The sequence below is a fragment of the Jatropha curcas genome, chromosome 6, assembly GCF_041381405.1.
Source record: "Jatropha curcas cultivar XTBG-Jc1 chromosome 6, XTBG_Jcur_1.0, whole genome shotgun sequence".
NCBI lineage: Eukaryota > Viridiplantae > Streptophyta > Magnoliopsida > Malpighiales > Euphorbiaceae > Jatropha > Jatropha curcas.
In genome coordinates this window covers 14,795,316-14,867,404 of record NC_143156.1, presented here as the reverse complement: position 1 = coordinate 14,867,404, position 72,089 = coordinate 14,795,316, and the positions used below count along the sequence as shown (strand labels likewise).

The following is a 72,089-nucleotide window of genomic DNA, read 5'->3' as shown; positions in this document are numbered from 1 at the left end:
TCGCCTCCGGGCGCTTTTTTTCTATAAAAACTGTTTTTGTCTTTTTTTTTTTTTTAGATTTCATTCATTCTTTCTCGAAATTTGCACCAGAAAAGCAGTTTTCAGCCATCTCTTCTCTTTTCTCTCTTTTCTTCCTTCTTTTCTTTTCAAAAAAACATGAATCCCTTTTTTAACCACAGCATGCACAGCTGGACTAGGAGTCTCTCCAAAGTCGAAAAGATCAACTTGGGGAGGTACGGTCTTTCTCCTATCATTACTCTTAGGGGGGTAGTAGTTGACTGGGATTTTTTACGGGCCTGCATTAGACTTTGGGACCCGGAGGCCCACGTTTTCCGGTTTGGGGGCCATGATGGAGGAGATGTGCCCTCTTTTTGAGGAATTCTGTGCTATTATGGGGTGCGACCCCAATGCCCCTTTAGTCAAGCATGAGGTAAAAATTGGGTATGTTCGGTCGTTTGAAAACCTGTTTCAATTCAGCCGACCACAAGCTAGGGCTATGATTGTTGGTGACCAAAAAGCAATTCTGCTGCCCCTGATTAACGAATTTTCAGAGGTTCGCTCAGAAGACCCAGACCAGATGAGGCTGAGAATGCAGGCCTTGATTTTTTGCTTATTGGCTGGTTTCTTGTTCAACCAGGACCCAGGCTTTGGGGATTTGCGCCTCTGCCCCATGGTTCGGCAAATGGAGGATATGGGTTGCATTGGCGGCATTGTGCTGGCAGAGACTATCAGGAGCCTCGACAGAGCTGCTTTAGGCTTCGATGATTGGACGGTCTCTCCGATTATTCTCCAGGAATTTCTTCTTTTCCTCTTCCCTTTTCCTTCTTTCTCCCAGTTTGTTCCTTTGTAATAGAAAGGATCCATTACTCAGGTTTGGTTAAAGGACCACCTCCAAGTGGTTGCTGCTGAGTGCACTTGAAGGTTGGGTTCAGGCTGACGCTGATGATGACGTTGGGACTGATGAGGAGATTGTGTTGGCTCCCCGGACAGGCGAGGTTGGAGAGAGTTCAGCAGCTAGGGATGACTCGGAGGATGTTGCTCCACGGAGGAGACGGGACACCTAGACTCCTATAAGCTTTAGGACTTTTGCTGTTTTTCCCTTATTTTGACTTTTTATTTGGGACTTGGACTTTGGATTTTGGATGTATGTTTTTTTTTTTTTGGACTTGGACTTCATTATTTATTTTTCTTTGGACTCTTTTGCTTTCTGCTTGACTTTATTACTTTAGTTGGGAATGTGATTTGTCTCTTAAGCTTTCCAAGCATTTTCCAACTTTATTTATTCAATTTCTAATTTTTGCCTAAGCCGCCCTTTCGGGTTTTCAACTTAGCGAGCTACCCATTTTTGCCTAAGCCGCCCTTTTCGGGTTTTCAACTTAGCGGGCCCCGACTTTTGCCTAAGCCGCCCTTTCGGGTTTTCGACTTAGCGGGTTTCTCTTTTTTTCTTTCTTTCTTTTCTTTTTTTTCTTTTTGTTTCTTTTTTTTTATTTGGCAAAGAAGAATGAAATATGAAATGATTTTTTTTTATTAATGCTTAGACCGCGCCCAAAGAGGGCTGCCTACATATCTCCGATACATAATTTCTTTTTTCTGAGGAGAATCAAGTCTAATGTAGCTCTTTTTACATTATGCAATGTATATTACACAAAATATCTTTTTAACTGATCTAAATTACATGGATTCGTGAACTCCAAACCATCCAAATCAGTCAAAATGACGGCTCCGCCAGACAATATCTTCTTCAACACATAGGGTCCAGCCTAATGAGGATGAAACTTCCCACGTGGGTCTATGATTGGCTGTCTAATTTCCTTCAGGACCAAACAACCTTCTTCCAGTTTTCGGTCTTTGACCTTCTTATTAAAATGCCGTGCCATTCTTCTCTGGTAAGCTTGAGTTTGGTGGATTGCTCGCAATCGCTTTTCATCCATACCCAAGAGTTGCAAATGATAATTCTTAGCCCAATCTGCTTCGCTGATCTGGCTTTCCCGGATAATCCTCGCCGACTGAACTTCCAGCTCAATAGGCAACACTGCTACCATACCATATACTAAGGAATACGGGGTTGCCCCAGTAGGCGTTCTGATTGAAGTCCTGTATCCCCATAGGGCATTTGGCAACTGTTCATGCCAAGCTTTGTGCTTTCTAACCGTCTTCTGCAAAATGACTTTTATAGCCTTGTTTGCAGCCTCTACAGCCCCATTTGTTTGTGGACGGTAGGGTGAGGACTTATGATGTTGAATCTTCTTTTGCTTCAGTAGGTCAGAAAATTCACTTTGAAAGTGGGACCCGTTATCAGTAATGATCTCGAATGGCGTTCCGTACCGACAAAGGATGTTAGTACGAACGAACTGTGTTGCCTTCTTGGCATTCAAAACCGAATATGAGGTTGCCTCAATCCACTTAGTGAAATAATCAACAGCGACCAGGATAAATTGGTGACCATTGGAAGCCTTCGGGTGGATCTTTCCGATCACATCTATGCCCCAAGTCGCGAAGGGCCAGGGCGAAGCAATGGGATTCAAATTGACCGGAGGCTGTTTTTGCAGCTTGGCAAAAATTTGACACTCATGGCACTTCTGCGCGTGCCTCACGCAATCTGCATTCATGGTTGATCAGTAATAACCCAGGTTCACGATTTTCCGAGCCAAGGCTATCCCGTGCATGTGTGGACCGGACTCCCCATTATGTAAGGAATCCATGATGGTTTGAGCTTCTCCCTCATCAACGCACCTTAGGTGCATGCCATTCCAACTTTTTTTATACAGAACTCCGCCAGTAAGGAAATATCCGGATGCTAACTGTCTCAATGTCCGTTGATCAGTCTTGGTGGATCCCTCCGGGTAGGCTTCATTCTGAAGATAATTCTGTATATCCCAATACCAGGGCTTGTCATCCACCAAATTCATGACGTGTGCTGGCTGTTTCTGTAGCCGAACTGTCAGAGGTCGAATGACTTGGTCTCCCCCTACATTAACCATGGAGGCCAAAGTAGCCAGAGCATCAGCAAACTGATTTTTGGCTCGCGGCAAGTAATGGAAGGATAAATCCTCAAATTGCTGAGCCAATTCGTCCAAGCGTTGTAGGCAAGGAACCAAACGCTCTTCCTTAATTTTCCATTTTCTCAAAGCTTGGGAGACTATTAAATTGGAATCCCCGAAAACCTTGAGGACCTTTATTTCCTTTTCCAGGGCTGCTTCTAACCCCTTTATGCAAGCTTCATACTCGGCTTCGTTGTTGGTGCAGTTGAAATCTAATTTGACTGCGATTGGGATGTATTCTCCACAAGGTGTTTTGAATACGACTCCAACCCCATTTCCATGGTAGTTTGAAGCTCCGTCGAAGTACATTTCCCAGACTTCACTTTCCAAGCTCAACAAGTCTTCATCAGGAAATTCTACCTCCGGCATTTAGTCTTCGACCGGTAATTCTGCTAATTGATCAGCCAAGGCTCCGCCTTTCACTGCCTTCCGTTGTACAAATTTTAAATCATAGGCCGCGAGTACCGACACCCACTTAGCCATCTTACTGTCAAGAACTGGCCTCTCCATAAGGAATTTCAAGGGGTTCGATTCAGAAATAACGTATGTGGTGTAGGACGAGAGGTAGTGTTGCAGCTTTGTACAAGCCCAAACTAGAGCCAGACACAACTTCTCTATCTTATTGCATTTTAGCTCGTAGTCTAGCATCCTTTTGCTCAGGTAATATACGGCATTTTCTACCCTTGTATCTTCTGCTTGTTGAGCTAGCATTGCACCCATTGCTTCTTCTGTCACTGATAGGTACAATAGCAAAGGCTTTCCTAGCCTTGGTGGCTGTAAAACTGGCGGGGATAACAGATATTGCTTGACTTAGTCGAAAGCTTTCTAACAATCCTCATTCCATTTGATGGCTACTCCTTTCCTGAGTAATTTGAAAATCGGACCACAAGTATCGGCCAATTGATTGATGAACCGGCTGATGTACTGTAGCCTTCTCAAGAAACCCCGAACTTCTTTTTCCGTCTTCGGTGCTGGCATTTCCAAAATGGCTTTGGCTTTTGAAGGGTCAATCTCTATGCCCTTCCGACTGACCTTGTGCCCCAGAAATACTCCGGATGTAGCTCCAAACAGACATTTCGCCGGGTTGAGCTTTAAATTGTACTTTCGAAGTCTAAGGAAGAACTTCTCAAGTGCTGTTGTATGTTCTTCAGCTGTTTTTGATTTAACAACCATATCGTCCACGTACACTTCTACTTCTTTGTGAATCATGTCATGGAAGATAGTCGTTGCCATTCTTTGATAGGTTGCCCAGGCATTTTTTAGCCCAAAACGCATAACCCTGTAGCAGTAGGTTGCCCACTCCGTGATGAATGTCGTTTTCTCTTTGTCTGGCAAATGCATCATTATTTGATTGTATCCGACAGCGAGATCAGTCAAGGAGACCATCTCGTGTCCAGCCATTCGGTCCACCAACAAGTCAATATGCGGCAGGGGGAAGTCGTCCTTCGGACATGCTTTATTCAAATCCCGGTAATCCACACACATTCGCACCTTTCCATCCTTCTTAGGAACCGGCACTATGTTTGCTAACCACGTCGGGTAGGCAATGGGTTCTATGAACTTGTTCTCCAGTTGCTTGGCTACTTCCTCCTTGATTTTCAAGGACCATTCTGTTTTCAGCCTTCTTAGCTTCTATTTTACCAGCTTAGCCTCAGGGTATACTTGAATCTTGTGCACCGCTATTGCCGGGTCAATTCCCATGATGTCACTTGCCTTCCACATGAAGCAATCGGCAAACTTCTTCAAGCATTCAATGACCTGTTTCCTGTTCACACAGTCAGATGCAATGTATGTATGTTCATTTTCTTCTTTGCCAATTATTATTTTTTCCTTTTCATTTTTTATTTCATTTAATTGATTTTCATTATTTTTGCTTAGAAATGCTTGGAAAGATAGGCACAAGGGGTAGTCAAGAATTTGCAAGCCTTTATTGATTATGAAGGAATCGTCCTCAAAGATTACATCAAATTTGAAGTCTGGATTTTCTAGATCCGACACAGATGACTCAGAACGGGAACTAGACTCTGACTCAGTTTCAGACTCGGGGTCAGACTCAGACTCAGTACAGGACTTGATTACGGACTTTGACTCTAGGTTTGACTCGGGAGGGGGTTTATCAGCAGCGTGCTCCTCCTCGGCGTACCAGTTGGTGAGAGGCCCTTTGTACGGCTTGATTAGGCTCAGCAGGTCTTGATTCCCATCATTTCCTGTAATGACCGCAACCTCGTCAAAGAGACTGGGCTGCATGAAATCTTCCACTTCTAGTTCAGTTATTATTTCGGGCTTGTTGCCCCAGACATCAGAGAATATTTCTAACCCAAGCAGCATCTTCTTAGTAGTCGGTCAGCAAAATGGTTCTTGGAAGCCATGATAAGGAATCGTTTCTCCCAGTTTGCAGAAGTAACCATTCAAAGTCAAAAGGTAAGGCCGCATTTGTACACTCTCCTTCCTTCCTCTCCTGGTCCTCTCAGCACGGTCTTCATCAGTGGGCTCATAACCTAGTCCAAAGGCCCCTTCATTCACCGGACATTCCCAAGCTTGCAGTGTGAGGTAGGTCTTTCCGGACCTTGCCATAATCATTCCCGGCAGATAGGACATCTTCAGCATTAAAGGCACTATGCAGTTTATTTGCACCGTCCCGAAATCAAAGAGAATTCGAGAGTTTGCAGTCTTTCCTTCTATGAACTGCACAGTGTCATATTGAAATCCCGAGAGGGGCAAATTGGCAGTTTCAGGGTTGACCTCAAAGAGAGGCTGGCCCTTTGGCTTCTTGAGCTGGTTGTAGTCATCCCCTTGAATAGTGATGACTTTATCCTCGTAAGGAAACTTGACCTTTTGGTGTAGGGAAGAGGGCACTGCCTTAGTATGGTGTATCCATGGTCGACCCAGAAGTAGGTTGAAACTAGTAGGCACATCAATTACCTGGAACAGTACCTCCATTATGGCTGGCCCAATTGCCAATTTTAGAGGAGCAACCCCCAATACTTCCCTCCGGGTGCTGTCATATGCTTTCACTATCTGGTCCGATGGAATGAAACCTGTTTCTTCCAACCCTAGACAGCTGGCTACCCTTAGTGGGCAGACGTTCAGTGCTGACCCATTATCAATGAGAACCATGGGCACAGTTTTATCTCTGGTCTGAACAGTGACATAAAGGGCGTTGTTGTGACTGCCTCCCTCCTTGGGTAAGTCATCATCAGAAAACCCGATGCTTTGCATCTTTGATGATTGGGTGAGGGTGGATACCAGCACTTCAGGGCTAACCTCCACCAATGTTTGAAGTTGACTCAAAGCCTCGCAAAGAGCTTGGCAATGAAGAAAGGATGATGCTAGAAGTTCCCAGATTGACACTTTAGCCTGGGTCTTCTTCAACTGCGAGAGTACCGGGTCTTCCTTTGGCTCATCTGCCCTCTGGTAGGGGTTATTTTGGACTTTGTCCAGGACTAGTGGTTCATACTGTCTTCCGCTCCTGGTTATTGCATCGACCTCTTCAGTTAGGTCATTCAGATCCAGGACACAGATTTCATTCATTTCTAGGAATAGCTCGAAAGGATCGATCAATTCCTGATCAATTCCAATAGCATTTACCCCGTGATTTGGTAAGGGGTTAGTGCTAATGTTTGGCTTACTTCTCGAAATAATTGAGCCGTTGTCCACCAGGTCTTGGATGCGGTTCTTAAGCGTCCAGCACACTCCAGTCTTGTGCCCACTACCCTGATGGTACTCACAGTATTCGTCGGTTCTGAAGTTCCTTGGTAATGGGTTGGGTGGTGGCCTTGCTTCCAAAGGCTTTATGTAGTTAGCCTTGACAACCTCTCGGAACACTAAAAGGATTGGCATCCCGAGATCAGTATATGTTCTTCTTGACTGACTGCCATTTCTCATATTTCCCACACGTAAAGGATTCATGGGGGTGATGCTTGCCACTTCGTGGACTTTGCCTGCTTGGCTAGGTTTCTTATATTTTGAGGTTCCCGAGTCTTCCTTCAGTTGCCCCATCTGAATTAAATCTTCTACCTTCGTAGCAGTGGCAATGAGCGATTGAAACGTCGGTAGGTACTGGGTTTGCAGTTGTTGTTGGTAGACAGGCTGCAGGTTTTTTATAATTATGTCCACCTGTTCTTGCTCAGAAGGCCGGTTGATCATTTGGGCGGCCTTGGCCCTCCACCTCGTAAGGAACGAGGAAAAGGGTTCGTTGTTTTTCTGTTTTGTGGTTTCCAGTTCCCTTCAAGTAACATCAACCTCCATATTATAGTGGTATTGCGTATTAAACGCATTGCAGATGTCTTCCCAGGTCTTCATCTTAGACCGGTCCAGGCTGACAAACCACCTCAAAGGAGCACCAGTCAGAGATTGTTGGAACAACTGAGCAAGGAGCTCACTGGTTAATCCAAACGGGTTAAGGGCACCCACATACATTTTCAGGTGCATTTTGGGACAAGTGGTTCCATCAAACTTATCCATGTTGGGCATTTTGAACTTTGTGGGCAGTCTTGCTTCGGGGAACAAGGACAAGGAGTCCATGTCCACCACTTCCTTGTGTGTCTTCAGGGCAGTGATAGACCTTTCCAACAGTTCCAGTTTTTCTCTCATTTTCTGAGCTTCCAGCTCAGAAGCAGTTCTGGAGGGCATGTCATCCAGGTTAAGGGTAGGGTTTGTCGGTTCAATAGCAGGTCCCTGACTAGAGGTAGCAGGTCCACTTCCCCCGGCCGAAGCCCCATTTCCATTACCATTACCCAGTTCAGCTATCAGGGCAGTCCTTTGGGCAGCCAATGCCTCATTCATTCTGGCCTCCATTCTGGCCTTCAGTTGTTCAATGAGGTTTTGGATGTCAGAGATCGATGCCATTGATGCAGGTGGGGTTGTTGGAGTTGTAGGTGAAGCTGGTGTAGCTGGTGAAGCTGGTGATGTTGGTGATAGCACTGTAGGTGTGACTGGAACTTGGGTAGGCACTCGGACAGTGGGTACCTGTAAGTATAAGGGTAGCTGGATTAGGGTACAGTGGGTAGTATTATGTATCAGGGTAGCTTATGTGAGGTAGATCGACTCTTTGTCCAACTGTGCATGACTAAAAAAAATATTTCATGTTCTTCTTAATGTGAGGTAGATCGACTCTTTGTCATGAATGCGCACAACATCACGTCATACTTTGTTTTAATGGTATGATTCGTATCATTGGGTGCATACAGTCCTAAAGGATAGGTTCTATAGGCTATGACACAAATAGAGAATTGGCTTATTAAGGGACCCTTGAACCTTGAGCATGGATATACCTAACCACATGTGAAACAAAGAGTTTCGCGTGGGTCCAACGGTACGCATACTCATGGGCCATCCCCAAAAGGATTAGGGATGGTTTGCGGTAACAGGGAGGATGCTTTGGCTGTCCGTCGACATAATCAAAGAGACCTGCCGATCAGCGCTACTTGCTATCCAGACTCAGAAGTTTGAACAGAGAGAGAAGAAATTCATTTGAAATTCATTTTTTTATGCAATGGAGAAAAAGATTCTCAATTCGTGCAAATAAATAAACAAATTTAAATGATTTAAATTCCAATTAGGTCCAAATTCTCCTTATTAAGCATTCTTAAAGAAAGAATACTTAATTTTTGTTGGGGTACCCTGCAAAACAAAGCATAGTAAAATAATACCCTAAAGAAGGGCAGGTTAGTTTACACAACAATCGTAGTCCACTTTATGCAAAATGATCACATAATTCCCCAGCGGAGTCGCCAAACTGTGAACCCCTACCCCGAATATGCTAGGCATAAAAATGCATATGATTAAGGGCAGAAATGCACGTGAGTGTGTGAATCGCCACCTTGTTTAATTATTTTAGGGTAAACTAGGAAAAAACCCTAAGTTGACTCCAATTTCAATTAACCTAATTACTAGATTAATTATCCCAATGTCTAAGGCATGGTTTGCGAACCCGAGGTGGATCCCGAGACCATATCATGTTGATGAACTAACCAAAAAATGAATGCTTTGCAAGGTGATTAATGTAATTGGACCAATGAAATGTTTAAGTGATTTCGACTTGCCACTCGGGGTTAAATCCCAAACGTACCTACGTACTTCCGTTTGAATGGAAGATCAAAGTCGACATAGTTCGATAGGCCTTTTTTAAAGGGCTTTGAATGGTTATGCTTAATGCATGAGTGTGTGTATGCTTCGTGCATTTTGTTTAGGCATTTTGCCAAAGAATTGATTGATTTGATTAGGCGTTTGTTGCCAAAAATGTTGATTTTAAGGCTTTTAGCCAAAAAGATTGATTTAGGCAATTTGTTGCCAAAAATTGATGTGATTTAGGCGATTGTCGCCAAAATTGATTATTTGAAGGCTTTTAGCCAAAATGAGTTGATTTAGGCAATTTGTTTGCCAAAAAGAGTGATTGGGCGATTGTCGCCAAAATTGATTTGATTTTTAGGCAATTTATTTGCCAAAAGTGATTATTTGAAGGCTTTTAGCCAAAATTTCAATTTAAGCGATTTGTCGCTAAAAAAGGGTTAATCTTACTTATAGGCAATTTGTTTGCCAAAAGAGATCAATTGAATTGCAATATAGGCATTTTATTGCCAAGAAAACGTGTTTAATTAAGGCTATTTAGCCACAATTATTGATTAATTGGACTTTTAGCCGAACTTGTTCGAAATAAAGGCACTTACACCATAGTTATTAATTAACTAGGCTTTTTAGCCAATATTGTCGAATTTAGGCTTTAATACCACGATTATTAATTAACCGGGCATTTAAGCTTAATCGTGTTTAATTAAGGCAGTTTATTTGCCAAAATTGATGACGTGAATGCATTTATGCAACAGTTTGAATCAGAATTGGAGTAGAAGAAGAATATGCATGAAGTGCTAAAATTAAATAGGCAGAGTTTTGTTTATGTACCTGATTTAATCGACGGCCGCTTCTTATCTTCAGCTTGAAAATTCCAAATTAAGCTCCTCGTTTGGGGAATATTAATTTAGGATTTATTTAATTTAAGTGACCAAGTATCACAACAACAAAATAATAAAAGCCTACGCTAAATGCAGAAAAGCAGTAAAGAATCGCAAGGAGCGTAGGGGAGAAGGAGCGTCCGTCAACACAGACTGAGTGAGTAAAAACGGAGTGCCGGGGCTGTATTTATAGGCAAAAATCGGGTTGGAGGGCGGCCGCTGCCGCCGTTGCTGGCGGGTGCACTAGTTTTTTGTTCCGGAGGCTTTTCCGGGAGTTCCGGACCTCTAAAAAATATTCCGGGACCAGTTCTGCGATCCTCGTAATTTTCCGGATGTTTCAAGTACCATATTGGCATACTTTCGGTGAACTTTCCGAATGGCCTCCGGTCCGGCCGGACTATTTGCAGTCCGGGAAAACTGGCTCTTTGAGCCTCAAAATTTGGGTATTCACAGTTGCCCCCCACCGGCAACCATAAAAAGGATTTATGGGAGTCGGTGGTTGTCTTTGAAGGCGAAAATCGGACGCGTCCAGAAGCCCGCCTTTTGGCTATTTGCTTATAAATAGCTTGAAATTCTCACTTTTCATTCATTCTAAACTCTCCAAAACAAAGACTTCTCTCAAATTCTCTCAACTTCCTCATCATGACTTCTCTGAGCCACAGTAGCGACGAGGATTTCCTGGAGTCTTTGGGAATTTCCCTCGACGAGGTCAATGTTACGGCGGACGCTGACACTCACTCCTCCGTAACTGGCATCTACGCCCAGGTAATTAACCTAATTACAAGATTAATTATCCCAATGTTTAAGGCATAATCTGCGAACCCGAGGTGGTTCCCGAGACCATGTCATGTTGATGAACTAACCAATGAATGAATGCTTTGCAAGGTGAATGATGTAATTGGACCAATTGAAATGTTTAAGTGATTTCGACTTGCCGCTCAGGGTTAAATCCCAAACGTGCCTACGTACTTCCGTTTGAATGGAAGATCAAAGTCGATGTAGTTCGATAGGCCTTTTTAAAAGGGCTTTGAATGGGTATGCTTAATGCATGAGTGTGTGTATGCTTCGTGCATTTTGTTTAGGCATTTTGCCAAAAATTGATTGATTTGATTAGGCGCTTGTTGCCAAAAGTGTTGATTTAAGGCTTTTAGCCAAAAAGATTAATTTAGGCAATTGTTGCCAAAAAGTTGATTATTTAGGCGATTGTCGCCGAAATTGATTATTTGAAGGCTTTTAGCCAAAAAGAGTTGATTTAGGCAATTTGCTTGCCAAAAAAATGTTGATTGGCCGATTGTCGCCAAAATTACTGATTTAAGGCTTTTAGCCAAAAGATTGATTAATTCAAGGCATTTTGCCAAAAATTGATGTGTAATTTAGGCAATTTGTTGCCAAAATGTGATTGCTTAAACTGTAGGCAATTTGTTGCCAAAACGTGATTGATTAAGGCTTTTAGCCACAATCATTGATTAATTGGACTTTAGCCGGACTGTTCGACATAAAGGCGATTACACCGTAGTTATTAATTAACTAGGCTTTTTTAGCCAATATTGTCGGATTTAAGTTTTAATACCACGATTATTAATTAACCGGGCATTTAAGCTTAATCATGTTTAATTGAGGCAGTTTATTTGCCAAAATTGATGTCATGAATGCAATTATGCAGCAGTTTAATTCAGAATTGGAGTAGAAGAAGAATATGCATGAAGTGCTAAAATTAAATAGGCAGAGTTTTGTTATTACCTGATTTAATCGACGGCCGCTTCTTAGCTTCAGCTTGAAAACTCCAAATTAAGCTCCTCGTTTGGAGAATATTAATTTAGAATTTATTTAATTTAAGTGACCAAGTATCACAACAACAGAAATAATAAAAGCCTATGCTAAATGCAGAAAAGCAGTAAAGAATCGCAAGGAGCGTAGGGGAGAAGGAGCGTCCGTCAACACAGACTGAGTGAGTAAAAACGGAGTGTCGGGCTGTATTTATAGGCAAAAATCGGGTTGCCGCCGCCGTGGCTGGCTGGTGCGCTAGTTTTTCGTTCCGGAGGCTTTTCCGGGAGTTCCGAACCTCCAAAAAATATTCCGAGACCAGTTCTGTGATCCTCGTAATTTTCCGGACTTTTCAAGTACCATATTGGCATACTTTCAGTGAACTTTCCGAATGGCCTCCGGTCCGGCCAGACTGTTTGCAGTCCAGGAAAACTGGCTCTTTGAGCCTCAAAATTTGGGTATTCACAAAAATAAGCAACTAGAAGAATAATTAATTAAAAAGAATTATCGTTGTTATATCTTGATCCTCATACAAGGCAATGTGAACCAAAAGTTTAAAGGATAATTCATTTGTAAATATGCAAATTAGTTGTTAGATATATTTACTGATCTAAAGGAAGACAAGTATATCTCATATACTAGCTGCATATGCTCCTATTAGAATTAAAGTCCTTAAAGGACAAACTGCCTATGCTAATGAGTCTAAGGCACACCTGAAGCATGTTAGACTAATCGGTTCCAAAGATAAAAATCCTAGAAAAAGAAAATGAGAAAATATTCAAGATGGTCAATTCTAGAAAAGTAAAATCTAGAAGAGATCCTAAACATGACTAATAAGTTTTCCTAAAGAAACTTAGGTACCTAAAATGAAAATGATGAGATCTCAATAAATTATGTAATGTCTGGACAAAGTTTAAACTGATATAAAAATAAACGTCGATAATATTTTTGTATATAATATATCGCTTGATATTGTGAAAAAATGAGGATCTTGAAAACTGTCTATTGAGAATATAGACATAGAATTGATTGTATAAAATAGAGTGAGGCATGTGACATTTAAATATACTTGAAAAATAAATTTTTGAAATTTTAATATGGGCATCAAGAGATATCAAGCCAGGAGAACATAAACTATGTATTTGTACAAAATTAAAATGAGGTCATTAGATATGAAGTAAACTTATTGCACAAGTTTTTTTGCAAAGAACTAGCATTGATTATGAGGATAAATACTCTCATGTGGTGGATGCAATAATAATTTGATATTTGATTAGTTTGGCAATTTATGAAAACAAAATGCGTATAATGAATTAATGCCTGTTTATTTATATGTTAACTTGATGTAGATATCTATATGAAAATCCGTAAAGGATTTTAGTTACTTGGAGCATAAAGTTAAATTCTTGAGAAATTTATTCAATCAAATTGTATAGAGCTCTATATGGACTAATGGATAATGATATCCATGAAATATTGAAAAATGCTTGAAAGAAACAAATTGAGACATCAAAAAATATATTCAAGATTTCTAGATGGATTAAAGAAATCTCAATACATATGGAATAATCGCCTTAATGATTTTTATGGCTGAGAAAATATTATATTATTATATTGCATTTATAATATTCTTTTGTTGAAAGTCACATGCTTTCATACTTTTGATATTTACTTTATATGATATCACGAGTAAGATGATCTCTTAATTAATGAATATTTGTTGAAAGAATATTATAATGATTTTATTATATGTTCATGAATTTTTTTTTATAAAGAGATTTTGAATATGAATTTATCAATATTTGGTTCATGAACATTATTGGAACACCTAAAGAGCTTCCAAAGATTATAGTTTCCTTAAAGGAAGAGTTTGAGATGAAAGACATTGAGAATATAAAGTTTTATCTTGGCCTGAAAATTGAACATTTTATAAATTTAATTTTTTTCTATGAATCCAGATATATGACTAAGTTATTAAAAGGATTTTATGTAGATGCCAACAGTTGTGAGGTCACTTGATGAGAAAATGACCATTTTTCAACTTTGAAAAAATTATGAAGAACTTATTAGTCTTAAGTACCATATCTTAGTGCAATAAAGACGCTGATATATCTGACTAGTCATATGACCTTATATAAGCATGTTTCTAAATTTTATTTGCAAGATATAATTCTTCTTGAATATGAAAAAATTGAATGGAGTTAAATATATATTTTGAGATCTCCATATTATATGATAGATACGAGTTATATTATAACTAACATGTCAAAATCTATTTTGATTGGCCATAAAATGCAGGTTATTTATCAAATCCACAATATTCAAGATCACAAACAAGCCATTCATCAACAAGTGGATGCACAATTATTTTATGGCATTCAAGAAACGAAGTCTGGCTACTACTTCTTTTAACTATGGAAATTTTAACAACTCATGAAGAAAGACAAGAATGTGTGGTTCAAAGTATGTGCAGTCTACTTGTCCGGAGAGAAATTCCTACAATATTACATGGAGAATTGTGATATTGAAGTTCAATCACTCAAGTGATGATGTTGTTGATTTGCTCATCAAATACTTTCTAATATAAGTTTTCTACTACAAGCTTTCTACCACAAGTTTTGAAGGATTGTTGCAAAAAAATTTGAATGTATACACTCAAAGATCTCAAGATTTATCTTCATGAGGGGGAATATATACACACAGCACTCTTTTTCCCTTTAATCAAGGTTTTTTCTAATTGGATTTTCCTGGTAAAGGTTTTTAATGACGCAATAATTTAACGCGTATTTAAGAAAAGAATAGTATACTCTTTTTCCTTCACTAAGATTTTTTTCCCATAGGATTTTTTCTTAGTAAGGTTTTAACAAGGCGTATTCTTTGAAGAATGGACATCTAAGGGTCAGTATTTTAAATAAATGGATGTCCTATATGGGCTAGAAGTTTGTATTCCTAGTTATTATGAACTCTATCTTCCTAATTTGTGTGGGACTCTATTAGGGTTCCACTCATGTACATATATATGTGTGGCTTCTGATCAATAAGATATAACATATCTCGTATTCTCTCCCCTAATCTCTCTATTCTCCCTTTATTTCTCTCCCTAGTTTTGTATTATTTTGAGATATATTTGTTTGATAGACTTTGAGTTATGATTAGTCTATTTGGAGGTAGGCTCGATAAAAGCTCGGTTTGGACGTTTGGTTTGAGTTCGTTTTCTAAACGAACCAAGCTTGAACATAATTTTAGGCTTGTTTAAATAAATGAATCAAGATTGAGCATGAAATAATTCGGCTTGGTAAGACTCGCAAACTGTCTCATTTATGAGGTTTGTGAACAGGCTCATGAACAAGCTCGTAAACAAAATTGTTTAGTAAGTTGATAAATGGGCTCATTTAGTAAGTTCGTGAGTTAGTTCATTTATTAGGCCCATGAACATATTCATTTACAAATTTATTCATACTTATTTTATTTTATTATTATTAATAATTATTTAAAAAAAAGAAAAAGAAAAATTTGAGAAAGAAAAGGAAGGAAGAGAAGAGGCTGAGAAAAAGAAGAAGAGAGAAGACAAAGGAAAAGCTAAATTAGGAGAAACAGAGAAGGAGGAAAAGATAGAGGAAGCAGGAGAAGAAGAAAAGAAATTAGAAGAAGAAAAGAAGGAAGAGACAGAAAAAGAGAAAGCTGCTGAGAAGGAAGCAGAATTAGAAAAAGAAGAAGAAACAGAAGAGAAAAAGGAGTCTGGAAAAGTTGAAAAAGGAAAGAAAGTAGAAGAAGTCAGTGATGCTGAGACAGAAAAGCTAGAATTAAGTGATGAAGAAAAGTCAACTGAGGTCAAAACAGAAAAAGAATCTGAGTTCTTATCAGCTGAAAGGAGTAGGGAAGCTATGCTAGGAAGAATGGAGAGAGAGCTAATAAAAGAGCGCAATAAGGAACTCGATGAGGCAATAAAGCATTGCAAGACTGTGATTGAATAGAATCAGTCTCTCATTGAGACCTTGGAAAGGATGAAAGATGTGAATGAAAGGAAATTAGCTACTCTGAAAGTTAAAGGCACACCCTACATTCCTACCTCAGAGAAACCAAAGAGGGTCAAGCACACTGCGGGTAAGCATAAGACTCATGGAAGAAAGCCTCCATTGCACCCTTCTTCTAAACGGCCAGAAAGCTCTTCTGAAACTGCTCCAGTTCAGAATTTGAGAAGTTCTAAAAGACTTAGAACTGATCCCAAGCCTCTCTAATTTGTCTTTATGTGTTGTGAACAATTTTTTTTTTTGCTTTGTCTTTATAGGTTATATCGTTGGAACTCTGTTTATTTTTTATTATGCTCTGACCTTTTTCTAACCCTTTTGTATGATGACAAAAAGGGGGAGAACGCAGGTATTTTGGTGGTATTTTGGATATTTTGGTACGTACTTGGTGACCAAAGTACTTATATCTTAGTATTTAGTGTTTTCTAATTTTAGTGTTTATTGTTTTCTAATCTGTGTTGGTGTTGTTTTCTAATCTGTGTTGGTGTTTATTATTTTCTATATGGTCTATTTTGGAAAGCTATATATTTTATATGATGAATTGAGTGTTTTAGAACTTATATTCTTATTCTAACGTCTGTATTTGCTCTACAGGTTGGTTTTAAGATGTTTTGTTCTAATAACAGTTTCTATTCTATTTTTTTGTTCTGACCATATGCTCTGATTATTAGAATTTAGAATATCTTGTCTATCTTTGCTAGTTCTAAAATCAGTTTCTAAAAATGTTTCCCTAGTTCTAATTTTCACAAGTAGTTTTATTGCATCTATTCAAGGGGAGCAAATTATATGTTCTAAATTTGCTTCATATTAAAATCTTTTGGCATGCTTAGAACTTATATGCATAAAATTTAGGGGAGCACATGTCTTGTGTTTGCTAAATTTATTGGTTTTGTCATCATCAAAAAGGGGGAGATTGTTGGCTCAAGGGTCAAATTCTAATCTCGAAATTTTGATGATTAAAACAAAACAAATAAATTTAAATTTTATTATTTGTGCTAATGTTATTTTATGCAGAATTCTTATGGAAAGAAAACGAACAAGGCAAGTCCTACAAAATCCATAGTGTGTGAAGATATTCGAAGACCCTAGTGGTTAGGTATTTAGGATACATTGTAGGATAGAGAGAAAATTCATCTATAAGCACATAAACTAATTTTTCTCTCATCAAAAATATTTTTCGAAAAATAGATTCTTCAATATAAATTCTTTCGTCAAAAATTTTATTTTCGAAAATATTCTTTAAAAATCAAAACGATTTAATTACCTAAAATTAAAGAGATTATGTCTCTAAACGATTTTGGTAATAAATCGTATGTTTCCTTTTCGGAAATTATCTTTGAAGATCTAAAGAATTTTAGTTTATTCTCTTACCTAAAACAAAGGAAGATCTCATTTTTCGTTTTTAGTAAGTAGTACCTTTTCGAAAAATATTTTTCCAAATAAAATGCTTTCGAAAATCTTTATGTTTAAAGGAAAGGAAGATCGGCTTTTATTTTCTTACCAAAAGGATAAAACAAGTTTTTGGTAACTAAGATTCTCGTATCTTCTAAATGAGGAAAGCAAATATTCTGATTTCAAAATAAAATATCCACTTTCTAAAAATGAGAGTCACAAATCTCTCTATAAAAAGGTGTTTTCATGCTTTAAACTAAGTGGAAGAAAGAGTTTTCGTTTTAAGAGTATTCACCTATTGATCACTTCTTTTATCTCTCAAAACTTACTCTCTACCCCCATTTTTCTTTTCATCTTTACACTTCACGTTTTTATCTTTAAAAGAGAAAAGAATTTTGATAACTACTTTTGAAAAATGGTTCTGTGTTCTAAACGATTTTCTAATATGATAAACTGTTTTTCCTATGCTTATATGTGCATTTCTTTCTGTCTATTTAGATTTTGTAATCTATAGTAGACAGGTTTTTATTTCATAAACATTTGTGTAATAGCTTAGGTGAGAAGCTATTATGAAAGAGGTCATCAAGCGACCTTCTCCGTGAGATAGATTCTAATGTCTTGAATTGAGTTTTTGTACTCTGCCAAAAACAGAAAGGGTTGAGGTTAACTAGAACCTTTGGAAAATCTAGTGGGATAAAGGGTAGATCTAGGTATTGATCTACTGCCTTGTACTGTTGGTTTGTCTCTTACCCTTGAAAAGAGATAACATAGTTGAGGATCTCAAGATGAGTCTTGGGGAGTGGATGTAGGCGAGTTAGTGCCGAACCACTATAAATCATTGTGTTGATCTTTTTAATTTCTGAAGTTTTTCTTGATATTGCTTTACTTACACTTCTGTTTATATTTTAGAAATGCTAAAGTTGTTAATGATTCTAATGTTCTAATACTGGAATAAGTCTTATCTTCTCTGAATATTAGAACTCTGGAATTCTGATAAATGAATTTACCAAGTTCTAAACAGTTCTTCTATTTACAGTATATTTCACTACTTGGGTTTCTAATCAGTTTTCTAAACCTGGTTAAGGCTATGTGAAGCAGTTCTAATTTCAATAACTGTCTCTCACACAGTCTTATATGATTTTCTAAACTTTATGAGGAAGTTCTAAATACAATAACTTTCCGTTATAAAGAAGTTCTAATATTGAATAAGACATTGTGAAGCAGTTCTAATTAATAGTTGCACTATACATAATCTTTCTATTCTTTATAAATAGAACATTGTGAGGAAGTTCTAATCCATAATCTATTCTCACAAGTTCTTTATTTTTCCACTGCACTTAGAATTCTGTATTTTATTTTAAATTCTAAAATTACATTATTTTCAGAAAACCCAATTCACCCCCCCCCCTCTTGGGTTGTGCCATACATATACGGGACCCACACCGCAAGGGCGGCTTAAGTAAAAATTAGAGCATTCAAAAAATATATAAAAAAGAAGAAAGTTTGTTAAGTCAAAAACCTGCAAGGGTGGATTAAGCAAAAGCTAGAGAACAAAAAATAATAATAATAACTAAAAGAAAAAGAAAAATGCATTTATTTAAAGTAGAAGTGGACTCCCCATTGGACCGAGTACCGTGCTAGGTCCCGAACGTGCTCTCCCAGCCAAATAAATGTTTAAGCCAGAAGAAGTGGAAATGGCATGCGTCGCCTAACCATCTGCTCAACTATGGGCACCAGCCTAAGGCTGCTATAACCGTTAATGCCACTAAGTAGCAAGTATTAACTAAGAATGCAGAAAGATACAAGTGAAGGCCGATACGGGCTAGTATGGCCCATACTCAAAGCACAATCAACAAGCAGTCGCAGGGGCACGACATCAGCTCTAAAGCCATAAGACGATATCTCATAAGCTGAGAAACTAAAGACAGGCAGAATCAGTGAAGCAGGGTCAACATCTAGCTAAGGCACCGGAGAAACCTCTTCCACCATGGGTATTCTCCTAGAAATAATGTTGAGTTCTTCAAAAAAAAAACAAACAAATCTCAGAATCGTTATGAAAAAATAAGTTATCTGAAGGATCAAAGTGGTCTGTCAACCATTGCTGCAATTCGGGTTGAACCAGAATGTTCTGATAATAGCTCAGCCCGTTCAGCTCGAATGGTGATAGTAAATCCCAATCTTCATGGCTAAGACTGCGGAATAGTGCTTCAAATGCAAGCGCCAAGGAATGATCCATGGAAAATGGGGAAGAAATGAGAAGTTAGGGTGAAGTTTTTGAGTGAAAGCTTCATCACCATGGGTTTGTGAGGGCGGTCTATGATAACTTCGGCCATATATGGGGAGATCGGCGCCCCCGTGTGCATCTGATGATATGAATGATATGGAAAAACCACAGGGTGGCCTCCTGTTTGTATGGAAAAGAAAATAGAGTATAAAAAATGAGAGGCTGGTCAAATGAGGATTAGACTGATCGGCCATGTATTGGGGATCGGCTCCCTGGTGCACATGTCATGAGAGGATGGGCCATATGTGAGAACGACTCATCGAAGGATTCGATGATGGTACAAACCAATCTCCACGTGCTTGATTATGTGAAGGTGTACTTATATGAGGGTGCTGATGTTCTGCCATATGTATGATTGAATAAGTGTTCATTTTAGTATTTTAGGAAGCATTTTGTGTGAGTGCTTATGTTATGCACTAGTTATTATTCATTATAAAACTCACCTTTCTATCTAATTTTTTCAGGAAGAAGATTTTTCACTGTCCCGGCTAAACCTCTGTTTTCTTCACGGCAAAGCTAGAAGAGTAAGCTTTAATTTCAGTAGTTATTTAAATTATATAGCTATATGTACTAGAACTTATTTATACCTACCTATTAGTGAACTCTGCAGTTATAGAATTATAATCGATAAACTTATGTGGATGCTTTAATTATTCATTTATGTGTATATATGAACTAGTTAGCCTATAATATGGATGTCATGTATCATACATCTAGGCTCGAGCTATGAGATATTTGAAATGTTGGATTTGGGCCAGAGTATAAAATAATTATGAGAATTATTATATATGGTAATATGGGCTGACTGTTCTTGGAATATATATTGTTGTGTTGAATTTAGTGACTCAGGCTTACTAAGTGCCTTGGGGCTTTATGCTTACCTGTGCTTTAGTACCAGTCTGGCCATGGTTTTAGGTGGTGACATATATGGTGTTAATTGGGGGATCTTGGATGAAAATAATCGAACCTCTCATATTTAAAAGATACCAATTTCCATTCTTCATCGGGTTTATTTATCTACATATAATATTTTAATGGTTTTCTTATACACATATGAACCGAATCCACGTATATTCACGTTATACACCTGTAAAGTTCTTTGCATTGGCATCTACCAATATAATTTTCAATGTTTTTTGGGTAATCTCCTCAGACAAATACCAATGAAACAACTCTGCCATAATAACGACCAGTAATTAAATAAGATGTTATATTATTTTCATTTTGTTTGATTGCAAAAATTAACAATATGGAACTATTTAGAATGAAAAATGGAGTTAGAAGTATAGTTTTTTTTTTTTTTCTTTTCAAATATTGACTTATTGTCATAAGAGGGGAGGAGATGCAGTGGCATCGAACCCAAGTTAACTCATAAAAATGCATTAGGACTCTACCATTACACTAGGCCTAAATTCCCTTTATTTTTTTAGAGGGAAGCCTAAATCCTCTTAGACTATATCTTAGTATAACTTAAATAAAAAGAAAAATGTCATGAAGGTTTTATTGTTTTTGAAAATAAAAGAGAAAAGCAAAAATGGTAGTCTCTCTCTAAAAACCTAATGCTCATCCTTCTCTCTAAAAAACTTAGAGCCTTTTCTTTCTTTTCTTTGGGTGTCTTTTGGCGATAAATCTTTAGCTAGCGGCAATCCCTTTTTCTTTTCTTCTTTTTCGCACCTACTCTTCTGTTATTTTTTATTTAGTGTGTTAGTATTTCTCCTTTCTATTTTGTTTTGTTGCCCTCTATGGGTATCCTCTCCAATATGCTTTTGGCCTCTTTTTCAAGACAGATCCATGCATCTATTCTTGCATTTGGTTTCTATTTGGGGTCACCTGAACTTCTCAATTTAGGGCAACCACTCATGGAAAGTATTGACAGAAATTCTCTATGGAAGTGGCTTAGTACAAGGGAGATTTGGTCCATCCTCTACATCAAGATGGATTTATGCGGATCTTGTTTGTTAAAGATCAATTGCAGATTTTAGAAAGTCACCGAAAAGGAAGTTTAGCATCATGGCGCAGCAGTTGCTAGTGGGTTACTCCCCCTTCCCTTAGACATAGGCTCTTTTAACAATCTTGTTTTTATTTTAAATCAAGCTTGTATGCTCTTGGTTGTGCTCAATTATTTTTCCTCTTGTACTCTTATCTTATGATGTTAATATATTTTCCTTGTTTGTGCAAAAAAAAAAAAAAAATTTGAAAATAACTTATTTTGTAAAGTATTTTTTGAAGAAAAATATTATGAGAGAACATTTTCTAAATAACTTATTTTTTGATATGCAGTTGCAATTGAATATTAATTAAAAATATTTAGATTTTTAATTTTTAAGACAAACCATTTAGAATCATGTATATTTCATATTTTTAATAATTTTTCAAGCACATTATTTTCTAGAAATAAATTATATTTAAATGTAATTGATTAAATGAGTGCAAAATTGAGAACCGAGAAGAAAGGATCTAGCCTTTTATAAGAATCCTCGTCCATGCTGAAAACAACTCCAAATTTTCGTGCTGAAAAAATGATTCAGATCGATGGATTTAACTGAAATATATTCAGCACTAGTTGCATATGCAATTGGCCAATGGCTACAACATCAGATCCTTTCAACGCTTCAAATCTTCAAATCTTTTTATTTTAATGTGTGGTTACTGTAATTTTTTAAATAATAATTTTTACAATTTTCAACTATTTAACAAGTAAAATGCAGGGTGAGTTTATGCATTGGACCAATGTTAAAGTGATTAGCCCAAATTTTGTATGATGTCATGCTACCTGAAAATGTTACAGTCTATTATTTATTAAGTAATGCAAGTCCAAGAATCTCAGAATGCTGGAATAATTTAGATTCGACATCTTAAAGTTGGATATATCATTCATTAATCAAACAGAAATGGTGGAAACTCATCATTGAAAGTTCAGGAAGAATACATCATCTATTCAATCATCAGAAGCAGCTAACTAGTTGATAGTCACTCAGGTTAAAAATGTACCTGTTATATACAAACAGAAAATTACAAGAATCATGACAGAAAGGATAGATGGCCTCCCAACAACACCAGCTGATGATGACCTACAAAAAAACAAACCAATAAATTAATGGGTACACACCGTGTTCTTTTCGGAAACAAAAAAATTCTACTGTCAAATATCAATTGCTGTCAATTACAGGCCATGAAGATATACAGTTGTCTGTTTAAAAACAAAAAAACTGGACGAAGGTCAACCGAATCCAAATGTAATGAGTATTCACATGTATTTGAAGCAAATGTCATAAATCAAAACATCAATGCTGATCAACACAAGTAATTAGTAAAATTTACCTTGCCACAACACTTGGAACTGATCCAGTCTTAAGTCCAAAGCCAAAGGGGAAGAGTGGATCGTAGTGTGAATCCCCAACATTCATTGGTAGTTGCTCTACATTTTTAAACCATGTTCTTGAGAGTTTTCCAGTAAATCCGTAATCTCCGAAAAGGACATCACTTACGCCTTGGCCTTCAGAGCCAGGTAACCATGCTGCCACCAAGGCATCAATTGAGGAAACATACGGTTCAATCACAATAGGTCTGCCAGAGATTATGACAACAATGCACTTGACAGCCTCACAGACATTGTTTATAACACTTGGACCAGGATCCATCATTGTGAGGTCTGTGCTGTCACCTGCAGTCTCTGCATAAGGCGGCTCACCAACAACAACAATAGCATAGGCAAATTTATTGGACTTTACAAAGTTGCTATCGGGATTTTCTTGGAAGACAACTTTTGTACTTGGATCAACTGTTGATCTTATGGCACCAAGGATGGTAGTTCCTACAGTGGAATTGTCACCAAAAAATATAAACAACATTTAGAAATTAATAATTACTCAGGATTAGAATTGGCTGCAACAGAGAAATGTTTAAGACCACTTTGGACTACATATTTTAATGCATCTGAAAATAGACAAGCTTATGTCTAGCTAACTACCTGTCCATGGTTATAAAGTGCTATAAGGTATATCCTAGGACTTAAATGCAAAGAAGCTGACCCATCCCAATTATTGAGACAATTTTCGGACAGACAAGAAAACAGCGTCCAACAACACACTGCTATTCAACACTGTATATACATAACAAACATTTTAGCACACAATCTAAAAGTTTGCAGATCCTTCACAAATATCCCAAGAAGCTATGTATTCCAAAGTTGTTTTGGATGGTTACATAAACCAGCTGTAAATTGTAACCCCTATATTGGGGTGCATTATATAGCTAATTATTTATTTGAATTTGGTAGAATGTTGCTCTTTATAATTTGCACTTGAAGCTCTAATACAAATCCACATTAATCTCAAACGACTATCTATCCAAACAAGACCCTTAAGAAAATTGCATTCCTACTCCATCAAGATTCCTAAAGTAATTATACAAGTGACCATGTTTTCTCCCGTTATATTGTACATACAAGTGAACATAAAAACACAAGTTCAGAAACATTTAATTGAATGTATCTTGTACTGTGCATTATAATTTGTAATTATATATTAAGTAAAACATACCCCTTGTATAGTTGTTGCCACTAAATCCCTGCCATGCAATTGTCCATCCACCACATTGATAGCCCAAATTATCTGCATGAGTGCCAGCAACTAGAACTGCTGAAGCTTTCTTGGGAAGGGGTAGTAATGGATCGGTTCCATTTTTTCCATTCTTCAGCAGCACAAGAGATTTCCTCACAGCTTCCCTTGCCAAGTCCCTATGTTCCTAGATTAAAAGGGCATTCATCATTCATGGCATTATTATGACAGTATCATCACTGTAAGATAACTTCTATAAGAAAATCTGCACAGCAGAAAGATCTGGAAGCAAGCCAATCTGGAAGCAAACCAATTGTATGGCTGCTAATTCAAGCACACATATATATGGGCATTGAGAGATATTACTTGAAAGTTCACATCATCCAATAGCATATCGGGCCAAATCCATATCAAAAGGCCCACTAGAAACTTAAGAATCTCGCTGACCTGGCTTCCAAGTTCATTGACAAAGCTCAGATCAGCCAAAGGGTTTTCGAAGAGGCCCATGGTAAACTTGACAAACAAAATCCTTCCTACAGCATCATCAATGCGATCCATAGGTATAACATTGTTCTTGACCAGATGAGTAAGATCATCAATGAACTCAGAGTAGTTGAATGGAACCATGACCTGAAAAGTTCAATTTTAAGCTAATTAGCATTTTTTGAATATGCCATCACAAGGCCAAAAAAGTTTGACTTGAATTCAATCTCAAATGTCATTGTTCAATAAGTTAGCTGCTAACCATGTCAATTCCTGCTTGAATTGCAGCCTGGACAGAATATGAGTAGTTTGCATGTGGTGGTGACGTAATCCTGTCAATACCCTGCCAATCTGAGATAACAAAACCCTGCAATTGCTTCCAATACACCACTGTAGTTAGCATTGGATGCCATAGTTCATGTTGCTTATATGTTGCAAAGCTAGATTGTGTACTCAAATGATGAAAAGACCATATGATAGTGTATTTAGGGAAAACAAATCCCCAAAAGTGAAAATTAGTAAGATAGCATGAATAAAGAATACTGGTCGGACATACAAGCACAAGAAATGAAAAAGAATTATTCTAAGATGGTAAGGTGGAAAAATAAAATAATATCATACACATTTGAGGTAATAACGGATGTATGAAATCATAAAAAATATATAGCAGAAGGATGCCTCTTAAAACACATTCAAGTATAAGAGGAACAAAAGAACATGGAAATTCTACAAGGTATCAACATGTCTATGTCCAAATCCCTTTTTGTGAACAAAGGCACAAAATTTACTTATCTTATGGGTTCACCTAGATTTTTACAAAATTTATAGCAACCGCAGTATATAAAAGTTGATACTTGGAACTTAACCTTAAACTTGAGGGTACCCTTGAGGAAGCCAGTTATTAGCTCACGGTTTGCATGCATCTTCTCCCCATTCCAACTGGAGTACGACACCATGATTGTTGAAACACCCTTGATAATTGAATCAGAATATGCAGGCATGTGGATGCTCAGCAACCCATGCATGTCAATCACTGTGTTGTTCTCGTTGATACCCTTGGTTGTTCCACCATCACCCACAAAGTGCTTTGCACAAGCTGCAACCTTTTTCCTACAACAATAAAGTCTAAATGAATATAACAAAGAAATTCATATTGAAAAGAAAGAAACCTGATGAATATTTGAAAAGTTGAGTATGAATTGCAGGAAGGGGCAATACAGCACAGAGAAAGAAGTTTTTAGGTGCCTCGGTTTAAGCATACAATAAATGATTTCATTTAACTGTTACTGTTTCCATGTATCCCAAACAAGTAATTTTTTTATTATTAAAAACTAAGATTTATGGCATGCACTACAATCTGTCTGATTTCAGAAGTCAACACAAAACCCAGCAATAACAATGCCACAGAGACTTGAATTGTTAACCCCATTTTATGAATGATTGTCACGTTAGTATGTTCTTACTTTCCACCAACATAAGGAACTCCTCGCCGAGAATTGGCAGGTACATCCCCTTGTAGACCAGGTATAATCTCAGTCATCTGTTCCACAACTTTGTGATCCTCACTGTAGCTTTCATAACACCGACCCCACCTTGGATCCCGACAAACCTTCAAAGAAGAAAGCAAGAAAAATGACAGGTCTATTGAAAATGAGAAGAACACATAAAACACACTCATTTATACATTCTCAAGTGCAAAAGACTGATATATTCCTACACTTGATGAACAAATTTAAACTCAGTTTATGTACCGCAATGCATGGAGCAAAGACATAAGGAATCCCTGTGGCTCTAACTTCAAGAGCAGTGGCACTGCCAATTCTCTTGACCAGATCAGGATCTCTATTCATAAGCAGTTCAATAAAACATAGAATAAGTAATTATCTTAGTGGGCTTAAAAAAACTATCCAGTAACCTGAAAAATAAATAAAATAAATTGATTCAAAGACCAATAAGTAAAGAGGTAGCATTAACAACTAATTACGAGAATAATAGCATTAATTTTTCTTCCTTATTACTTTTTCACAAGAAAGAACTGTATGTTTTATCTATTATATCTTATATACAGCATGGTTTAATTTAATTAAAAAAAATTTTTTTTTTCAGAGGAAAAATTAACACTTAATTAGTAGTCGACTAAAGAGACAAAATTAAGAAATTTTATTTTATGCAACAGACAAAAAATAAAAATCACTGATTGATGAGTCAGGAGAGAACTCTTTTAACAACCATTAGACAAAGGACTTCAAAATTTGTACTTGCCTGGTAGCTCCAAGCCCAATATTATGAGGAAATATTGTAGCATTATAAACATTGTTATGTCCATGAACAGCATCAATACCATAAATCATTGGAATCCCCAAACGGCTAGACAATGACCCATTTTGAAACCCATTTATCATGTTAACCCAATCCTCAGCGCTCGCCTCAGGAAGTGGTGCGCTCCCACCACCACTCAGTACACTACCTGCAGCAAGGAGAAAAGTTCAGGCCTGCCTTTCTCAGTCTTTCGGTGACAATCACACTTATCCTCAGATACTTTTATCATATCATCAACCTAATAGTCATTCCCAGTTGCAAATTGATGACAAACCAGTCTTTTAGCTTCTTCTGCCAGTAGTTTAATGTGAGACCCAATTAAATGCAGCAACAGGTACAATAGAATAAATGGCAATTGAAAGCAAATGCACTTGAATGGAACTATAGAAGATTTATAACGTTCATAATGCATTCAGGAAGTTTATTCAACATGCATAATATTGCAATGTTTATATATAGTTAAGAATATGTACAAGCATATCAACTGATATTGATATGCATAAATTGGCAATCCCATTCACAATAAATATATATAAAACAATTTATCGAAATTACAGCATTAAGGAATAATCTGTCACACTCTTTTAGTTACTCAGAGTCAGTTATTGCCCAAAAAAGTCCAAAGCAAACAAAGTAATATTTTCAAAAGAAATATTGGCTGGTTGCATCCTATCAATCAATAGGTATTCTCCATAGAAATGGATATCAGGATTTAGATTGGAAATTTGAAAAAAAAAAGACCCAAGAATGGAAATGACAATGAATGTCACAATGATTTATTTTACTTTGACAATAGACAATTGCAATGCTCCTCAAAAGGGACAAAAAAAAACATTAATTAAAAGTAATTGCAGCAGCAAAAACAAAATCACCATTTAAATTTAAAAAAAAAAAAAAGAAAAAAAAACATTAACTACAAGAAGGTTAAATTAGAAAAGAAAAGAAACGGAAATATACCAATGGAGTAGGTCTTCATAAGTTGAGGGGTGGCAATCAATCTGTCTATTTGTACCATTTGAGCAATTTTTTCTTCTAAAGTCATTCTACTTATTAGGTCCTTAACACGAGCTCCTACCGGTTGTTCCGGGTCTTTGTATTGCACATACTTTGCTTCTGCAATTGCAATGCCTAGTACCCAGAACCACAAAATCCCTTTTAAAACCCTACCCATCTTCACTTGTCGAGTCCTTTTCCTACAGTCACATCAAAAAATCATTAAAGACAAAAATGAAAGCCCAAGAGCAGCAAAATGAAGAAAATTGATTGTAAAAGAATGTAAGATTAGTCTGAAGCAAGCACATTCTGTATGAGCAAATCAGAAAGAGAGAGAGAGAGAGAGTACAAGGAAAGCAGAAACAAAACAGTACAAGTAAGGCGTAGCAGTGTAAACTGTGAAGTGTTAAATGATCAGAAACAAAAAGAAGGAAAGGAAGAAAGTGGGTTTTCAAGAAGATGCTTTCATGGCGGAGTATGAGTGGGGGAAGTGGAAGTAGAAAGTGGAGAAAGAAGAGAAACAAAAAGTGTGATGGCGGTTTTGTCGTTACTTGTAAGGCCGTTTCTTTAATGTATTCTTTGGTTCTTTGATTGGGAGACATTAAGAACGTGCCGCAGTTATTTCTTCTTTTCTTTAAGACGTGAGGGCGATGTGTACCCGTATAGCTTTATTTATTTTGCTAAAATTAGATTTATTTTTTGTTTCTGACTAATATAGAACATTTTTTTTATAGAACATTTTTTTTTCTTTTATTTTTTCCTGCATTTCTCTACAATTATTTTTTCAATGAATTTACAGAAAACGTCGATTGAATTCAAATAGTATAAATTACTTGTTGAGCCACTAAGTTTTTATTAGTATGTAGCTTTTTTTTTAAATATACTGGTAAGAACCTTAATTTTCAAAATTACATTATTTAACCATTGCATTATAATTTTATTATATTATAAGATTCAATAGTTGATTTTTCTATTAAATGATTGTAAAATATCAAACATAAAATAATAAGAACTTCAATTTTTATAATTGTCCACTATATAATCTCCATATAACAATTATTTTTAAGGGTGTTTTTAATTTTTTAAACTACTTAATGGAAAAAACTAATCATTATTTATTTATTAATTTATGAGGGCAACGTCTATTGGTATTGATTTTTTTTTATTTCTGCTAAAATTGGAATTTTTTTTATTGTTTATTACTAATATAGCACAAAGTTTTTTTTTTTTCTTTTCTTTTCTTTCTAGCTTCATTACTCTATAAGTATTTGTTTAATAAAGCTGCAGAAATCCTCCATAAATTCAGATGTTTTTTACCATTTGAATCACTAAAAACTTAATTGAAATTCTTTTGATATAAATAGAATAGAAAAATAAATTGGAGATTTTTCCTTTTTGTTTAAATATATTAAAGTATTATTGTATTTTTTATTCTTTAGAAGGTTCAACGGATAAAAGAGTATTGTGAGTTACAAAACACAGGTAACCATTCCATTTACTCAACAAATTATGGAAAAACTTTCATAGTCGAGATTTTTCAAACTTGAAGCCTTCCACCCACCACATAAATGAAAAAATTAACCACACTACACTTGATTGGTTAAGTATTATTGTGTTTACATCCTTGTAAATTTTGTAAATTATAATATTTATTTCTATTTGAAATGTTAAACTTTAGAAAATGAGAGTTTATTGTGCAATTTTAGGAATTTATAAACGAAAGTTAGAATTTGAACAAGCAAACAATAATATTTTTGAATCTTGAGGGGGCGAATGTAAAGTTTAATGATAATATTTGGAAAATATTATTTTATTCTTATATTTTCTTAAAACATATAATTTTACCCATATATTTTTAAAATACATAGTTTTGTTTCTATTTTTTGGCCTCTCTTACAATATTATACTCTTTTATTAATTCTTTATACTTTTTTGTTAAATATAGGGACAAAATCAATTAATTTTGACAAAATAATTAGCAGATACAGGGGTTGAAATTTGATGAAAAAATAGAAAAAATTGACAAAAGGATACAATAGTGTAACAAGCAAAACATTAGAGTCAAATTAACCTTGAACAAAAAATCAAGTTTAAGAGTTAAAGAAAATAATATCAAAGATAAGTTAAGAGCAAAAAGGCCATTAAAGTTTAAAAGAAAATTTAGAAAGTAAAAAAAAGGATTAAATACAAATATTAAATAAAGAAAAAAAGATGAAGTAATGACACGTGTGAAATGAAATTTATAATAAAACTAAAAGCCTACGTATTGCGCAGGAATTTGATTTTCTTTTAAAAAATAAATTTAGATGAGTTATCAATTACAGTTGTTTGTGTTGACAAAATTAAAATTTTGTGATTTTTATTTGGCTATTTTTTTTCAAAAAAAAATATATGAATTATGTTCATTTTTCAATTTTAGAAAATTATTATAATTTTGGCAATTGATTATATGATTTTTTTATTCAAATTTTTTTGCAATTGCAAATAAAAGAAAAACCAAGTTTATTTATTATTTTTTTAAAATTAAAATCATAAACAGAATATTAAACAATAAATGATATTCGTATCATATAATTATTTCTAGAAAATTAAATTGATCATTTTCAAGTATGATGGTGATGATGAATAAAATTATTTTATCAATTATTTTATTTCACCAAATATGAAATAAATTATTTAACTTGTAAATTTTTTTTTATTGATCATCTTCAAGTATGATGGTGATGAAGATATATAGAAATAAAAATAGATAACCATTATAAATAAATAGACATAAAATAAAAATAAAAATATTTAAAATTTAAATATAAATTAGATAATTATTTCAAATAAGTAATAAGTTTAAAATTTAGACTTAAAAAAAAGTATCTTTACGTGATCTAATAAAAAAACAAAGTCTAAAATTTTGAAATATAGATATAGATAATTATTGTAAATGAATATTAATTTTATAATATAATTATTAGATATAATTTTCTAATATTTAAATAATAAAAATAAAATTTAAAGGATAAGAATATCATTTTAAATATAAATTGTATCTAAATTTTTTTAAAATTTATTAAATGTATTTATTTTTAATTTATTACATGTATTTTTTAATTTATTAGATGTCATCTTATAAGTTCTCTTTGTTATTTTAAATGTATTTTTATTGAATTTAATGTTTTTCTTTTTTTCTTTTAAATCATTTATGTAAATAATAATAATCTCCCACCTAGTAAGCAAAAAAGATAAAAAAAAATGGCAAAATAATAACAACAACAACAATAATAATAATAAAATAAAAAAATAAATACTGACATTTCATTCATAAGTATAAAAACTACATATATAAAGAAAAAACCTACTACTAAACATACTCTATATCATACAACTTATTGTACTTAATTGAAGAAGAAGAAGTGTGATCTATATCAATCGAAGTTGCTAATATCGTCCCTTTGCAAATTAAATATCTGAAAACAACAATAACAATATAATTAAAATGAAAAAAAAAAATTTATAGAGCACAATTAAAACTCAAAAAATTGAAAGCAAAATAATCCAAAGAAACAATAAAGCAATATGAAAAAAACCATTATGAAAAAATCATTGAAACTGGAAGATATTTATACATATAATTTTAGATTTATTATTATTATTATTATTATTATTATTATTATTATTATTATAAAAACATTTAAAAGAATCATTCAATCAAAAATTTCAAAAAATAAGTTAGAAATTCAAAAATATGTAAAAAAAAGAGAAAGAGAAATACTTGATGGAGAGAGTGCCAAGTCAAATTCTTATATATTTTGTTACTTCAAAATTATATATATATATATATATATATATATATATATATATATATATATATATATATATATATATATATTGTCATGGGTATTTGTTTTGTAAGATAAGAGATAACATAAGTAATTTTTTTTTTTATAAAGAAAGAAATCTCTTGTGAAAAGAGCTTAATAATTTTAGTTTCTATCATTTTTCTCCGTTTACATTTCTAACTTGTCTATTAAGTTAGAAAAGTTTCGTAATAAATGTTATTCATTATTTCGTTTTATTTTTCAACTTGTTTACATTTCTAACTTGTCTATTAAGTTAGAAAAGTTTCGTCATAAATGTTATTCATTATTTCGTTTTATTTTTCAACTTGTTTATTACATTTATATACCCAAAATGCTACTCTTATTATAAAATAATACTATCTCTATTTCATAATACTTGTCACATTTGTGGCTTTAAGGAGTAATAAATATTTGATTCCGTGTTTACCATTTGTATATGACCAATAATTATTACTTCAATTTAATAGTTTTTTAGAGAATTGGTATTAAATTAAGGATAATATATCAATTTACTCAATAATTTATTGTAACTTAGACAAATTTAATGGTTTTTTATAAGGGACCTAAAAGAGTGTGGGTCTCATGAAAATAATATTTTTTCATTAAATTTGATACAATTTAAAATTAAGGTACTATTGTAACTAAAGTTGAAATTCAGGGTCTAGAAGAAAAAAAGTTAAATTTATGGTACAATTAAAATTACCTGCAAAGTTTGGAGTCTTTTTAATGATTTAGCCAAAAAAAAAAAAAAAAAAGGCTTACCGAGTCTGCTAAGTATTAATTCAATTTAAGTTATATAAACAGATTAATATATGCAAAGGCAAGGTATCATCTTCTAGGTGATGGAGAACATATTCCTTCTGAAAAGGAATAGAAATGTCCCCAAGGTGAAGCTTGAGATTGCCATAGCTAGAAAATGCTTTAATTTGAGATTTTGATACTGTTAAATTAAACATAAAAAAATATTATATTATGGAACATGTTGATGTATCATCATACCTTGGGATTATTTAGCAATAACTGACTGTTAATATACAAAAACTTGGATCATACACAAATAGTACTAATGCGGTTTGCAAAGTACATGGGTTAATCCATGAGGAGTGACTTAAACGTTAAGACGTATTTATATTTAGCAACAATTTTTGCAAATTAAGAGTTCAATCCGTTAAAAAAAATATATATATTATAAGAAGGGATATCAACGATGGATAACCAAATGAGTAGAGGGAAAACAAAGAATTTGTAACTTTGTTCTTAACAAGTTATACCTCGTAGAAGACTATGGAATACCACAAAACTGATCAATTGAACCAAAGAAAAATTGTTTCATCAAGAAGAAAACTATAGATGAAAGGAAGTGCCCTACCTATGGTTGTGTGTGTATATATATGCTTAATCTATAGTACTCATATATTCAAATTAATTAGCTCTTGTAACCATAAAAAAGAAAAATTCAAAGAAAAAAGGAAATAGAAATGGCAACGAGGACACGATCTGCAGGAGGTTCTATTGCTATCCAGTATGAGGATTTTCGGCCCAAGTCTGAATTCAAGGAAGAAGAAGGAGCCAACATTTTGCTTTTACACCTTCCTAGTGAGTTTAAACCAGCCTTTTTTTTCTTTTCTTTTCTTTTTCTGAATAAAAAAATAAAGGTTAAATAAATTGAAATTTTATTTCAATTACGGGTTTATAAAAATATATTTATCAAGCATTAGATTTTAAAATTGCATTGAATTGCAAGTTTAAAATTTAATATTAATAAGTTCATCCTAATATATGGTATTTTTGTTTAATATTTCAAGCACACGAGGATTAATAATTGAATTGATTTATTTTTTGAATAAAGATTTCCAAAAGGAGCAAATAACGGTGACGTACGTGCATTCATCCCGTGTGATTAGAGTTGTTGGCGCAAGGCCTATTACTAACGGCAACGGGATGAGATTCAATGAAGCATTTACCGTTCCACAACATTTCGACGTGACAAATATTCAGGGCAGGTTCCAGAACGGACTTCTTACAATTACAATGCCAAAAACGACAATCACACAACCCAAACTTTCTTCTACGACAAGTAGTATTGGTAAAGAAGAAAATGAGCTTAAGAAAGAAAGTCCTCAAGTTGAAGAAACAGGAAAGAAGGAAATGGATGAAAGAAACGAGAAACCAAAAGAAGCCTTGTTTGGACAGGAGGATATAAGTAACAACAAAAGAAAAGAAGCCTTGTTGGGTGATCAAAGTGAGGAAGAAAGTAGCAAGAAAAGAAAAGAAGGGATTGCTTCAACAACTTCAGAAATAATAAAGAAAAAGCAGCCAAAGGAAGATTTATTTGCAGAGAAAGTGAAAGGAGTTAAAAATAGAGTGAAGGGTTTTGCAATGGAGATGAGCAGTGAAGAGAAAAAATCGTTGGTGAATATAGGTGTGGCAGTTTTTGTCATTGCAGCGCTTGGGGCTTATATCTCTTACAGATATGGATCGTCGTCTGGAGATTCCTCCAAGGAATAATACTCTTTAAAGATATAGAATCTATTAACTATTTTTAATATTTTATTTTCCACTTAATAATATCATATTGTACAAAAAATTAAAAAATAAAACATCAATTCTAGTATTCAAATGTAAGTTTTAACATTTATATATTTGTAGGCAAACTAGTTAACTACCAAGTTCAGGTATCAATAAAGTTTAACCCAAATGAATAAAGCTGAGGCTTTGAAATTAAAAAATCTCAGGTTCGAAGACTCTTCTGCAAATATACCAAGATATGGATGAAAGCTAGTTGATAATTTCATGCTAAATCTATGGGTCCTCCAAGGAATAATACTCTTTAAAGATATAGAATCTATTAACTATTTTTAATATTTTATTTTCCACTTAATAATATCATATTGTACAAAAAATTAAAAAATAAAACATCAATTCTAGTATTCAAATGTAAGTTTTAACATTTATATATTTGTAGGCAAACTAGTTAACTACCAAGTTCAGGTATCAATAAAGTTTAACCCAAATGAATAAAGCTGAGGCTTTGAAATTAAAAAATCTCAGGTTCGAAGACTCTTCTGCAAATATACCAAGATATGGATGAAAGCTAGTTGATAATTTCATGCTAAATCTATGGGTCCTCCAAGGAATAATACTCTTTAAAGATATAGAATCTATTAACTATTTTTAATATTTTATTTTCCACTTAATAATATCATATTGTACAAAAAATTAAAAAATAAAACATCAATTCTAGTATTCAAATGTAAGTTTTAACATTTATATATTTGTAGGCAAACTAGTTAACTACTAAGTTCAGGTATCAATAAAGTTTAACCCAAATGAATAAAGCTGAGGCTTTGAAATTAAAAAATCTCAGGTTCGAAGACTCTTCTGCAAATATACCAAGATATGGATGAAAGCTAGTTGATAATTTCATGCTAAATCTATGGGTCCTCCAAGGAATAATACTCTTTAAAGATATAGAATCTATTAACTATTTTTAATATTTTATTTTCCACTTAATAATATCATATTGTACAAAAAATTAAAAAATAAAACATCAATTCTAGTATTCAAATGTAAGTTTTAACATTTATATATTTGTAGGCAAACTAGTTAACTACCAAGTTCAGGTATCAATAAAGTTTAACCCAAATGAATAAAGCTGAGGCTTTGAAATTAAAAAATCTCAGGTTCGAAGACTCTTCTGCAAATATACCAAGATATGGATGAAAGCTAGTTGATAATTTCATGCTAAATCTATGGGTCCTCCAAGGAATAATACTCTTTAAAGATATAGAATCTATTAACTATTTTTAATATTTTATTTTCCACTTAATAATATCATATTGTACAAAAAAATTAAAAAATAAAACATCAATTCTAGTATTCAAATGTAAGTTTTAACATTTATATATTTGTAGGCAAACTAGTTAACTACCAAGTTCAGGTATCAATAAAGTTTAACCCAAATGAATAAAGCTGAGGCTTTGAAATTAAAAAATCTCAGGTTCGAAGACTCTTCTGCAAATATACCAAGATATGGATGAAAGCTAGTTGATAATTTCATGCTAAATCTATGGGTCCTCCAAGGAATAATACTCTTTAAAGATATAGAATCTATTAACTATTTTTAATATTTTATTTTCCACTTAATAATATCATATTGTACAAAAAATTAAAAAATAAAACATCAATTCTAGTATTCAAATGTAAGTTTTAACATTTATATATTTGTAGGCAAACTAGTTAACTACCAGGTTCAGGTATCAATAAAGTTTAACCCAAATGAATAAAGCTGAGGCTTTGAAATTAAAAAATCTCAGGTTCGAAGACTCTTCTGCAAATATACCAAGATATGGATGAAAGCTAGTTGATAATTTCATGCTAAATCTATGGGTTTTGCTTCTCACCATAATTGAAGTTTAAATGTTGGGGCCAGACCACAAAGAGTTACTTCTGCTATATATTCATGAGTGGTATTGATTTCCTTTGAAGGATATTAAAACAATATTCTACTTTTCCTTTTAAATTAAAATCAACGTGTTCTTGCTTTAATAATTAATGAAGGAAAAATGCACGCTAAGATATAGCCTAGTGGTAAGTGCATATACGGCCTGTCAATAGATCAAGTTCGAATCCCCTTCCTCAATACTCAAAAATAATAATAATAATAATAATAATAATAATAGAGGAAAAGTGAGTAAACTCAAAAACTTGTATAATTAGGTAAATAAATTGATCGTTTGTCTTCGATTATCTAAACCAGTGGTCTTCGCGTTGTCCAAAAAAAATAAAATAAAGAATAATTTCTTCTCTTAAATTCTTGCAAAAGGATCAATACATTGACATTTACATACATAAATCAAGTTTATAATTAAATTTTAAGTTTTTAATTTCTATAAATATTTTAATAGATTTTAAAATAATCTTTATAAGTATAATTTATTTTAAAATAATCTAAAATCAAAGCATAAATTCAATAAGCATTAAAAACTTAAAAACAGTTTCAAAATTTGTCCTGCTTTGAAATAGGTTGAGACATATTGTCATCTCCCCTTACAAAATAAAATATAAACATCAATTCTATTATAAAATATTTCTCTATTTTACACATAATGACATTATAAAATGATTTTTAATTTTAATTTCATTAAAAAAAAGCCCTATAAAAAGCGAATTCTATATATACTTCGTAATTCAATTGCCATCACCATATTAATCGAGATCAGATCAATAAAATGCCATAAGAATAGTTGTCTATTGTTTGCAATCTTTTTTTTTCTTGTTGAAAGTATGATTTGATTTTCTTTATGTTTCATTTACATTGAAATAGATATCTATAAAAATTCTGAAACCGTGGAAAAAGGAAAATGAAGAGAACCAATATTAATGATATTGTTAATTATTTAAAAAAAAAAGAAAGTAAATTTTTTTTTACAATACTAATGATATTATTAATTTTATTAATTATTTAAAACTGGAAATATTATTATGATATTAATTAAATTCTCTATTATTCATAATAAAAATAATTTGTAAAAATATAAAATTTATTTCGAACTTAAGAGATTAACTTTGCCACGTAAGCACCTTAATACTCTTGAAAGATTTTTAAAATATTAATAATATTATTAAATTATTTCCAACTCAATAGATTAATATTTTATCACATAAGTACGTTAATACTCTATGAAAAATTTTTAAAATACTAATGAAATTATTAAATTTATTAATTATTTAAAAATTAAAAATATTATTAATGATATTAATTAAGTTCACTATTAATTATATTAAAAATATTTTTTAAAAATATAAAAATTACTTCCAACTCAGGTTGTGTTCAACAGCAGCTTTTTAAGTAACTTTTAGTATTTTGACCATCGCTACTTAAAAAGTTGTTTAGTAACATAACGTTTGGACTAGAGGTTAAGCTAGCATTTTGTGAAAAGTTAACTCATGTAATGTTTAGCTTGTAGCATTTCATAAAAGGCTACTCAAATAGCTCACAGTTAAACGCTACTGAAACAGCTAATATATACCAAAAATAGCTAATTTTGCTAAACAGACCCTCAATAAATAAATATTTTGCTACTCATTTATATAGACTAGTTTATAAGCACCTTAATACTCTAAAAATATGTCACATAAGCTTTTATGTTTCAATTTTTATATATTTATATAGACTAGTTTTTTTTATGATGTGCATTGCACGTTGATTATACTCTTTATATACTCATTTTATACGCTCTTTTAATTTTTTTTATCTATATAATACTAAAGCATAATTTTTTATTTACATTAAAATAAATATAATTGGTTAACTTCTAATGCTACTTCTTAAGTACTTAATTTGTTTTTATATAATGAAAGTAGTTTCAAAATAAACTTCAATCACATTCCTAAACCTATTCCTTTAGTCTCTAATTTATAAATACAGATTCTTAAACCTAATAAGTGTCCAAAAAGAAAATAAAATCATTATTCAATCTTCAACTCTCTAACCTCAACCGTAAATCAATATTAAAAAGGAAACGAGAAGATGATCTGAATTGATAATGCAATCGCTTTGGCTATAATGATAGTATTACTTATCCAGTACATTAGAGAAAGGAATAGATGGACATACACACAAATTCTTGAAACTCCAAAAAATAATCAAAAATAGAAATATATAATTCTAGTTTTTTTCAATTTTCATAAACATTATTTTCTTTCAAGTCAAACAGAATTAAAATATAAGAGAAAAAATATTAAGAAAATTAAAAATTCTTTATCATTAAGAGACCATCTATTTATTTCAAGAGAGATATAAATCTTTTACTAAATTAAAGTGACTAGTGTTTAAATGACATGTGATGCACGTTGTTACTCGTTGAACGTACCCGTTAAAATGATTATTTATAATTTATTTTTTTTTATATTTTTTATTAAATTTTACAAAGGTAATATAAAAATTCAATATTTTTAGTTATAATTATTACATGTATAAGAATAGGTGCAAACCACTATCACATATATTTAGCATTTGATGAAAAATTTTAATAATTTTTTACAATAGATTTTTTTGACAAAATGGAATAGTTACAAAGTTGAAAATAAATAATCATTTTATCCAAGATCGCGCCATATAGAAAAATAAACACATATATATAAATTATTGGTAATCAAATTCAAAATTTTTTTGTGATAATATACCAAATAAAAAAAAATTAAAAGTTAAAATTAGTACCTCCATTAATAATAATAAAGTGAGAAGTTTTTATATAGCAATAGTAAAGAAACTCTTGATAGTAGAGAGTCTTCAATGAATTATTGATAATAAAAGTAAAAAAAATCCTTGATAGTAGCCAAAGAAAATATAGTTATTTGATATATTAAATTTTGAATTGAGTTATAATTTAAATATTTTTCCTTTATTATCATAATAAAATATGTAATATTAAAATCAAAGTATGATCAATTTTTAAACTAAAAATATGCAACAACTTAAAAAAAAAGAAGCATTAATGTAAAAAAAATTACAATCATGATTTAAATAAATTTTTTTAAAAATTAAAAAGTTTGTACTTATTGAAAACTTAATCAAGAAATGTACTTAGCAGATTAATAATAAAATAATTAATACCTTCAAGAGAATGATAAGGCAAAAAGTAAGAAGAACAATATTACCAAAGCAAACAAAAGGAAATATGAGGAAAAAGAAAAGAAATTCAATTTATATTTTATAAATTTATGTTTATTCCCTACTTTTTTCGAACTAATAAATTTATTTATTCAAAAATAAATTATTTTTATTTTTTCAACCAATAAAATTAAAATTCTTAAAGTTTTAATATTTTTACTGTATATATCTTATACAATATATAATATAATTTATTATTTTATCCAATAGAAATTACATTTAAATGGGAAATTTAAATCCTCAATAATTAAATTAGCTTAATTTTTCAACCAAAAAAATTAAAATCCTTAAAGTTTTATATTCTTACTATATATATCTTATATAATATATTATTTTATTCAATAAAATATATATTTAAATAGGAAATTAAAATCTTTAATAATTAAATTAACTTTATTTTTCAACCAATAAAATTAAAATCTTTAATAATTTCCTATTTAGAATTAGATTAAACTTCCTATAGTTGCTAGAACATGCTTAATAAATATAAATAAAATAAAAATTATTCGATCAATTTGTAAATAGAGAAAGTTAATATTATATTTACTGCAAGAAGAAGATATGATTGCAAACTCAATAATTCCAAATTAGCAAAGCTTGATGTAATAATTTGTGATAATAAAAAGCAACAAGTTCGTGATAGTCAAAAGTAACAAATTCTCGATAGCTAGAACTCAAAAGCAATTAAAATTAAACATATATATATATAGTGGTATGATAGGACAAAATCCTAATTAGAATAGTATTAAAGGATAAATTTCTAATTAGAGCATGATTAAATTTATAATATTAATATAATAAAAATAATAAATTGATATCATAATTAGAATAGGATTAAAGTCAAATTTCTAATTAAAATGAGATTAAATTTATAATATTAATAAAGAAGAGCTACCAATAAGGGATTAATAAATTTAATATCTTATATTATAATATATTTAAATTATAAGATATTAAATCATAGTATTTTTATATGTGTAGAAATTTCAAAAGTTTTCTAATTAGAATAGGACTAAATTATTTTTAATAATATTTTTAATTAATCAACTAGTAAAATACCAATAAAATTAAGAGTTTTCTAATTAAAATAAAATAAATTATTCTTCAATCAACCAATAAAATTAAAAGTCTGTAGGGACGTTTTAGGAACTCAATGTCATTTGTACTTTTATATATATTGTAGATAGATAAATATATATAAAATTTGGACTTCCTATATATGCAAAAAAATTATGATTTATTATATTATAATTTTATTGAAATTTTCATAACTTTCTTACTTCTATCGAAATACTTGAAACTAAAAAAAAAAGAATAAAATATATTATCTTGACAAATATTAATCTTACAATTCAATAAAATTTAACTATTAATAAAATATAAAATAAAAGGGGGAAAAAAAAAAAGAAAATGCATGCATACAACGGATGTGGCAGAGAAGAGATATGCAGTGAAAATAGGTCCTGAATTTTGGTGCTGACTTTAGCAACGGATAAAAATTCTCGTTTGTAGAAAGCGGAACGGCAGAAAAAATAATTCATGTTGTAATTTAGAAACAGAAAAATATTCCGTTGCTAACATGTTTGTAGAACCTTTTGTCAACTCTTAGCAACGGAAAAATAATGAAACAAGATTTGTTACTTCATAAAAATAATATGATTAAGAAAACTAATATAATCAATCTAATTAAAAATTATTATATAATTTTAATCGATAAATAAAATTAAAATTTTCCTAATTAGAGGGTTCATCTTTTTAAGATATTTCATGATAATGTTATTTAGGAGGAAAAACTTGTAAGCTTGTAATTATTCATGATTACTAAACAATTATAGTTAATCTATAAATCTATAAATCTAAATTATAAGAACTATAAATAAAAGCTATTCTATTAATTTGTAAATAAAGAAAATTAAGATAATACTTACTATAAAAAGAAGACGTGATTGTAAACTCAATAATTTCAAATTAATAAAAGCTTAATGTAACAATTTTTGATAGCCAAAAGCAACAAATTTTTGATAGTCAAAAGCAACAAATTCTTGATAGCCAAAAGAAATTAAAACTAAACATATATATAGTGATATGATAGGACAAATTCCTAATTAGAATGAGATTAAATTTATAATATTAATATAATAAAAATAATAAATTGATATCATAATTAGAATATGATTAGTAATGATAATGATAAACTTAGTAGAAGTATTTTAGGAACCTAATGGTCCCCCCTTATTTATACTTTTGTATATATTATAGATAGTAGTAAAAAATTAATTCAGTAACAAAAAAAAAAATTATTATTAAGACTAAAGCTATTTTCAGAACTCAAAATATAATAAGAAAAAAAATTATATTAAAATTACCAATTTAAATCAACCAGATTTTCAACTAGAAATGACATAATTTAATGAAATTTAATATTGATAGACAAAAAAAAAAAAAAATGAAAGCTACGTCAACAAATGAAAATTACAAAACAACTCATGGTAGGATCTAATATTGATGAGTTTGTTCAAATATTTTGTTTCTCTATCATTCTAAGTTGCAAATTTAAAATAAGTATATAACTTAATTAATTAATAAAAAAAGATTAGATAAAAGAAACGTTTTATCCTCTCCAAATAAACCCACAATTTTTCCTACAATTATATAAAAAAGTATATACTTTTTTACTTTTTTATCTCTCTTCCAAATAAAATATTATATATATTATATTTATTTTTCAAAAATATATCCAATCAAACCATATAAACATAAAGAAAAAAAATATTAAAAAGAGAATTTTTTTTTCTTTTTTATCTATCTCCTAAATAAAATATTTTAAATTATAATAAAAGTAAATCAAATATTTAAAAAATAAAATATAAAATTTTTCAAATATCTCTCATATATATATTTCTTAAAAAATAAATTTAAAAAAGATAAAACTTAAAATTTTGAAATTCTTAGTTATTTATATGTTGATTAATAAAAAAAGATTATATGAAAGAATTTTATTCTCTTCAAATGTTCCTAATATAAACAAAAAATGAATATAGTTTTTTTTATCTCTCTGAAATAAAATATCATGTATATTGTATTTAAAAATTTATTTTTTACATAATATATCCAACAAATTATACAAATATAAAGGAAAAAGGATATACTTTTTTCTTTTTTTTATCTCTCTTCTAAATAAAATATTTTAAATTATAATCAAAATAAAATTAAAATATTTAAAAAATAAAATATATAAATTTTCAAATGTCTTATTATCATATATATTTATTAAAAGATAAATTTAAAAAAGATAAAACTTAAAATTTTGATCCTAAATAAAATATTATGTATATTCTATTTAAAATTTATTTTTTACAAAATATATCCAACAAATTATAAAAACATAAAAAAAGAATATACTTTTTTTTCTCTCTTTTTATCTCTCTCCTAAATAGAATATTTTAAATTATAATCAAAATAAAATCAAAATATTTAAAAAGTAAAATATACAAATTTTTAAATGTCTTATTATCATATATATTTATTAAATCTTGTAATAAATTAAAGTGATAGTAGTTAAAATTATTTCAGTAACGAAAAAGAAAATAAAAAATAATATAAAAAATAAAATATCAAAATTAAGAATAAAACTCTTTTTAAAACTCAACATGTAATAAAAAAAACAAATTATATTAAAAAGTTACTGATTTGAATTTTAAAAATCCACCTGTTCTTGAACTGAAAATGACATAATTTAATGAAATTTAATGTTGATGGATTCAAAAAAAAAAGGACTAAAGCCAAATCAATAAATGAAAATTACAAAGCAAATCATGCTAGGATCCAATATTGGCTGGTTAATGAGTTCATTTAAATACTCCCTCTGTTCTCTTTATTTAGAGAAAATTTTCTTTTCGGGCGTTTTTTTTATATAGAGAATTTTACTCTAAATAGTAACTTTGGGATGCAAGCTAAGTTAAAAAGACTAGAAAACCCTTGGAATGTATGTGTTTGTTTTAAGATTGAAGTTCAACTATCAAGGAAAGTGAAAGACACAAATATTCTCAACATTTAATGCACGCATGTTTCAAGCGACAAATTACTCACTTTTTCATTTCATTTTATAGTAACAGTGATCGTTTTTACAAATTTGACCATAAAACTAAAGCTTTGATATTAAAAGTCAAAATAATGGCCACATAACTATAGAGTTAGCCCTTATTTGTGTGTTTGATGAATATATGTCTACTTTTATCATTGTAAATTTGGCCACAATGTGAATGTTAGGAACAAATATATGTTATGCTCAGTTAAGTTTTGAAAACGACCACATTTTGTTTTTAAAAGTGCGAGTGTATTTTGATTACCATAGTCATTCATATTATAGATAACTATAGTTATTTCTGCTTCATTATTGTATAGGATTCAAGTCCGTAGGATGCAAAGTAGTGGCCATTTTTGGATATGGTGTGACTGATTTAGATGTTATGGAGAAGTGAATAAATTTTCCTTGAATCAAATCATTAACTCTGATTTCATTTATATGTGGCCAATGTTTAGAAGTCGAGGAGTCTGATTGCAAACTCAAACAAATTGGCTCCAAATTCTATTTTATTTTGGCTGCAATATATTACATTTGGGCACTACTTTCTGAATTCCATTCAAATTTGAAAAATCCAAAATTTTTTTTAATTTTAAATTTGAATTGAAAAACTATTTAAGTTTAAATAAGTTAGAGCTAAAATTTAAGTCTTCCCTCCTTTATTTTTGCTGAAAATTTTGAAAATTTATGGCATTTGATGAATAAGTTCGAAAATTTGGCCTTTAATTTAGCTCCAATTTTTTTTTTTTCCGTTTTTTGTCACATATTATGTAAAACGTCCACAATCTAATAAAATGTGATAGAGTTAATAAAAAATGATGCAAGTAGGCAATAAATGCACTTTTGGGAATGCCTTTTGTGCTAGCTATTGTTCCCATGGCATTTTAGAGGAGAAAACTTCATTTAACTAACTTTTTTAATCCAAGAGTTTTTTCTGTTTTTTCTAAACAAAGAGAACAGTTGGAGTATTTTATTTCTATATTGTTTTATGTTGCAAATCTAAAATAAATAAATAAGTTAATTAATTAATTAATAAAAAAAGATTACATAAAAGAAACGTTCTATCCTCTCCAAATAAACTTTCAATCTTCCCTAAAACCGTACAAAAAAAAAAGAATATAATTTTTTCTCTTTTATCTCTCTCCTAAATAAAATATTATGTATATTCTATTTGAAAATTTATTTTTTTAAAAATATATACTTTTTCTCTTTTTATCTCTCCCCTAAATAAAATATTTTAAATTATAATCAAATTAAAATCAAAATATTTAAAAACTAAAATATAAAATTTTCAAATATCTCATTATCATATATATATCTATTACAAAATAAATTTACAAAAAAGATAAAATTTAAAATTTTGAAATTCTTAATTATTTATATATATTTATTTAAAAAATAATTTTAATAAATTATAATCAATCAACTAATAAAATATAATTTTTTAATTGGCTATGACTAATGGCTATTTTAGATATCCAAATTTCATTAAGAGCGATATCTGAAATTTCAATATTGTTTTCTATTCCCACATTTATATATATTATAAATAGATAGATAGATAGATATAGATAGATAGATAGATATACTTATGGACATTATTGTCTTTTATAATTTAAAAGCAATAAACTTCTTAAAAAGTTGATTTGTATGTTAAAAATACTCAAATTATATTTTTTTAAAAATAATTTTCTTAAAAGTGTAATTTTTGGGAAGTACCAACCAAGGTCTTAATCTCCAAAAGACAAATGGGGAAAAAATAGAAGAAATATTTGCTGGGTTCATGTTACGACCCGTTACCTTGGGTTGGACTGGCACTAAGACTTGGATAAGTTTTAAGCCACCAAAACCCATAGTAAGCCAAATACATACAAAATAAATTTTCTATCAATAGAAACAGCCTCAGGCCCAATATCATCAACATTCAATAATAACTTGATTTCCAAAGTTCTCTGGGCTCATATTAATATATTACATAATAGAAACTTTAATAAATAATACATTAATAATTTTTAGATTTATTACACAAGACTATTGTAATTGTGAAACAATCTAAGAACTTAAAATTTCAAAATATTTATCTAGGTATCTTCTAAGTGTCTGGAGGCAGGGGACAAGAAGTTATTGGAGGACCTGTAACCTCGAAAAATATTAAGGCAATGGTGAGTGCTTAAACTCAGTGAGTAGGATTAGATATTCTTCTCACCCCACACAATCACACAAATGCGTATTCAATTCAATATAGCCATTCGACTAGTTATATATAATCATGCAGTTAATCACACAAATGGCATAGCAACAACAATCACAATACTAACACCTTCACATAATCACATCAAGTGGAGATTTGTTAGTGGCCTCACCAAAACGCCCAACGAGCCGTCGTCACACATGGCCCGCCCTTTCATCACGTGTGCACTAGGGAACCGATCCCTTTACATGGCCGACCGGTCTTAACCTCACTTGACTAGCCCTCTCATTTTTTTATCCTATCTTTTTTTCCCATACCAGCAGGAGGTCACACTGTGGTTTTCCATATCATATTTCATCAGATGCATACGGGGGCGCCGATCTCCCCACACATGGTCCACGGTATCATAAACCTTCCTCACAAACCCAACAATGACCCACTTTATTGCAATTCTACACAGGCAAGGTATACATGTAGCATATCACAACTAATCAAGCAATATCCAATAGCAACAAGTAATACAGGAGAAAAAGCAATTACTTAAATAATGCATCTATACCTAGATGGCATTTATCTACCGTGTGTGAATGCATAACATTTATCTGTGTATGCATGTATGCATATGCAATGGGCAATATAAGTTATCCAACACTACTCACAGTTTTATAATCTGCCCAGTGCTATCTTGTCCTTCCTGGACCTTGCTGATCAGTATATGAGTCCTAATTGTCCGTGCAAATCTCAAAGAAAGAATTTCTATGAGAATTCTTACTTTCTTAATTTTTTGCCTAAACTGGCGTCTTACTTTTATTATAATTTCCGATTTTAATTTGTTAATATATCTCTTTTATGATTCCTTACTTATACATTCATTCTAACCTAATATTACTAAGCGGGCCTTAAAATAACAATAATAATAACTCTAACTATAATATTACCATTAAAAGTAATAACTCTAGCTATTAATCCTTCATTAAGGATAAAAATATATTTAGTTCTTCATAAGTAGTTTCCTAAAAATTTGGCAGCAGTATTGTGAAATCGAGAATCGAATCGTTAATCGGAAGCCTCATTTTTCGAATCGAGAATTGAGATTCAAATCGAATCGTAAGGTTCACGGAATCAACTGAAATTCTAGATCCAAATAATTTTATCAAAAGATATTAAATATTCAATTGAAAATTCCAAATATATCAATCATATACTAAATAAAACTAATAATTTGTGTTGTTCCTCAGTTCAAAATATCAAACTATTTAATTAGAATTTGAAAATAAAAAAACTAATATCATATTCATTCATTAATCTTTATCATTTCCAATTGCAAGTCCTTCGTCATCATCATCTTCTTCTTCCAATATAACCATATCAACTTGTTCTTCTTCCTCTACATTGACTTCTCCACCATCATCTATGATTTGTAATTCTTCTTATTCTTCATCTACAAGAGCTTTTCCTTTTTCTTTCCTATCAAATTTCAAGTTTCTTGGCCCTACACAAAAAAAATGAACAATGAATTATATAAAATAATAAAATTTAGAATTCATAATTTGTTTCTTAATATTTTTTATAAATTAAGCGCGTGTGAGTTATAACTTATAATATCTCGTTTCCTCTTATTACTTCGTCTAATTCCTCCATCATCTTCAAAATACTCATTCATATCTATCCATGAATTGTCTTCAGATAGACATGGTTCCTCTAGTTCAGTGATCCACTCATCATCGGACTCTGTATCACTCAAACAAATAGGATCATATGTCTCACCTCTTTTCTCCCTTTTTACTTGCCTTAATTCAAGTTGAATGTTATATTTGACAAAGACGAGATCATTTAATCTTTGTTGTTCTAATCGATTTCTCTTTTTGCAATGGACGTGCTCAAATGTACTCCAATTTCTTCCACATCCCGTAGCACTGCATGTGAGACTTAAAACTCGAATTGCAAGATTTTGAAGATCTTTACATTCTTTCCTATAGTTTTCCACCATAAAGCTAAGATACATATATAAACGAGAGAGAGAGAGAGAGAGAGAGATAGAGAGAGAGAGAGAGAGAGAGATAACTAACTAATTATTTTTTTTTGCTAGCATTAATAAAAAATTAGGAAATTCAAAGTATCAAACAATAAATCACATAATACCTGGTTGCTTTTTATCTCTTGTTAAAACAACCATACTCATACCAAACAATCCCTCTCCTCTCTTGAACTTTTCTAATTGTCGATCAATTTTAATTCTAGTTTCAAGATCTAGATACATCCTCTCTATTTTCTTGTACAAACCCAATTTCACTTCCTATCTGCATTAAAGGAATCACCATATTGGAATCTATAAAAAATATATTACAAAACAAATACAATGTAATAAAGTGATTTTTTTTTTGTTTCGCTAAAGAAATAAACTAACAAAATATTTTCAATTTAGAATTTAGAAACTCACTTGGGATTAAAAAAATAACTAGCTGCATGAAGCAGCCTATGAAGTTGCAAATCCTATCTTGTATCAATTATCTTCCAAATGCGTTCATATCTTGCGGGTTGATGATTGAAATTTTGGGCAATTTATTCCTTTGCTCTATCCATGGCTTCATAAATATATCCCATTGCCAGTTTCACATCACCATCCAACAAGTCTTAAAACTTTAACAAGTGGAGTTACACCCTTCAAACAATACTTGATTGACTTCCAAAACTTGTCATCACATAACAAGGTTGCCTCTACTTTCTTGCATCACCCTTATAATAATATTGACTTTTAGCTTTAAGAGGAAGTTTAGCTTTATCAATACTTTTCAAAGTAAGAAATGATGTAGCAAATCTTAGAACTCCAACCCTCTTTAACTCCTTCTTATTGGAGAATTTTCTAACATGTTGAGGACCCAAGCATGTCGATAAATGTAAATACAACTTCTTTTGCTTTTTTTATTGCGTCTTGAAAAATGGGTAGCTCACCTATATCATGTAATATTAAATCAATGCAATGTGCTACACAAGGAGAACAAACTAGTTTTTTCCTCTTCTTCATTAATAATTCACCAGCAGCTACATAAGCTGCAGCACTATCTATCACCACTTGAACCATATTTTCTCGCTCAATTTCTTCCACTAATGAATCAAGTAACTCAAACAACTTTTGTGCATCTTTCACTATATCTGAGGTATCAACAAATCTGAGAAAAACTGTTCCACTTGGGCTATTAACCAAAAAATTGGTGAGAGACCTACCTTTCATATCAGTCCATCCATCTGACATCAAAGTACATCCTGTCTTGCTCCACTCCTTTTTATACTTCTTTAGCATTGAATTCACATTGTCAATTTCCTTCTTCAAAAATGTAACTCTTGCTTCATGGTAGCTAGGCAATTTTAAACCTCTTTCATGTTCACCAACCATTTCCATACCACCAAATTAAAAGGTAATGCATGTCCATACAAAAACCTACAAATGCTTTGAACAACTGGTTCTCTTTTTTTAATCAAAGCATTTATAGTTGTTTGCTTGGCTTTGACTCCCTTTCCTTTAATGACAAAGGCATCCATAGTTCTTTCTCTTTTTAGGTCTTCTTCTCCTAGTTGTTATTCAAAGGATTCTTTTGTATTTGTAAGTGTTTGGTTTTCCATTTCTCCTAGAAGCTTTCTAAAATTTTCTATCACTAAATTTGGATATCTTTTGCATGGGGCAACATTATCATGGGTACTAGCAAGATGGTGTTTCATATGGCTTATTCCTCCCCACCTTTGAAGTCCACAATAATTACATTTTAAATGCAACCTATTGTCACCAACTCGAGAACAATGATCCTAAGTGGGATCATTCTTCATTTTAGATTCTTTTGTGGATTTGGAAGACATTCTCTAACCTATCATAAAAAATGAAAACAAATATTTTTCAAATTACAAAATTACAAATAATTTTAAACCAGGATCCTAACAACATTGATAATTTACAAAAAGCCAAAAACAAAACACATTAAATTTAAAAATAATTGAATAAACAAATAATATATATTATAATTATTAAATTATATCTAATAGAAAATGCACTAATTAATATCTAATAGACTAATAATATAATATTAAGTGGTTGTAATTTTGTTAAAGAAAGCAAAAAACTAAGGCTGTCAGTCAGTCACGCACTATCATTGACACTTGAAAAGCAGAGATATAATATATATATTATATATAAGAAAGTTACATAATACACAACACGTTACACAACACACAAGTATAAGTATTATATTATATTATTAATATATTATAATTCTATAACTTTTTATATATTATTTATTATAAATAATATATAGCCATGGCCCATATAATATATAGCTCACATTTCAAGCTTGAAATCAATAATAAAGTTAAAGACTCAAAATTTACAAAACAAGAGACTGTAAAGCCCTGACGTGAAGATGAAGAAGAGAAGAAGAAAAACAAAATAGAAAATCAAAGGGAAAAAGTAAAAGAAAAGGAAAAGAAAATTGAAGATGGAGAAGCATAACTTTAAATTTAGAAGAAAATAGTTTCTCTTCCCTCTCAAATCTTTCTCTTCTCTTGTTCTTGTGAATGTTGGCAAACATGTACTGTTCAATCTGTTCTCTTCTCAAAATATTGTTTCTGGCTTTTGAGTTAGGTGTTTGCGTTGTTTAAATTTCCTCGTATATGTTGTTAATTTTAATCTTCTACTTCTATTAGGAATATGATGCAGGAGCAATCCTAGTCCTAATTGGATTCCTAGCACAATTAGGATTTTATTTAATTTACTATTTTATTTCAGATTTGCATTAGTTTTTCGTTTCCTTATTTGATTAGGATTTACTATTTTATCATTGGATAGAAGTAGAGTTTTAATTCTTTCTTTAATTAGGATTCCTAGTCTAGTTAGGATTTATCACTATAAATAGACAGCACTAGTAGTATTATAATTCATCTTATTTTTCTCATAATTTTAATTCAAAGGTTATAAACCTAATTACTGATTACGGTTCCACCTACGATCAACCCTATTCTAGCTTAATTGTTGAAAACTGACAGCCCTACATCTTTCCCCTACGTCAACTGGTATCAGAGCACAAAAATAGATCCTAGGATTCTTTTTTGTCTGAATTAAACCATGGTTGGAAGAGGCAAAGGCAAAGGTAGAGGTAGAGGCAATCAGCCCCAACAAGATGAAATAGCTGAGATACGGCGAATGATTGAGGGTTTGACCCGGGTTGTACAAGCCTCGCAGCGTCAAGAACTCCTGGAAGCCCGAATGGAGACTCCGAAAGGCAACCACCAAAACCTTGATTTTTAAGAAACTCTTGAGAGTGAAGAGGAAGTCGAGGATGTAAACCCCTTTCATGAGGCTGGACCTGCAAACCCAGTAGCACGAGGCAGATTGGAAGAGCATTTACTTCATGATCTTGATTTAAATAGTGGAGGAGTTAAAATTGAAGTTGCTGATTTTCATGGGAAATCGCATGCCGAAGGCTATTTAGATTGGGAAACTAGTTTAGAAAATTATTTTTAATGGAAACCAATGGTTGAAACCTGAAAAGTGCTTTTTGTAAAGCTTAAATTGAAGAGTACTGCACTTCAATGGTGGAAGAAGTTGAGGACCAGCGCGCACGACAAGGAAAGCTTAAAATCAACACGTAGGAGCACATGAAAACTAAGCTAAGGAAGCAATTTTTACCAGCCGATTACGTAATGGAACTATATGAAAGGTTCCACTGCTTGAAACAAAATAGCATGTCTGTTGAAGAGCACACTGCAGAATTTAACAATTTGTCCATTCGAGTTGGAATATCTGAAAATAATGAACAAATTACCTCTAGCTACCTTGCTGGTTTGAATCAGTCCCTTAGAGATGAAATGGGCATAGTCCGATTACACAATCTTGAAGATGCTCGCCAATATGCCTTAGCAGCTGAAAAGCAAGTTTCTCGTTAGAAGGCCCATAAATAGAAGCAATTGGCAAAACAATTTTGGAACTGCAAGAGGGATTCCAACAACTCAACGAAGTGGGAAAGAGGCTGCCGCTACTAATAAATACAATGAAGAGACAACCCGTGTTGATGGAAACGATAAAGGGAAAGGTATAGTACCTTATGGTGGACAAAACAATTCTGGTTCGTCTACAAGGAGAGGCAACAATTCTCAAGTTCGTTGTTTTACTTGTGGAGAAAAGGGACATACTTCATTCATCTGTCCATTAAAGGAGGGTGAATTTAGCCGAGTATGATGAAGACTAAGGCCCTATTTTTGATGAATATGATAAGGAAGTAGAAGAAATTGATGTTCACCTAGCTCGAGGTGAGTCTTTAGTTGTTCAAATAGTCATGACAGCCATGAACAAAGAAGGAAAAGAAGATTGGACGAGGGGTAGCATTTTCCATACACGTGTTATTTGTGAAGCAAAATGTGTAATTTAGTCATTGATGGAGGAAGTATGGAAAATATAATATCAAAGGAGACTGTAAATAAATTAAAGCTTCCTACAACAAGAAATCATCATCCATACAAAATAGGTTGGTTGAAGAAAGGGCACGAGATACCAGTAACATCTCAATGCTTAGTGCAATTCACAATGGGAGATGATTTGGCAGATGAAGCACTATGTGATGTCGTACCAATGGATGTTGGGCATATTCTAGTGGGACGACCTTGGTTCTATGATCATGATATGGACCACAAGACAAGGCCTAATACTTATTTGTTCTACAAGGACAACAAGAAGTACACTTTGCATCCTCTCAAGGAAGAAACAAGGAAAATAGCAAATAAAGGAGCTGCAACTAGTAAATTAAATGGACTTGTAAGTGTTAAAGAATTTGTAGTTGTGCATAGTGAGGTGGGAGTCACGTATGCCTTAGTGAGCAAACTGATAAGAGCTGACCAGGTTGAAAAATCAGTTGAATATTCCTTTGAAATTTAATGATTATTGTAGGAATTCAAGGAGTTGATTAGTGAAGATGTACCGAAAAGCTTGCCACCATTAAGAAGCATCCAACATGCTATTGATTTGGTACCAGGAGCAGCTTTACCAAATCTGCCTGTATACCGAATGCCTCCTTTACAGCAGGTTGAAATAGAAAGACAGGTTAAGTAATTATTGGAAAAAGGCCTAGTGCGTGAAAGTAAAAGTCCATGTTTCTCGACAGCCTTATTAACTCCGAAGAAAGACGATTCTTGGAGAATGTGTGTGGATAGTTGTGCTATAAGCAAGATTGCAATCAAATATCGCTTTCCAATACCAAGATTGGAGGATATGCTTGATCAACTAGCGGGTTCTAAAGTGTTCTCCAAAATTGACTTAAAAAGTGGATATCACAGAATTAGAATGAGGCATGGTGATGAATGGAAAATAGCTTTTAAGACGCCGGATGGGTTATTTGAATGGTTAGTAATGCCATTTGGCCTTTCTAACGCACTAAGCACATTCATGAGAGTCATGACAGATGTACTCAAACCTTTCTTGAATTCTTTCGTTGTGTTATATTTCGATGACATTTTGATTTATAGTCGCACTGAGGAAGATCATTTAAAACACTTGCGACAAGTGTTAGAAGTACTTTGTTAAGAGCAGTTGCATATAAACTTGAAAAAATGCAGTTTCCTACAACCAGAAGTGGTATTCCTGGGATACATTGTGTCTGTTAAAGGATTAAAACCAGATCCAGAAAAGGTTCGTGCAATTACCGAATGGCCAGCACCGCAATCCATCAAAGAAGTTAGAAGCTTTCATGGTTTGGCCTTTTTCTATAGGAGATTTATCCAAAATTTCAGTTCAATTTTGAGTCCTATAATTGAATCTATGAAAGAAGAAAAGTTTGAGTGGACAAATTCTGCACAAAAGGCATTTGAAAGAATCAAGTTTTTGATGACTAGAGCACTTGTTCTTTCACTTCTAGATTTTGAGAAATTATTTATTGTCGAATGTGATGCTTCACATGAAGGGATTGGAGCTGTTCTTAGCCAAGAGGGCAGACATCTTGAGTTTTTTAGTGAGAAGTTGTCTAAAGCTAAGAAGCATTACTCAACTTATGATCTAGAGTTCTATGCCTTGGTACGAGCTATTCGACATTGGCAGCATTACTTAGCTTATCACGAGTTTGTGGTTTTTTCCGATCATCAGGCCTTGAGGTATCTAAAATCTCAGAATAAACTCAACAATCGACATGCTAAGTGGAGTTCTTTCCTTGATGAATTTAATTTCTCACTAAAGTATAAATCCGGTCAATCTAATATTGTGGCTGATGAATTGAGCAGAAGATCCCTAATTTTGTCAATTTTGAGCACTTAAATTACTGGTTTGTTCTTCAAAACTAGTATGATTTAGATTCATGTTTTGCCAAGATAAAGGCTGATTTGCTGCATTCTTCAGAAGTTGAAAGTCTGCCATACCGATTGCAAGATGGTTATTTATTCAAAGGGAATAAGTTATGCATTCTTGAAGGATCTTTAAGGGAACAAATCATTAGAAAACTTCATGGAAATGGTTTGGGAGGACACTTTAGTAGAGACAAGACTTTTGCAATTGTTTCCAACTGTTATTATTGGCCAAAGATGGAACAAGATGTGAGAAACTTGGTGGAGCAATGTCCAGCCTGTTTACTCGGAAAGGGAAGCACGCAAAATATAGGATTATATAGTCCTTTACCCGAGCCAAATACACCTTGGGTTCACTTGAGTATGGATTTTATTTTGGGACTTCCAAAGACAACAAAGGGATTTGATTCTATATTTGTTATAGTGGATCGTTTCTCTCAAATGGCTCATTCTATCCCATGTTTCAAGACTTCTAATGCAGTTCATATTGCTAAGTTATTTTTTCAAGAGATTGTGAGACTGTATGGTGTTCTAACTTCTATTGTTTCCTATAGATATGTAAAGTTTATGGGGCACTTTTGGAGGACTTTATGGAGAAAATTTGGAACTGAATTGAAATATTCCAATACTTGCCATCCGCAAACAGACGGTCAGACGAAAGTTGTCAATCATAGTTTGGGATATCTATTAAGATGTCTCCTTGGGAGCAATACAAAGACATGGGATCTAGTTATTCTCCAAGTTGAATTCGCATATAACAATTCAATCAATCGAAGTATAAAGAAGACTCCTTTTGAGGCTGCTTATGGACTTACACCTTAGAATGTACTCGATTTGGTGCCCTTACCCTAAGAGGCTAGAGTAAGTGCTGAAGGGAAATTGTTTGCTGATCACATCAGGAAAATTCATACAGAGGTGAAAGCTGCCTTAAAAGACATCAATGCATCATATGGCTATACAACCAACTAGCATCGACGCATACAAGAATTTGAAGAAGGCGATCAGGTTCTCATCCACTTAAGACAAGAATGTTTCCCTAAAGGAAATTAACATAAGCTAAAATCTAGAAGGTTTGGACATTGTAAGGTGTTGAAGAAGATCAGTTCCAATTTCTATGTAATTGATCTTCCATCTGATTTACAAATCAACCCAATTTTTAATGTTTCAGACTTGTATCCTTTTCATGGATTTGATGGAGTGTCATCCTCCATTGAAGCACAAGTACAAGAGCTGCCAATTGCAAAGGCTGATGTTATTGAGGAAGTGTTGGATGTCAAGGAAGCTCGTTCTAGGCGTGACAACCAATATAGACGATTTTTAGTTAAGTGGTTTGGAAAACCAGCAAGAGAAAGTACATGGATTTCTGAAGAAGAGCTAAAGCAAGTTGATCCAGCCATACATGCAGAATATATCAAGGTTTACTCGTCGGAGCCGAGTCTTTTTTTAAACCCGGGAAGAATGATGCATGAGCAATCCTAGTCCTAATTGGATTCCTAGCACAACTAGGATTTTATTTAATTTACTATTTTATTTCAGATTTGCATTAGTTTTCCGTTTCCTTATTTGATTAGGATTTGCTATTTTATCATTGAATAGGTGTAGAGTTTTAATTCTTTCTTTAATTAGGATTCGTAATCTAGTTAGGATTTATCACTCTAAATAGACAGCACTAGTAGTATTGTAATTTATCTTATTTTTCTCATAATTTTAATTCAAAGGTTATAAACCTAATTACTGATTACTGTTCCACCTACGATCAACCCTATTCTAGCTTACTTGTTGAAAACTGACAGCCCTACATCTTTCCCCTGAGTCAGAATAGGTTTACATGCGTTTGGGCCCATATTTTATTTATTTATTTATTTTTAAGATTTCACGTGAACCATTGATTCAATTCGATTCGGCGCCGATTCGTGTGATTCGGTGCCAATTTGTGAGATTCATTTTTGATTCATGGTGGTATCCGATTCGTCCTTAAGATACGTCTTGTGTTACCTTAGATTTGATACGAATCGTACGATTCGTATCGTGAATCGTACGATTCTAACAACACTATTTCGAAGCATTTCCTCTATAAATTGAACTATCTGTTTCAAATTAATAGCAAGGTAAGTTGACATAATATATAGCCCATTCGTCGCGTGAACAATGCATTCACCAATCCCTTCCTTCAACCATTCATTCATCATTCAACACCTTCTACTAAGTGTAGTTATAATGCCTACATGTACGTGTATATTTGTTATCATTTATCAGCATGAGCTCATATGCAGTCGCACTGTTTCTAAACATAGTTCACTTTAACCATATGTATGCTTTACTAGTATCTATTTCAATCCGAAACACAGTTTCAATAATCATGTCATTACATCATTATACCTAAACCCTTGTTTTTAAATTAAGTAGTTTTACTCCTAAAATTGTTAACTCTAAGAGTCAAAACCAAGTTCAAGTCCTAAGGAGGAATAAACCATATAAATCGAAGAATTATAATTAAATTCAAATTCAAATTCTTTATTGACTTGACGAAGACTGTTTTTCAAAAATTTAGAAAGAAAGATATGGAAGAAAATTTAGTCAAGGAGTTTCAAGTTTAATAGTTAGGTTCAAAATTTCTAAGTTACTATATTAATTATAACTGGCCCTTAACTATTCGAGATTTTTCCTTGAATTATTTTAATTCTTACATTTATTTTACTTTACTATGCTACCGAAAATTCGGTAGCATCTCCCCTAAAAATCATATGAGTCCTATATTTTCAATTTTTATATTTGGACAATAACACAATATGTATCTATCAATAACCAACATAGCCCATCCATCGGGCAAGCAATCAAATACTAGTCAACATCCCATCTACCTTCAACAATACTCATTGTATATAATCAAAATTGAATATCTTACTCTCTTTTAGACTTCACATTATACATTTGATTAAGCTAATTATATGGCTTTCTGTAAATATATTTAGGATCTAGAAGCGGTAAACATTTCGCCATATAATGGTGGTTCGCATTTATTTATACCAACCTAATTTGCATATATATATATATATATATATATATATATATATATATATATATATATATGCAAATTAGGTTGGTATAAATAAATGCGAACCACCTGTCAAAATGGGTCATGACACGCGAACACGATTCGTCTAACACGCGAAATAAACATGTTAGGGTTGAAGTTAAATGGATTTGTGTCATAAAGGGGTCACCCATTTATGACACAAAAGTAAACATATCGTGTTATGGGTTGACACGCAGGTTAGGCGAGTGACCCGTTTATTTTAGAGTGAAGAGATAATTTTAGTGTCAAATATAAATACCCAACTAAAACCCTATTTAAAATTTATTGTTGTATTAATTTTTTATTTTATTTTAGTTATGAATCTTGGAGAATCTATATATTTTATATATAAAAATTTATTTTTATATATGATTTGTGTTAAATGGGTTAAAACTTAAAATATCATAAATAGGTTAAGCAGGTGGTATACGGGCCAACACGACCCATTAAACTTGTTTATGATATTAAGCAAGTTACATATGTTGAGTTTGTGTCACGTGCCTAGTTTTTGTGTCATGTTCGTGTTGCCCTAATCGTACTGCGTGTTAGGTGAATTCGTGTCGAACCCGACATGCTAACCAGTTTTGCGACCCCTGCATCTTAGTCTAAATTAAACTCTTTTACAACTTAATTATTTCACTTAATAAATATTCTATTTAATTAAAGAAGCTCTAGTTAAGTCAACTTAATAAACTCTAATGGAACTTAAAAAGAAAGTATAATATCGAAATCTAGAGCTTACCAAATTAGAATGTGATTGTCGAATTGTGATCACCATGAAGAGGACTAAATTTTGCCCCTTGAAGCCTCATTGGAGTCTTACCTGCCAGTCACCAGACCACCATTGCCGACCGCTGTGCATGGTGGCTGAAAAATCGATTTCGATGGAAAAGGCAACCAGATCACTCGGATTTTCTCCTAGAGTCCATTTTCGGCTTGAATTTGCAGAGAGGAGAAGCCCTTTACCGAAATCGCATCGATAGCATCCTCCTTGCTATCGATCATGGCGAATTCGCAAGACAGAGTTGTTCGCCGGAATTGATGGAAGGAAAGTTCTGGGAAGGTGTTCTTGAATCATTTGAGACCATCCATCACACGTTGGACCACCGAAAACGGTGTGAGCTTCATCGGAATCGCATATATCGCAGCAGTCGAAGCTCCTTGCTTCGATTTCTCCCTTGCAAGATCACTACAGCTCAAGTCGAGACCAGAATTAGCTTCTCCTCGATGAAAAGATGGAAAGATGGATTTCGGGTATTAACTCGTCAGAAGCTATGGCCATTTGGCTAGAAATGGGAAGGAAGCTGCGGGGAGGGCTGCCGCATAAAGGAGAGAAGAAAGATAAGAATTTTTTTTTTTTTTTTTGGGTTTCCTTATTTTAATACTCTGGTTTGGTCCAACTAGGTTTGATATGGTTTTCCAATGGTTTAAATGGTTGAAATTATAGTTAAGTTCTAGATCATTCTACAATGTACTCAATAATAATAATAATAATAATAATAATATTGTTGTACTTAATAATATTAATATAACAATGTAATAATATTAATATAAAAATTTAATACGATAGTAATCATTGAGTTTAGGATATTAATTTAAATAATAGTATATATATATTTATTTATTTATATTTATTTATATTTATATATGTACATAAATTTTAATAATTGATTTAATATTTAACATTGAATACTAATTCTTACCTCATTTTTTTTTTTGTACTTTCAAATACACTATCCTTCATAATATTAGTTCTAGCCCTTTCAAAAAGCCCAATTATTTGATTACAAGATTTATCACAGTACCCATGTAATATTGTAAGAATTTTTTTCTTTAGAGAAGTAGTATGAACAAACACATTCTTGTCATTCTTCGTGAGTTGCTAAAATATCTGTGTGGCTAAAAAAAGTAGCGGCAATGTTTCATCCCCTGAATGCCATGAAATAATTGTACATTCACATGTAAAGGAACGGCCTGATTATGATCTAACATAATGTTGGTTACATAAGTAACCTGCATTTTTATAGCCGATCAAAACTGATTTTGACATGTTAGTTATAATATAACTCATATATATCGTGCCATGGATATGTCAAAATATATGTTTAGCTCCATTTAATTTCTTCATATCTAGGAAGAACTATATCTTGCTAATAAATTTATAAAAATTAAGTCAAATATGATTAGGAAGATATATTAGCGCCTTTATTGGACTAAGATATGGTACTTCAGGATCAAGAGTTCTTCATAATTTTCTCAAAGTTAAAAATGGTCATCTTCTCATCAAGTGACCCCACTATTATTCATATAAAATCATTTGAATAACTTAGTCATATATGTGGATTCATAGGCAAAATTTCATTTGTGAATGCTCGATCTTCAGGCTAAGACAAAACTTTATATTTTCAATATCTTTCATCTCAAACTATTCCCTTAAGGAATTTATAATCTTTGGAAGCTCTTTAGGAGTTCCAATAATGTTCATAAACCAAATAATGACAAATTCACATTCAAATATCTCTATAAAAATTCATGAATATATGACAATATTATTAAAATATCCTTTCAACAGATATTCACTAATCAAGAGATCACCTTACTCATGATAGTATATAAAGTAAATATCAAAAATATGCTTTAGAATATAATCATAAAATAAAATAATATTTTCTTAGCCATAAACATTATTAAGGCAATCATACCATATGTATTGAAATTTCTTTAATTCATATAGAAATCTTGAGTATATTTATCGGAGTCTCGATTTGCTTGCTTCAAGCATTTTTTTCAGTATTTCATGTATAATACCCAAACTTTTTTCTATCTTAAATAGTAATTCGTCGATTTGTGAATAGTACTAGTCGACCGAGAATTGTTTTTTTTTTTATTCGAAAATATTATTATTTTTGGAGCATGTATATATATTATTTTGATGGGCAAGAGAGTAAGTTATGAATTTATTGGAGAAATTAAGTAATTAATGAATAGTAATTCGGGGTCTTTTTAGAAATTAGAAAGATTAAGGATTTAATTTATTGAAAATTTTTAAGGAGATTTGTGGAGATAAATATAATTTTTAGAAGATATTATAGGGTTTAATATTGGCCATTCGATTAAAATTTGGAGATTAAATCTCAACCACCCATTCAACAACTTCCTAAGGAAGTTGTTCAAAATTTCAAAAATGCCTTTGAAGCTTTGTAAAAGCTTTTTTGTCCTCCTCTTTTTCCTTTCAATTCATTTTCCCCTCTTCTCCCATTTCATGGCCTAACCCTTTACCCTCTCTTCCTCTCATTTTTTTCTTTTGATTTCTACCTAAGAATATCATAAATTAAACATAATTAAACCTAAAGCTAGTGATTATTCTTGAAGATTAAAGCATAAATGGTGATTGTGGCTAGTGGGGTTTAAGCCTTTGGAGATTTCTACAAGTTCAAGTAAGTTGAGTGTTGATTTTGAGTTAAACTATGGGATTTAGGTTGGGTTTCTTGAATTTTTTTACATCTTTCTATTTGCTCTCTTCCTCTTCTTTGCTTTTCTTTTTGTTGATGGTGACTTTCTCTTATGTAGAGAATGGACTAAGGGAAGTTCATTTCTTGAATTGGTGTTATTTTTTAAAGCTTCTTAAAGCTTAATTGAAAGGTTAGTGTTCACTAATTTCATCTCCTTTTGTTTTTTCTTTGAATTCCAATTCTAGGATTCTATGAGATAAATTTAGGAATTTTGTGACTTTTAGCTTAAATTATGTGTTCTAAGAGTTTAATTGTGTTCTTGGGTGCCTAATTAGTTTAGAAGTAAGTTTGATTGCATGAGAAGTTTCCCCTTCTATTTTGCCTATGAGTGGCAAAACCACCCCAGTGTGGTAAGACTTATTTTATCCTACAATTTAATTAGTGATAATGCTTCTAAATTAATTCTAGATATGCATTTTATGTGTTGGGAATTTACCTCACATGAATTCTTATCTTTGCTTATCTTTGCTAAATTTTCCTATGACTTAAAGCATGAGAAATTGGGGGAGTTTTTGATCATAAACATGCAATTGGTGATTTGACTATATAAATGTGTTATTGAGACTTAATGAAGGATGTTTGAATGATTAGAACTAAAAGGAAAGTACTCCTCTCCTTTGCCCTTAGTTTGGCCAAACCTAGAAAGAGCATGAACCTAGGTTTGTTTCCTTTTTAATTGGAAATTCTTATTTTAATTATGATATTAAACATGTGGCTTAGAGTTGGTAATCATGCTTTGCTTAAATCCTTAAGAATGTTACTGTTCCTATGACTTTGAAAGTAGGATTTTGACCATGTTAGGTGAATTCTTATATATTAAATGTTCTTTTATGCTATACATGAAATTATCATGCTTGAATGGTAGAGAAAAATTACTTTTTGATATGGAACTTGTGGGTCCTGTATATGAATGGCACAACCCAAGAGGGGGGTGAATTGAGTTTTCTAAAAATAAAAATTTAACTTTTAAAACAAAACTCAGAATTCTATTTGCAGCGAAAAATTAATGAACCTGTGAAAATAAGTCATTGATTAGAACTACCTCACAATGTTCTATTCAGAGAAAATAGAAAGACTTTGCGAAGTGCAGCTATCAATTAGAACTGTTTCACAATGTCTTATTTTAATGTTAAAACTACTTTATAGTGGAAAGCAATTGTGATTAGAACTTCGTCATAAAGTTTAGAAAATCATAAAAGACTGTGTGAGAGACAGTTATCGAAATCTGAATGCTTCACAAAGTTTTGATCAAGTTTAGAAAACTGATTAGAAACCCAAACGGTGAAATATACTGAAAATAGGAGAACCATTTAGAACTTTGCATATTCATTGAGCAGAAGTCCAGAGTTCTAATGTTCAGAAAAGATAAAACTTATTTCAGATTAGAACATCAAAACCATTAACAACTTTAGCATTTTTAAAATATAAACAGAAATGTGAGTCAAATATTATCAAGCAAAACTTCCGAAAATAAAAAGATCAACACAGTGATTTATAGTGGTTCAGCACTAACTCGCCTACATCCACTCCCCAAGACTCATCTTGAGATCCTCAACTATGTTATCTCTTTTCAAGGGTAAGAGACAAACCAACAATACAAGGCAATAGATCAACTCTTAGATCTACCCTTTGTCCCACTAGATTTTCCAAAGGTTCTAGTTAACCTCAACCCTTTCTGTTTTTAGCAGAGTACAGAAACTCAGTTCAAGACATTAGAATCTCTCTCACGGAGAAGGTCGCTTGATAACCTATTTCAAAATAGCTTCTCACCTAAGCTGTTACACAAATGTTTATCAAATAAAAATCTATCTACTAAAGATTACATAATCTAAATAGACAAACAAAAATGCAAATATAAGCACAGGAAAAACAGTTTTTAAGATTAGAAAAACGTTTTAGAAATCAGAACTATTTTTCAAAAGAAGTTGTTATAAAATTTCTTTTCTCTTTTAAAGATAAAACAAAACGTATTAAGATGAAAAGAATTAAGGGGGTAGAGAGTAAGTTTTGAGAGATAAAATATTTGATCAATGGACGAATACTCTTAAAACGAAAACTTTTTTCTCCACGTCTTTCAAAAACGAAACGCCTTTTTATAGAGAGGGCTGTGACTCTCGTTTTTAGAAAGTGAATATCTCTTTTTCAAATCAGAATATTGTCTTTCCTTATTTAGAAGATATGGAAATCTTTGTTATCAAAAATTTTAAGTGAACATTCTATCTTTTTGGTAAGCAAATAAGAGACAATCTTTCTTTCCTTTAAAACAAAGATTTTCGAAAGTAAATATTTGAAAAAATCTTTTTCGAAAGATTTATTTACCAAAACGAATTAAAATACAATCTTTCTTCGTTTAGGTAAGAAAATAAATCAAGATTTTTGGATCTTAAAAAATTTGTTTTCGAAAATGAAGTACATAAGATCTTTATTCGATTTATTTTTATTACCAAAATTGCTAGAGACAAAGTCTCTTTGATTTAGGTAATTTCAATATTTCGAATCTTAAGAGAGTTCGGAAAACAATTTAAAGTAAATTTAAGGAATGAAAAGATTTATTTTTAAATATTTTCGAAAAATAATTTTGATGAGAGAAAATTGATTTTTTGTGCTTATAATTGGATGTTCTCTCTATCCTACAATGAATCCTAAAAGTCTAACCTCTAGGATCTTCAAATGTCTTCAAAATCCTTGAATTTATAGGATTTGCCTTGTTCATTTATTACTTTCCATATAAAATCTGCATAGAATATTATTAGCACAAACAATATAATTTAAATTTATTTATTTTGTTTTAATCGTCAAAAACATAAACGTGCCTTTGCATTTTAGTAGCATACTCACAGCAATTTATTTTTAGAGAAGGGTGTGAGGCACGGGAAATCCAGCGGCAACACCTTTGCGACCAGGGAGTGTTTCGATCGGTTTCCCAAGCGGGTACAGGAGTGCCTCCGGGTGGTAGGCTTTGGATGCTTTGTGGATACTATTCTCCAGGTGCAAGGGCAAACCTTGCCATCTAGCATTCTGGTGCTGATGGAGCAGTGGATGGACACCACACATACCTTCCGTCTATCATTCGACGAGATGACTATCACACTGGTAGATTTCGCTACTATCATGGGACTTTTGTTTGGTGGACGATTCATGGTCTTCGATGACAGGATGAGGACACTAGATTGTCCAGGCCTACGTGTGAGCCTCCGAGCTGCTATTGGCATGGAGCCCACCATTTTCGACCAGAGGGTCAGGTATGAGAGCATTTATGCTCACTATCAGGAGATGCCCCGGAAGCGGGTGGCAGAGATGGATGTAGATGTAGTAGCACGAGTCTACTTGTTCTATCTGTTGTCGACTACCTTATTTACGAATCATGGTAATGACACAGATTTGGTGCTGCTACCATCACTTTAAGATCTAGATGCTACCAGGCAGTTCAACTAGGGAGCTGCTGCCCTGTCCTACCTTTACTATGGCATGGACCTGTGCATCTATGGGGCGCACTTGAAAGTCGGCTACAAGCGGGTTATTGAGGTACGAAAGCACATCTTCTGGTTATTCTCTGCTTTTTTGCTTTTATTCTTGCTTGTCCTGTTATTCACTGATTTCTGCTTTGTTTTCTGTACAGATATGGGACTGTGAACACAAAGTCCTCCCCATGACTAGCTTGTTCAGTTTCGAGGGCGATGTGAATACAAAGCTCTTCCTCGAAGTTGAGCATGGCAGTATAATAGGAGGTACTCTCATACTACCTCGGACGTTGCAATGTTCCAGCTACTGCTAAATGGCTCAAGTTAGGATCGAGTAAGTCGCTACCTCCCCTTGTTCATTACATTTTTCTTTTACTTTGTTTTTCTTATTTCTTTCCTTTTTCTTTTTCCTTTTCTTTTTCTCCTTCTCTTCTTTTTTTTTTCTTTTCTCTTTTCTTCTTCTTTTTTTTTTGTGTTTTTCAGATACAGAGATATCCATAGGGAGATGTAGCTGACTATCTCGACTTCATCAAGGCAGCCGTCAGGTACCAACATAGGCGGTTTCTCCTTCCAGATTTATTCTACGACATGTATTACCTTGAAGAGAGGGTATATGAGTGGGAGCTTGGCCCGGATCGGAGGAGAGTTCCTTACGACGTCCCATACTACATGTTGTCTATCAGATCCATCCGACTGGAGCAGGACATTGCAGCTACTAAGAGAGTGTCAGTTGCCACAGATCACCTAACAGCTTTTGTGCTGGGTGCTTATGTCGTCTTTGTGCAGACATAGCTCCTAGTCCACACCCCTCCTCCAACTGAATTTAATCCTTTTGCTAAGGCAGAGGAGTTCTTTGGAGGTCAGGGTACTGCCCCATTACAGGTGAATTTCATCTCCTTCCCTTTTTTATTTAGTTCTTGGCCTTGCCCCAGTGTTCTCCATTCATAGACTGTGCTTTATTCTTGTCCCAGCAGTAGCAGCGAGGCAAGCATGCAAGGAGAGGTTCTGAGTCCAGGGTCCTGGACACGGCTGTCATTGTCGACAAGCCGGAGCACGAACCTGTTTTCGTCCAGATCCCCCGGAGGACCCGAAAACATCCATTTTATTTTTGATGGAAAGTGATCTTACTTTGAATAGTGGTGACCAAACATTTTATTGGATATGATGCCGATAAATCGGTCTTATAAAACATTTTGAGTCGCTACCCATTTTTTCGGCAATGGGACCGTTTCCAATTTTATTTTATAAAAATGACTCCATTTTAAACCCAATTCTATTTAAGGCCAGATTATTTTAAAAGACTGGTCAGGCGCACCAAGTGCGACTCTGGGTAAGGGAATTGGGTATGCCGGCCCGTTGGAAGCCAACGCCCGGAAAATTCGGCCTCTTTTAACCTACGATTTCTAATTTATTTTAATTAGAAAAGCCAAATTATTTATTTAAATCCAACCCGAATGAATTGAATCGAGTTCTTATATGGAAAATTAATTAATCGTCCCAATCAAATTCAGCCATTGCATCCTTAATCATCCAAATCATCCAAACCAAAGCAGTTAAATCAAATAAATAGAAGATCCGCTCTTACCTTATGGTTAAAGGCGGGCCACAAACCGAACCTAAAAATACATTCTACCCGATTTAAATTCAACCCATAAACCCAAAACCAAAATCATGCATAATTACATTTTAATATTTCTAAACTTAATTAAATTGCAATTTGTTCACAATTGGTCATTTTCGGATTTATTGAAAAAATTAAATTTTATTTTGTACAAAATTTATTATTTTTTTAAAAAAAGACAAAAATCGTTTCTGGAACCCTAGAACAGTCGCGTCATGCAGCTGTTCTATGGAAGAACAGTTGCGTGACAGATCCAATAGCTGCGTGACCTAACTGTTCTTAGAACTCGTGCGACTATCTCCACTATAGAAAGAAAAAAGAAAAAAAAAAAGAAAAATTGAATAGGCTTTCTACATATGCATCGTCCAAAACAACGATTTTTATCAGCTGTAGTAAAGAAAGCAACTTCATAGAAGTCAAAATATGAAGAAAAAAATGTCTAGATCCATCAATCGTTTATTTTAGATCCACAATCGAAAATAGAATATTAAAAATAAAACAAAATTGTGAACATGAACAGTTCGTCACGCAACCTCCAGATCCGTTACGGATCTAATAGCTGCGTGACGCAACTAATCTGGGTAAAAGAATGATATTTTGGACATGGACAGTTCCGTCACGCATCTGCCAGGTCCGTTACGGATCTACTGGCTGCGTGACGCAACTGCTCTGGTCCGTGCTTACTTTTCAAGCAACTTATTTAAATCGTTCTTTTATTTAAACACACTTTAATAAGATCTAAAAACAACCAAGAGTGAACAGAATACCGTTTAACTAAAATTAAACTACTAAAACAATAACAAAATAAACAACAATAAATAAAAGTACAAAGAAAGGTTTGAAGGAATTACCTAACCCTCAGACTGAGGATTGTAAACAGCTTAAACGCCTTAAAGAATGACGGTTAAGGGGTTCCAGAAGCTTTGTCCACAAGGATTTAAACGCTCACTCTTTTCTCTCTTGCTTTCTTCTTCTTTTATGATTTTCGTTTTAACCTAATTTATGTCTAATGGCTATTTTTCTTCAAGGGAACTCAGAAGAGTCTCTAGAGAAAAACTTAGCCGCAAGTGTGTGTTTTTTGACGCCTTAAAACCCCAGTCCCGAATAAGAGATAAAACGATGAATTTATAGAAGTAGGGCAACAGAGGATAGTTGCGTCACGCAGCTTACGGCTACGTGATGGATCCGATAGCTGCGTGACGCAGCTCACTTTCTGGACCGCTGCCATGTACTCAGACAGAATGAAAAATCGTTATGTCAGCATTCTCGGTGATGTCATCTAAATTGGAGTTGCGTGACGCAACTCTTATGCAATCCAGACACATTTACCTTGGTCTAATTTAAATCCTTGGATTAAAAGACTTCTAGATAGCAATAACCCTTCATTCCACATCCTTGTATCCTCATTGGGTTAGGTGGGGGCATAAAGACATGCGTCAACAGTTTGCCCCCCCACTTTATCATTAATTGTGTAACCGATTAATGTTGAAGTGGCCCATTGACGCGCCTTCAACCTTGGATTGAATGAAATGGTTGTCTTGATCATCTGGTCACGTCCAAAGCTCGGTCTGATCGGCTCTGAACGGTCGGATCGGTAATGATCTCCAAAACTCGGTTTGATTGGTTTTGAAGACAACTCCGAAGCTCGGTCTGATTGGTTTTGAAGACACCTCTAAAGCTAAGTCTGATTGGCTCGAAGGATTTTGATTGAAATTGTCTTGATCATCTTCATAATCCACCATCATTAATCAGGAAAAGGATCGACTCAATCCACTTCGTAATGCATCATCACGAATCGAGAAAAAGATCTAAACATCAAAGCGCAGTCTGATCGGCTTTGTTGTTCACCTTCTCAGCTCAGTCTGATCGGCTTTGGAGGGTTTGGTATTGAGGTTGTCCTGATCAACTTCGTAATCCACCATCATTAATCAGGAAAAGGATTGACTCGATCCGCTTCGTAATGCATCATCACAAATCAAGAAAAAGAATCCAAACAGCTTCGTAATACATCATCACTGCTCGGTGGGACCAAACGGCTTCGAGAAATCATCACTGGTTGACCTGAAAATACTTTCAAGAGAAAAGAGCGATTTCTGTGTACAAACATATCTCGCCTTTGTTAGGTGTTGGAGCATCACATGCCCCTATGCATTAATAACCATAAACTTTGAAATTTGAAATTTTGCATCAGGGCAAAAGATTTTATTTTTGTCCCCAGTCTGGAATTCCGTCCCGAGACCAAAAATATTATCTTTTAAGCAAACCTTGAAAATCTTATTTTTTTATCCATTGCAAAAATTTTGTTAAATTTTTCTAGCCCCAAATTTTCAGGTATACCCTTCTTGATGCGGTGTTGAAAGAAAAACTTACCTGAGGGTATTTGATGATTTTGCCCCCTGTGTGGCGAGTAGATGGAATTATTGAAGTATACGAGCCGCACATCGACTCCAAATTGCCTAAATAAGCTGACTTGGGCTTTGATGGGTTCTTGGTGGGCTTGGGCCCATTAACCCTTTTTCTTTATAAATAACCTTTTGCTGTTCATTCTTTTTTACATCCGGTACACGGCCTCTTCAATTTCTTCCGGCACCGGGCTCCGATTTTCTGATTCGACAGAACACCATCGTGATGCGCGATTTCCAGAATGAGGTAAGTGAATTACGCTTGAATTTCTTGCATTCTGTGTAATTCTGGGTGATTTTTGGATGTATATTTGCAGTCTTTATGCTGTCTGTTCGTCGACAGTGGCGTCACGCAAGAGAGAGTTGTGTGACGCAGTTGTTCAAAGCTGCGCGATCCTGTTGTCTCTGAACTTTGATTTTGACTCTTTTGCGCATCTTGATACTTTATTTGCTGCCTTGGAATGTGACGCCATGTTGAATCCGGCTCATTTAGACCCTATAAGCTCATAGAAAAACACAGGAAATAGGGTAGATTAATGTTAGGGTTTCCTCTTACCTTTCGGCAGATGCGTCACGCAGTTGTTCTTTGGAAGAACAGTTTCGTGACGCGGCTGCGAGCCAGGGGACGCGGCTCCTTGATAAGTTGCGTGGCGCAACACTATAGTTGCGTGCGCGTCTACAGTTGCGTGACGCGACTGTGTCTGACCAGAAACTTGAATGCTTTATTTCCTGCAATTTAAAAACAAATAACTGTTAGCCTAACTCTTTATTTAAATCTCTTACCCAGGCCCGAGCTGGCGGATCTTTTACTGATGCCTCTGCCTCTAGGGCTTTCAGAAATCAAGTCTCCTCTTTTGTTCACTCACTTCCCAATGACCTGTAGGGGATCCATCCTATGAATCACTTAGCCTGGTTGAAATACTTCAAAGATTTGAAGCCTGGTCATGGTTTCTTATCCTGGCTCGTAAGGCACTTTAACCCCAACACTATGGTTTTTTGATTTGAAGATTCTGAAGTGACTCCGACCTATGAGGAGATGTGCGCTATAATGGGTCACCACCCTGAACAGGATGAAAGTCCAGCTTTGCCCCTAGGCCCCAGATATGATTTGGCCGAGATTGCTGCTCTATGTCCGGTTTACCTTCCTGATGGAATAGATCCGGATCAAGGTCTTACCTTAGAGCCGTTCCTGAACAGGGTTCTATCCATGGATGCGAACCCCTCTTGGGTTCGGGCTTGTTGTTTCCTATTGCTGAATATGTATGCCATGAAAAATTGCCAACCTGGAGTTGGAGATTTCTGACTACTGACCGTCGTCCGTGACATGCAGATGTATTGTCGCACCGTCTTCATGATGATCTTGGGAGAGACCATGTGCTGGGTTAGGGATATTGCCCTTCAAGTTACCGACTTCAATGTTCACCATCGAGGTTGCCCGATGTTATTGCAAGCCTGAGCTTTAGACAAACTGAGCTTGATTGCTCCGGTCCCAGCTCGTTCAATCCCGATATATGGTCCTGCCAATTTTTGCATTCGCTCTCGAGGACACTTTGATTTTGGAGATCACCCTGTGATTCGGTGGACTTGCCCTTGGTGGAGGATTCGCCTGGTCACTACTGGGAGTATAAACCTCAATTATGTGCTATATACCAGTCTTGATCGTTCCATGGCCTACTTTCCAGACAGAATCAACTGCCAGTATGGTCTCATTCAGCGTGTTCCCAGAGTCCATAACTTCGAAAGTGGTCCCATGACGCAGAGTCTATTGACCAACTTAGCTGATCGTTGGCGGAATCGAAACACCCGGTATATGGGTGAAGTGGTGATACATAACACCTTGACACCTGAGTATGCTGATTGGTTTCATTTCGAGTGACGAAACGGGGCCTTGGAGGGATCGATGTTTGATGGTCCAACCCATGTGATGACTGCTGCTGCTCTTTCTTCTTTTTTTTTTTGTTTTTTTTTTTTGTAGCTCCTTTGAGCACATTATAGTATTATTTACATTTCTTTTACAGTATTATTTACATTCACTTTATTCCTGCATAAAGAAAACAAAACCACAGAAACGAAAAAGGAGGCATCCCACCCACTTGTGAGAGTGGTCCACCTTGTTAACACAGGTATAAATGCCCATCAACATTGTTCCAAAATTGACAAAAGACAATAATATGAAAGCTAAGTGAAACCACAAAAAAAAAAGGATTTACATTTTTGAAAAAGATGGGGTGACCATTTTATCGCCTGCAACATTCAGTAAATAAAATATGCAACCCCCTCATGTATGAAAAAAATTTTTTTGTTTTTTTTTTCAAATTGTATTCCTATAATCACTTTAAAACAAAAACAACACGAGCAAACGTAAAATGTATAAAAACAACATGCAGTCACGCAAATCATATGAAAATAATATAACAAATCGCTCGTTTTGCGAGGCTATCAATTCCTCCACACTTAGCTCTTTGCTTCCCCAGCGGAGTCGCCAATCTGTTTTCGTCCGGATCCCCCCGGAGGACCCGAAAACATCCATTTTATTTTTGATGGAAAGTGATCTTACTTTGAATAGTGGTGACCAAATATTTTATTGGATATGATGTCGATAAATCGGTCTTATAAAACATTTTGAGTCGCCACCCATTTTTTCGGCAATGGGACCGTTTCCAATTTTATTTTATAAAAATAACTCCATTTTAAACCCAATTCTATTTAAGGCCAGATTATTTTAAAAGACTGGTCAGGCGCACCAAGTGTGATTTTGGGTAAGGGAATTGGGTACGCCGGCCCGTTGGAAGCCGATGCCCGGAAAATCCGGCCTCTTTTAACCTACGATTTCTAATTTATTTTAGTTAGAAAAGCCAAATTTTTTTTTAAAACCCAACCCGAATGAATCGAACCGAGTTCTTATATGGAAAATTAATTAATCGTCCTAATCAAATTCAGCCATTGCATCCTTAATCATCCAAATCATCCAAATCATCCAAACCAAAGCAGTTAAATCAAATAAATAGAAGACCTGCTCTTGCCTTATGGTTAATGGCGGGCCACAAACTTAACCTAAAAATACATTCTACCCGATTTAAATTCAACCCATAAACCCAAAATCAAAATCATGCATAATTACATTTTAATATTTCTAAACTTAATTAAATTGTAATCTGTTTACAATTGGTCATTTTCGGATTTATTGGAAAAATTAAATTTTATTTTGTACAAAATTCATTATTTTTTTAAAAAAAGACAAAAATCGTTTCTGGAACCCTAGAACAGTCGCGTCACGCAGCTGTTCTATGCAAGAACTGTTGCGTGACGGATCCAATAGCTGCGTGACCTAACTATTCTTAAAACTCCAGATCCATCAACCGTTTATTTTAGATCCACAATCGAAAATAGAATATTAAAAATAAAATAAAATTGTGAACATGAACAGTTCCGTCACGCAACCTCCAGATCCGTTACGGATATGATAGCTGCGTGACGCAACTAATCTGGGTAAAAGAATGATATTTTGGACATGAACAGCTCCGTCACGCATCTGCCAGGTCCGTTACGGATCTACTGGCTGCGTGATGCAACTGCTCTGGTCCGTGCTTACTTTTCAAGCAACTTATTTAAATCGTTCTTTTATTTAAACACACTTTAATAAGATCTAAAAACAACCAAGAGTGAACAGAATACCGTTTAACTAAAATTAAACTACTAAAACAATAACAAAATAAACAACAATAAATAAAAGTACAAAGAAAGGTTTGAAGGAATTACCTAACCCTCAGACTGAGGATTGTAAACAGCTTAAACGCCTTAAAGAATGACGGTTAAGGGGTTCCAGAAGCTTTGTCCTCAAGGATTTAAACGCTCACCCTTTTCTCTCTTGCTTTCTTCTTCTTTTATGATTTTCGTTTTAACCTAATTGATGTCTAATGGCTATTTTTCTTCAAGGGAACTCGAAGAGTCTCTGGAGAAAAACTTAGCCGCAAGTGTGTGTTTTTTGACGCCCTAAAACCCCAGTCCCGAATAAGAGATAAAACGATGAATTTATAGAAGTAGGGCAATAGAGGATAGTTGCGTCACGCAACTTACGGCTGCGTGACAGATC

The 72,089-nt window shown here is 33.1% G+C and overlaps 2 protein-coding genes, 1 long non-coding RNA gene and 1 pseudogene across 4 annotated transcripts; 1 reads left to right on the top strand and 3 right to left on the bottom strand.

Annotated features, from left to right (window-relative positions):
* Positions 1–22,336: 22,336 nt before the first annotated feature.
* On the bottom strand, positions 22,337–28,386 carry LOC105637423 (uncharacterized). Of its 2 annotated transcripts, none has more exons than XM_012220874.4 (11): positions 28,163–28,386; positions 27,778–28,013; positions 26,764–26,968; positions 26,253–26,343; positions 25,965–26,110; positions 25,368–25,611; positions 24,764–24,868; positions 24,466–24,648; positions 24,001–24,205; positions 22,781–23,273; positions 22,337–22,530 (listed from the first exon to the last, which is right to left on the bottom strand). In XM_012220874.4, the coding sequence occupies exons 2-11, from the start codon at positions 27,989–27,991 to the stop codon at positions 22,434–22,436; spliced, it is 1,983 nt and encodes a 660-aa protein (XP_012076264.1). In that variant the 5' UTR covers positions 27,992–28,013; positions 28,163–28,386; the 3' UTR covers positions 22,337–22,433. The 2 variants fall into 2 exon arrangements, with proteins under 2 accessions (XP_012076264.1, XP_012076265.1); XM_012220875.4 differs by having other exon boundaries at positions 28,188–28,386.
* A 4,688-nt stretch (positions 28,387–33,074) lies between these two features.
* LOC149495599 (uncharacterized) lies at positions 33,075–34,284 on the top strand. Its single transcript, XM_089722421.1, has 2 exons — positions 33,075–33,260; positions 33,514–34,284. The coding sequence occupies exons 1-2, from the start codon at positions 33,143–33,145 to the stop codon at positions 34,170–34,172; spliced, it is 777 nt and encodes a 258-aa protein (XP_089578547.1). The 5' UTR covers positions 33,075–33,142; the 3' UTR covers positions 34,173–34,284.
* Positions 34,285–46,762: 12,478 nt separating this feature from the next.
* On the bottom strand, positions 46,763–58,469 carry LOC149495597 (uncharacterized). The gene is made up of 2 exons (XR_016321311.1): positions 57,743–58,469; positions 46,763–47,106 (listed from the first exon to the last, which is right to left on the bottom strand). It is a non-coding gene; the product is annotated as an uncharacterized LOC149495597 (long non-coding RNA).
* Positions 47,113–49,008, bottom strand: LOC149495598 (uncharacterized; annotated as a pseudogene).
* Positions 58,470–72,089: the final 13,620 nt, after the last annotated feature.

Bases quoted from the DNA above. Each gene is read 5' to 3' on its own strand.
- LOC105637423 (XM_012220874.4), bottom strand. From the start codon at position 27,991: ATGGGTAGGGTTTTAAAAGGGATTTTGTGGTTCTGGGTACTAGGCATT. The intron at 26,969-27,777 runs GTATATTTCCGT...TCCTTGCTGCAG, and splicing joins TATGAAGACCTACTCCATTG to GTAGTGTACTGAGTGGTGGT. The intron at 26,111-26,252 runs GTACATAAACTG...TCTTCTTTGAAG, and splicing joins TCTTTGCTCCATGCATTGCG to GTTTGTCGGGATCCAAGGTG.
- LOC149495599 (XM_089722421.1), top strand. From the start codon at position 33,143: ATGGCAACGAGGACACGATCTGCAGGAGGTTCTATTGCTATCCAGTAT. The intron at 33,261-33,513 runs GTGAGTTTAAAC...TTTTGAATAAAG, and splicing joins TTTGCTTTTACACCTTCCTA to ATTTCCAAAAGGAGCAAATA.